Consider the following 66,764-nt stretch of genomic DNA (forward strand, 5'->3'; position numbering starts at 1 on the left):
AGGTCCACGGTTGGGGTTGTGAGACTGGGGGCAGGTTAGGGCATTAGCGAGTGTGATATGGAGTGTATAGTTTTTTTTTTATTTATTGTAATTGTTATAGTTTTTGTAAATCAAACTAGTACAGATGATGTAAATGTGTCATACTTATTTGTTCGAAAATATAATTTCATAATTTTTTATTCTTACTTATTTTGATGATTTCCAAAATCTCTTTCACATCTCTATCTCTCTCTCATTCTCCATAGTCATTGCATTATTTATAGTAATTTACGTTTTTTCTTCAAATTTACAAATTGAGACAACCATTTATAAACCAAAAAAAAATTATCAAACAAGTTTTTATGATAGTTTTTTAAATTTTTGTAAATATAAATTGAAAACTGAAAATGAAATGGTTACCAAACATGCCTCAGATGGTAAAAATGTCGTAAAATTAACAAATAATTAAATAAGTTACCAACATAAGAAATGACTTATCAAAAGATTTTTAAGCTATGCATGGTTTGATTTTTAGAATTTTTTTCAAAAAAATAAAAATTAATTTAGTTAAGAAATAAAAAATAAAAAATAATTATCATTTAAGGGTAAAAAATAATTATTTTTTTAACTTTTGAGCAGGTTATATACATACGTTTGGTTGTTTTAATTTAATTTCTAAAAAATTATTTCTAACCACTCGAAAAATAAAAATTATATAAAAATAATTTATATTTACAAAAATTATAAAAATTATATAGTTGATTATTATTTGCTATTATAAATTATTATTATATATATTTAATATTGGTCCCAAATTTATAAATAAAATTTATATATATTAAAAAATGTGAGTGGTGGGTGTGTGTGTATGTGTCAGAGAGAGAGAGAGAGAGAAAGAGTGTGTGTGTGTGAGTGTGAGTGTGAGAATGAAAATGAAGAGTGAGTGCAACAGTGAAAACGTGTTTTCAAAACACGTTTTTATGATTTAATTAAAAGCGCGGTTCCTAATTTAATGAAGAGTGAGTGCAATAATTTCATATAGTTGATTATTATTTGCTATTATAAATTATTATTATATATATATGTATTTAATATTGGTCTTAATTTTATAAAATAAAATTTATATATATTAAAAATTATATTGGTTTGGTATGTGTGCGCGTGCGATGAGTGTTTGTGTGTCAGAGAGAGAGAGAGAGAGAGAGAGAGAGAGAGAGAGAAAAGAGAAGAGTGAGTGCATCGAGTGAGTGCATGGAGTGTCTGGTATTGAAAGCATGATTTGAAATCACGTTTTCTCAAAAAAATTTATAAAGCGTGGTTTGAAATCACGTTTTATGAAGAAAAAAAAATCTTTAAAAGCGTGGTTACAAACATGCTTTTACTATTTTAGCAATTTCCTGCGGGAGGGTCCTAGGAACAGTGAAAGCGTGGTTTGTAATAGCGTTTTAGCCTAGTTTGGGAATTCTGTCCAAGCTATCTAAACAAACAAAATAAATATGTGAGAAAAAATAAAATTTCAAAAGCCTTTTGTAAAAAATTGTTAGCCTATCTAACAAACTAGTTCTATTATTTTATAGGACTCTATCTATCTAAACAAACACATAATTTTTTTTTCCCTTTTCTTTCACTTTTCTGTATGATTGCATTCACTTTCTTTTTTCATGTATTTTCTATTATAACCAAACAAAATGTAGAATTATATATATTTTTTTCTTTTCTTAAATCTTCTAAGCAAATGGTAGAGAATTTCTTTTCTTAAATCTTCTAACCAGAAGCAATCAACAGAGAATTGACAGTGATTGAACCAAATAATGTCTTAAACAATGTTGTATGTTGTGTCGTATCTTCGTTACTGGAGTGTAAGACAATGTTGTTGTTCATCTAGCTTACGAATGTATTTCAACTATTTGTTATATGAACCTGAAGTTTATGAAATCACTACATTTATAAGTACACATGCCAAGATTCGTTACGAATTTCTCTTCCTATTGAAAACTCATGTATAAGCATTGTAAAGCCATTATACTGAATGAACACGTTTGGTCATACATGCTTGTTTAGTTCATTCAGTATCATCATTATATTCCACATCAATAATGCATGAAATCATAAAAGTCTAGTTCAAGTAGCGATCTTCAAAATAACAATAACGGAGAGAAAGCAAAGGTATTTGTTATTTGTAGAATTACAAGAACTCTTCAAAAACAATTGAAATATCTCGCTTCATTGATAAGTCGTGGATAAGCATTACAAATCCATTACAAGATAAATGGTTTGGTCATTCATCCAAACAATTTCATTCATTATCATCATCATCTGACATCTCAATATCAGATTCATACATAACATCCATGCTCCAGGCGAAGTACCGGTGTGCATCATCCATTAACCCATCTTCGGCACGCTCATTTGCGGTCTTCATTAGTGAGGACCTCTGCAAACGTTGGGTCATGCGATTAACTTCGTCGCGGATACGATGCAATGCTCTTTGCAACAACTGTGGAGTGTCAGTTGGCAAACGCATGGCTAACCGGTGAGGAAATTTAATATTAACTTCACGACATAGCTCAACAAGAACGCTTGCTCGAGTTATGCGAAATTCCCACTCAGCTCTCATGGTATTGACGGTGGCATGTGAGTAACGCAAATTTGGATTTAATGGGTATTGAAATTCATCTCCATCTGCAAACCAATAGCGACCCGTTGCTGAATATAGATCAACCACCGTATATCTCATGATGATATCGCTCGAAATAGCTATAAAACTTTTGTTGTGGTATGATGCGATATTTATACCACATATACGCATGGTAGCTGTATGTATGAAATTATTGTAAACAATTATGCATTAGAGTTGTCACGTCAACTTTTATAACCTGAACAACTATGCATCAACTTTATAGGATTGTCACTTCGACTTTTATTTACTACTCAGTGCATATCTGAAGATTTTAAGCAAAGTTCAAATCCGCTTAGAAATTTAATTTAATTTTTCCGCTTACAAATATAATTCAATTTATTTTGCCTTGACAATATATTTAATTTTACTTTTTACCTTACATATTTCATTTAATTTAATTGGAGAAATTTGACCAATTTAATTTAAAGTTAATTATGTGTTGATTTAAGTCGGTGTTGTTCTTGTCTCCATACTAGGCTAGGTTTTATCTGTAACACTTTCAAGTTCTATACATCAAAAAACTCATTCATTCTAACTCTACTACAAATTAATCTTCAATACATTCTAACTGTATAATATTTTATCTTCAACGTTTATGAATCTATTTAGGGCTGCATAGGGTGGCTTTTTAAACACAAAGGGTCTAATTATTTTGTTATTTTGTTCTGACACCCCCTCATCCCAGTATGAATTGCAGAATTCACATGGGCACAGTAAGTATGGTACGATAATAAATTGTAGCCCGGCGCAGTGATACATCCAACATTTCTCAGTGATGCAGTGCAGTGACTTGAACAAACGTAATAATTTGTATGCTTTGTTTTTTCCTCAGATGCTATGTGACTTTGTGCAGCGATGCAGTGATGCATGTGATGCATGTGACTTTGTGCAGTGATGCAGTGATGCATGTGACTTTCTGACTTTGTAAATTACATACTTTGTGACTTTTTTCCTCACATTACGTGATGCATGTAACTTTGTGCAGCGCAACTTAGATGCTTTTTTTTTTTCCTCACATTTCAAAATTTATCTAAGTCACATTAATACGACCACATGGCAATAGTGTTGATAAACAATTATATAAAGGACTGAAGGAGTGAAAGTGTAATTTACCGAATATAAAAAAAATAAGAAAATGCAAATAGGAGAAAATGGGATGACTGTGAAGTTCATTAAGTGAAAATAAAATAAAATATAGGCTGCAATGCCAATCTTGTTTACATATCAGGTGACCATTTTATTGTTTTGGTGAAAAAATCAACGATGGTTTTGTAGGTCGAAGTGAGTTGGACGGTTGTGTATTTACTTGCACTCTGTTTCATAGTTGTTTATGAACAATATTACTTTAAAACAAAGAAAATTAAAGCTGTTGTTTCATTTTATGATTTCATTTGTAATTTTTTGAAAACACCAATTTATACTGAAATCGTCAATTCCAAGTGACTACTTACTGTATTAAAAAAGTAAGCATGAGAAAATAGTTTCATGTGGCGATGCGACAACTCACTGCATTACTGATTAATTTGACAACTCACTGCTCGACTATGAAGGGATTGCATTGTGAAAAGGATAGCCTACAATTATGATTTTATCTGACAACCACGTCTGTGACTACATCACAGGTACACAAAGTCACGGGTACTCAGGATTGCATGAAATGAATAAGATAAAATAATATCACGAGTATCACTTCTTACATAGTGCCCCAGCATGCATTATCGTCACCAGATCATCTCTAGTTAACCCCCAGTATGATGTCTATAAATAGCGCTACCCTCAGTATGATGTTTGTTCAAGTCATAACAATAGTAATATATCTACAATTACTATTATTATTAATTTTTTTATTTTATGAACAATGTCTTCAAGAGGTGCAGGAAGTTCACGCCGGCAAAGAAATCCGAAAGTGTGGCTGCTACCTCCATTTACTTATGACTACAAGAGCGAAAAGTATTCGAGTCTGAAGGATTATTATGCTGGTATCTGAGCAGAATGAGCGTTCAAGGTAACGGAGCAAGAAGGATTGTTTAATGATCTACGTAACTATGGGGCACCGGTACTTCATCGTCGTTCATTAACCATGGCTAGATGAAATTTGAGTGACTATAAAAAAGCAGTTAGCAGAATTAAGAAGGAGAACAACAAAATGTTGATGCGGAGATGTCAACATTTCATGCTTCAGCTAGCCACCGAAATAGCAGAAGCAAGCAACAGAGATTTGACAATGATTGAGCGAAATAATGTCTTAAACAATGAAAAATATCTCTCTGACTACTACATGTCAGATGAGGAATGAGAAATCAAACACCTTTATCTTTCATATATGTTTGTATGTTGTGTCGTATCTTCGTTACTAGAGTGTAAGACAATGTTGTTGTTCATCTAACTTACGGATGTATTTCAAGTATTTGTATATGAACCTGAAGTTTATGAAATAACTACATTTATAAGTACACATTTATTAGTTCATGACTTTCTTTATTGAATTGCAATGAGTTAATAAATGTTCAGAATTAATGTATGGATTAATGTATGCTGAATTATGTGAATACTTCAGTTTTTTTTTTCAAACATGATATACAACTCAATTTTTTGTACCCACTTTATAGACTCAGTGATGTGTGAAGAAGATGATTGGTTGATAATCATATAATATTTAATTATCAACCAATCCTCTTGTTGACATATCAGTAGATTTATAAAGTTTTTGATGTTGTACTTTATTTAGTTTTTTTAATTTTGTTTATGAAATTTTGAAGTATTTCAAAAAAATATTTACATGTTAGATGTTTATAAAGACATTTGAAAAAACTTAAACTTATTTTAAAAATGTGTTAATAATTTTTTTTATGATTTTTATGAGAGTATTACTAAGAGTGTCATGAAAATTTAATATCAAAGAGAGAGACAGTGAGAGAAAACAAAATTAAGGTTTGTGCTTTTAAATTTGTAGACACTAGGAGTGTCATGAAAATTTACCCCCACCAATTATCCCACAAAATGAAATTAAAATAGAAATATAATATCATGAATACAAGTAAACACAAAATCACAACAATGCTGCATTGCATAACAACAATATATTGTACAAGTTCACATTAGAAACATACAAAACTTAATGCACCATCTATTTTAATAGAACATGGAAAATGATAGGGAGAGGAAAACAAATGCATTTTGACAGATAAAACAGAATCTGTTAGCTGGAGAAACAATCTCAAACCCAAATGGTTGGTCCAATTAGGGGACTAATAAAGTTATGACAGACGAACTGCCGCCTTCAACAGCACAGAAAACCGAACAGGTAGCTCAGTCAAAAGCTTCCCTTAACTGGGGCTCCTCAAATATTGATCTTCTATGTAAAGAATTTCAATCTCTATCAGGAAAAATGAAAGAGTCGCCTTCCAATTCCTAGAAGTCCAGTCAAAATGATGACTCTGGTAAGGAATGGGGGGTTGACAGAAAACTAAACTTGGGGGCTAGACAAACAAGCTCAAAGCCAAGTGGTTGGTCTAGTTGGGGGACTAATAAAGTTCAGACAAACGAACTACTGCCTTCAACAACACAAAACAGAACAGGTAGCTCGGTGAAAAGCTTCCTTTAACTGGGGCTCGTCAAATAGTGATCCTCTATGTAAAGAATTTCAATCTCCATCAGGAAATGAGAAAGAGTCGCCTTCCAATTCCTGGAAGTCCAGTCAAAACGATGACTCTGGTAAGGAATGGAGGGGTTGACAGAAAACTAAACTTGGGGGCTGGACAAACAAGCTCAAAGCCAAGTGGTTGGTCCAGTTGGGGGACTAAGTTTAAAAATTGGTTTTACTTGATTTGCTTGTCAAAATAACTATTTACAATTAATTATACCCAAACAGATTGTTTTACGCACCTCTTTAAAGAAATTGACGATTCTCTTAGTATAGAATAGCAATCAATGCAAGGCCAAAAATGTAAGAAACTAGACTTGTAACCAGTTCTAATGTCACTGATTTGATATTTTTCGGGTTTATACCCAAAGAGAACAACACTTCCGAAATTACTGTGTAACACCAGTTTTCTGGACAGATTTGAATGCACCAGTTAATATAGATTTTGACTCCCAAAAATTATAAGAAAATTCTGATATGCAATTCAATATGTAATTAATCAACTATAAAAATTTCAGTTCAAAATTCATCCGTTAGATAAGGTTTCTTCATTTTTAAAGATTGTGTTTATGTGTAGAATTTCATACTCATAGATTGTACCTTCAACTTTATGTACCCATCTGATATTCCTCAAACTACATAAAATACACATGATATTCACAAACATTGGTGGCCAAGTACTCCTACCTAACCCACGTTTCACTAACAAGATCCACCATTACAAGCAAAAACACTCATGGAATATAACCCATGCCATATACTTGTTATTCATACATCCACTATACCCATTACACTATTTGACACCAACTATTAACCGGATATATATTGAAGCCACCTAATCAGTTAAGTTTTCATTCCATCCCCTTCCAATGAATGCACAAAATGTAACGCCCTCAAAATAACAACATTAGACCCATCAGATAAGACATGCATTTACATATAAACTAACCACATTCCTTTATTCATTAGAGTTCCATTACATAAGTATTACATGTTAGCATCAAAACAAAATGCCCTACGGGCTTACAGCTTTCCAAGTTAACACTTGGTTACAACAAAAGAGTACTAACTCATACACATTAAGCCCTTGGCTTGAAGTTACATGTAATACATCAAAAGTTAAGCGACAACATTATGTCCGCCTCAAGCCTCCCAAGCTATGTCCTTGGAGGTGGCATGCTTCCTGTACCTGAAAATAATATTCCCATATAGGGTGAGCCACAGCCCAGTAGAAATACACTAAACCAACCATGAACAATGACTAAAAGATTAGCAATTGATAGATGGCCAACACAGATACCTTCACATAAAACACATATTTATGTCATACGATTTATGAGTCCAAGTTCCCTTTCATTTTCTCTTTTTCAGCAGATAAGCATGCTAGCTCTATCATCATTTCCACAGATATGTATAAAAACTATATCCCACATTCAGATAAGCATATAAGCTATATCCACATTCTCAACAGATATGTATAACAACAATATCCACAGATAAGCATATAAGCTATACCTACATTCTCAACAGATATGTATAACAACAATATCCACAGATAAGCATATAAGCTATACCTACATTCTCAACAGATATGTATAACAACAATATCCACAGATAAGCATATGAGCTATATCCACACATCACAAAGATAAGCATATAAGCTCTATCTTCACTTCTTTAGACAAGCATATGAGCTGTATCTACGGAGTTCATCCCCTATCTTCTCCCAACACTATCCGGTTTAGAGGTACATCCCCTATCTTCCCCTAAACCGCGGAGTACATCCCCTATCTCCTCCTCTACACATAACGTATATAAACGCATTGGTTCTATATACAATCACCCAATACATACAATTAATGTATTCTATCAACCGTCAAGTTCCATGACACATTTCATTGATTAGTTTCAGTTTGCCTAATCATCATGCATTGTCTACAACAATCACGACTATTCTCTACCGATAGCCCAAAGCAGTTATTTCTAAACAGAAAATAAATGCACAATGGATATTCAATCAACATTTCATTTCCTCTTTCTTCTCAATTAACTATCCCAATTAATTAAACAATGTAATTAGGTCAATTCCCATAATTAACATTTCAACCCTTAGGTCCCATTTTCATCAATGATTCAACATCGATTCCATTTCTCTATGCCAAACTTGCATCTAGGTTTATTATGAATAAAACCCCAACTTTTGTAAAATTACACAAAAGCCCCCAAACTTTCACAAAATTACCAAACCAACCCCAACATCTCAAAATACCAAAATTTAAAGACAAAATCCATAGAGAGGAGTAGGATATCCCTACCTCAAATTCGGAGTCCCAAAGGAGAAGACGACAAAACCCAACGTGCTCCAAAACCCGAGATTTTCAGATTAAAATGAAGCCCTCGACGATCAACAACTTTTTTGTAAAGGCCAAAAGTGAGCAAATCACTCCTACTGGATCAAAACCTAGAGAGAAGGTAGAGTCTAGGGTGAGAGACTCAACAATGGTGATTTTGGAAAAGTAGGAGAGAGAAGAGAAAGTAAAAAGTGATTTGAAAAGTCACAATTTCGGAACTTAAACCCAGTCTCCCGCTCGAGCGTAAAACACCCCGCTCGAGCGTAACTCACAGACTCCCGCTCGAGCGTCCAAACTTCCCGCTCGAGCGCAGAATGCACTCGCCCAGCACTTTTGCAGAACCAGGCCTCCGCTCGAGCTCCCAACTCTACGCTCGAGCGTAACTCACACAACCCCGCTCGAGCGGCCAATCCCACGCTCGAGCGTCCAACACTGCACAGAAAATACTGGATGGGTGTAATCCCCGCTCGAGCGCCAACATCCCCGCTCGAGCGTACAGGCAAAAATCTGGGCAACTAGTTTTGGTTTCTAAACTCAACCAACCCGAAACAAACCTGCCCAACACATCCTATAACTCAAATTCGAAGACAAAAGGATGTAAACAAGATAATAATCAACTACCAACATCCACGGACACATGTCCGGATCACTATACAACAAGGGTAAACCCGGGATCGCTATAACCTCCCCCCCTTAAAGAATTTCGTCCCCGAAATTAAGCACAAGTTTTCGAAAACAGGTTTTCCTCCATTTTAAACAATGTTACACTTTAACATTCAACATTTCGACCCATTACCGGTCATCCCATCTCTCTAACAAGAGATATCTCACAATATGTAAATCACATATGTACTTTCAACATGCATCAACATTATGCACTATCTTTCCAATTTCAACAATATATTCAACATATACAATGTTACATTCAACTTCCATATGAGGCAAGTTCCAAAACATACTTCCAATAAACCAAAACATTTTCAATGTTTCACAACTTAAGACATATATAAAAGCTCTAAAGTTCAACAATTATTTAAAATCTAAATACAAGATTACATATCAACAAATAAGTCCGGATATTTCTCACGGACTTCCACCTCACGTTCCCAAGTGGCTTCCTCCACTCCGTGATGTTTCCACAAGAATTTCACCAAATGAATGGTCTTGCCACGCAGGACCTGATCCCGCCTATCCAAGACCCGAATCGGTCTCTCCTCATACGAGGCATCCTCATCTACCTCTAAATCGGTCCAATCCAACACATGTGATGGATCTGGCTCATACTTCCGAAGCATACTCACATGAAACACGTCATGCACTCCAGACAACTGCGGCGGTAAGGCTAATCGATAAGCAACCTCACCAATCCTCTCAAGGATCTCAAAAGGACCAATAAACCGAGGGGATAACTTCCCACTCTTCCCAAACCTCATCAGGCCTCGTCTAGGTGATATCTTCAAAAAGACATGATCACCTACCTCAAACGCCAAAGGCCTCCTCCTACGGTCAGCATAAGATTTCTGCCGACTCTGGGCTGTAACAAGCCTCCTACGGATAAGCTCAACTTTCTCCGTCGTCTCCCTAACCAACTCCGGACCCAACAAAGGTGCATCACCCACCTCGGCCCAACAAACTGGAGACCTACACGGTCGGCCATACAAGGCCTCAAACGGTGCCATACCGATGCTAGACTGAAAACTGTTGTTGTAGGCAAACTCTACCAATGGCAAGTGCCTCTCCCACGTTCCACTGAAGTCCAGGACACAACCCCGAAGCATATCCTCGAGGATCTGAATAGTACGCTCGGACTGCCCGTCAGTCTGAGGATGATAGGTCGTACTAAAGGTCAACTTAGTGCCCAAGGCACTCTGCAAACTCTGCCACAACCTAGCAGTAAAACGAGGATCTCTATCTGAGACGATCGTCACTGGGACCCCGTGCAATCTCACTACGTCCCGAATATACAAATCGGCAAGATGATCCACCGAATCTCTCATGCGCATAGGAATAAAGTGCGCCGACTTAGTCAACCGATCTACAACCACCCAAATAGCATCACTACCCCGCTGAGTCCTCGGAAGACCTACAACGAAGTCCATAGTGACATGCTCCCACTTCCACTCGGCAATAGGCAAGGGTTGCAACAAACCCGCTGGCCTCTGATGCTCGGCCTTCACTTGCTGGCAAGTAAGGCACTTCGATATGAAAACAGCCACATCTCTCTTCATACCCCGCCACCAAAACTGGCGACCCAAATCCTGATACATCTTAGTACCTCCCGGATGCACTGCAAGGCGCGAATGATGAAACTCTCGGAGTACTTCCTCTCGGCAAGCCTCCGGTACGAACAAACGGTCTCGGTATCTCACACTCAGGTCGGGATACACCGTCAAACCCTTCTCAACTTTCTCACTGGAGATCTTCTCTCGGAGGGATTCTACCTCAAGGTCACCTCTCTGTGCCTCTAACACTCTAATCACAAGTGTAGGCTGCGCAACAACAGAAAACAAGGCCGCAGCCTCAACAGATTCGCCCAATAGCAAATCAAACTCACCAAGTGTTCCCAACATCTCCCATTCCCGGATGGCTATGCAAGCTACATCACTAATGGTCTTCCTACTAAGGGCATCGGCCACAACATTGGCCTTTCCCGGATGATAGTGCAACTCAAAATCATAGTCCTCGATGAACTCCATCCACCTCCTCTGCCTCAGATTCAAGTCTCTCTGTGTAAACAGATACTTCAAACTCTTGTGGTCCGAGAATACCTCGAACCTCTCACCATAAAGGTAGTGCCTCCAGATTTTCAAGGCAAAGATCACTGCTGCTAACTCTAGGTCGTGTGTGGGGTAATTCTTCTCGTGAATTTTCAACTGACGTGAGCCATAAGCTACCACTTTCCCCCCTTGCATCAACACACAACCCAAACCCTCTCGTGAGGCATCACAATAAACCGCATAACCTAACCCTCTCTCCGGAATAATCAACACCGAAGCGGTGGTCAATCTAACTTTCAGCTCTTGAAACGACTTTTCACAAGTCTCACTCCACACAAACTTGACTCCCTTCCGAGTCAGTCTAGTCAACGGTGACGCTAACCTGGAGAAATCTTTCACAAACCGACGGTAATACCCAGCTAATCCCAGAAAACTGCGGATCTCAAACACACTCTTAGGCTGTGCCCAATCCTGCACTGCCTCAACCTTGGATGTATCAACAGACACCCCTTCCCCGGATACCACGTGGCCTAAGAATTTGTCTTCCCTCAGCCAGAACTCACACTTCCCAAACTTGGCATACAGCCTATGGGCCCTAAGCAACTCAAGCACCACTCTCAAGTGTTCCTCGTGCTCCTCCTCTGAAGGCGAATAGATAAGGATGTCGTCCACAAAGACGACCACAAATCGGTCTAAGAACTCCCGGAAAATCCGGTTCATCAAGTCCATAAAGACTGCCGGTGCATTGGTAAGCCCAAATGGCATCACCAGAAACTCATAATGGCCATACCGCGTACGGAATGCCGTTTTCGGAATATCCTCTTCCCTGACCCTCAGTTGGTGGTAACCCGATCTCAAGTCTACTTTAGAGAAACAACGGGAACCCTTCAGCTGGTCAAACAAATCATCGATACGGGGCATAGGATACTTATTCTTAACCGTAGCCTGATTCAACTTCCGGTAATCAATACACAATCTCAAGGCACCATCTTTCTTTTTAACAAAGAGGGTCGGTGCTCCCCACGGCGAAACACTAGGGCGAACAAAACCCTTATCTAGCAATTCCTGGAGCTGAACTTTCAACTCAACCAACTCTGCTGGAGCAAAACGGTAAGGTGCCATAGAAATCGGCGCCGTGCCGGGCACTAAATCAATAGAGAACTCTATCTCTCGGTGAGGTGGCAAACTAACAAGATCTTCGGGAAAGACATCTGAATACTCACAAACCACCCTCGGCAATACATGCTGGGTCCCACCACTCTCACCACTCTCAAAGCTAGCAAGTAAACCACTAAGCTCACTTCGCCCTCGCGAATCATACCCCGGTGGCAAAACACTACCAACCCGGTCTCCCAAGAAATGGAACCACTCCCCGCTCAAGGTACATAACGTGACCCTCTGGCGGTAGCAATCAATAACAGCCCAGTACGACGATAGCCAATCCATACCCAAAATAACATCAAAACCCTTCACGGGCATGACAACAAACGGAAAAGGAAGCCTATAATCGGCGACCTCAATATCACATCCTCTAACACCCTGTTTCAGGATCAACTCACCGCCCAAAGGCGATACCACACAAATAGGAGATGCTAACTGTGCTAACTCCAATTCCAAAACAGATGCAAATGCAGCAGATACAAAAGAATGAGATGCACCCGTGTCTATCAACACATTAGCAACCGAGTTGCAAAACAGAAAAGTACCTCTCACTACTGATGGAGCTGGTACTAAACCCTGCGCGGTAACAGCATACACGCGCCCCGTAGGCCCCTGGTCTACCTGCTCACCTCTCGGAGCAAAAGACTGCTGCACAGACTGGGATGACGAAGCTCCCGGATTGGCCCTCGAGGCCTGCACAGACTGAGCTGGCTGAAAACCCTGCGTCTGCCTAGAACCAGACGCTCCCGAAGTGGCACTCAACTGTGGGCAAAACCTCTTCAGGTGCCCAGGCTGTCCGCACTGATAACAAGACAAGGGCTGCCCCCTGCTCAAACTCTGACTCTGCGGTCTAGCTGACGAAGAAGCAGCTTTCTGACCTCCACCCTTCTGCGGGCAAACAGAAACCTTGTGACCCAACTGGCCACACTTGTAACAGGTGAATTCCCCCTGACCACCTCTCCCGGAGCCTGCACTCGGCACTGGGAAGGTCGATCTAGCAACACCACTCTGCAACTGCTGAGGGTTAGAACCCCTCTGCCTCCTGCCATCACCCTGACTATCTTGGTTTCTCTTGGAGCCTCTCTGCCCCTCATCCTCCTCCTGCATCATGAGCTCCATATGAGCTGCAGCATCTACCAGGTGTCTATACTCTCGGATGTAAGACCCACCAACTCTCAACTTGAGGCCCCGCCTCAACTTCCGCTCAAACTCATAGCAACGGCGTTCCTCAGACGCCACCAGTTCAGGTGCAAACCTGGACAAACTAGTAAAGGTAGCCTCAAACTCGGCCACTGACAAGCCCTGCTGATTAAGCCGGCTAAACTGATCCCTCAGCTTCTCCCTAGCAGCTGCAGACAAAAACCTCTCCTGAAAAGCATTTAAAAACGCCTCCCAAGTACCACCCACACGAGCCTTCTCGTATTTCCACCACTGACCCGCATCTCCCTTCAGCTGGAAGGATGCCAAGGTCACTTTCAGTGCTCCGTCCTCGATGCCAAGCATCTCAAACGTCTTACTCATTTGCTCTAGCCACTCATCAGCCTTCAGTGGCTCCTTCGGATCCCCGATAAACTCATCCGGATTTGACCGGAAAAACTCCCTTTTCAAGAAAGAAGGCCCTGCCTCAGCGGCCTGATTCCCGGCTCGAAGAATACCCAAAGCTCCAGCTATCTCTCTGGCCAAGGCACCCATAGCCTGTTGACCCACTGGCTCGGCCACATTGGCCTGACCAACCCCCTCCTGCACTGCCGGAATCTCACCCGGTAACGGTGCTTCCTGCCTCGCAGGTCTACCACGCCTAGCACCTCTTCCTCGTCCTGACATCCTAATAAAGGTAACACAGAACGTTAGCACATTCATATATGTGCCGAAACTAAACACTCTCGTCCTAATGCATGGACAACTGTAATTCATTCCACATAAGCACATAAACACATAAGCACTTACGAATTTCATTTCCGGATAATGATAGTCCCGAGACGTTACTAGAGTTCCGGTTAGAAACAGTATTGATCAAGTGCTTTTCCAACAAGACTACCAGAAACCCAAGGATCCAATCAACATCCTAGAAATTAAATCCCATACCCACATAGTCACATAAGCATGTTATCAAGTAAACACATAGCATATGATACTACATCTAAGTCTCTATCAAGCGAGACAAACCCATTGTGATCCTAATCACTTCCCACGTACCCAAAGTATTCGAACCCGGTACGCTCTGATACCAAGTTGTAACGCCCTCAAAATAACAACATTAGACCCATCAGATAAGACATGCATTTACATATAAACTAACCACATTCCTTTATTCATTAGAGTTCCATTACATAAGTATTACATGTTAGCATCAAAACAAAATGCCCTACGGGCTTACAGCTTTCCAAGTTAACACTTGGTTACAACAAAAGAGTACTAACTCATACACATTAAGCCCTTGGCTTGAAGTTACATGTAATACATCAAAAGTTAAACGACAACATTATGTCCGCCTCAAGCCTCCCAAGCTATGTCCTTGGAGGTGGCATGCTTCCTGTACCTGAAAATAATATTCCCATATAGGGTGAGCCACAGCCCAGTAGAAATACACTAAACCAACCATGAACAATGACTAAAAGATTAGCAATTGATAGATGGCCAACACAGATACCTTCACATAAAACACTTATTTATGTCATACGATTTATGAGTCCAAGTTCCCTTTCATTTTCTCTTTTTCAACAGATAAGCATGCTAGCTCTATCATCATTTCCACAGATATGTATAAAAACTATATCCCACATTCAGATAAGCATATAAGCTATATCCACATTCTCAACAGATATGTATAACAACAATATCCACAGATAAGCATATAAGCTATACCTACATTCTCAACAGATATGTATAACAACAATATCCACAGATAAGCATATAAGCTATACCTACATTCTCAACAGATATGTATAACAACAATATCCACAGATAAGCATATGAGCTATATCCACACATCACAAAGATAAGCATATAAGCTCTATCTTCACTTCTTTAGACAAGCATATGAGCTGTATCTACGGAGTTCATCCCCTATCTTCTCCCAACACTATCCGGTTTAGAGGTACATCCCCTATCTTCCCCTAAACCGCGGAGTACATCCCCTATCTCCTCCTCTACACATAACGTATATAAACGCATTGGTTCTATATACAATCACCCAATACATACAATTAATGTATTCTATCAACCGTCAAGTTCCATGACACATTTCATTGATTAGTTTCAGTTTGCCTAATCATCATGCATTGTCTACAACAATCACGACTATTCTCTACCGATAGCCCAAAGCAGTTATTTCTAAACAGAAAATAAATGCACAATGGATATTCAATCAACATTTCATTTCCTCTTTCTTCTCAATTAACTATCCCAATTAATTAAACAATGTAATTAGGTCAATTCCCATAATTAACATTTCAACCCTTAGGTCCCATTTTCATCAATGATTCAACATCGATTCCATTTCTCTATGCCAAACTTGCATCTAGGTTTATTATGAATAAAACCCCAACTTTTGTAAAATTACACAAAAGCCCCCAAACTTTCACAAAATTACCAAACCAACCCCAACATCTCAAAATACCAAAATTTAAAGACAAAATCCATAGAGAGGAGTAGGATATCCCTACCTCAAATTCGGAGTCCCAAAGGAGAAGACGACAAAACCCAACGTGCTCCAAAACCCGAGATTTTCAGATTAAAATGAAGCCCTCGACGATCAACAACTTTTTTGTAAAGGCCAAAAGTGAGCAAATCACTCCTACTGGATCAAAACCTAGAGAGAAGGTAGAGTCTAGGGTGAGAGACTCAACAATGGTGATTTTGGAAAAGTAGGAGAGAGAAGAGAAAGTAAAAAGTGATTTGAAAAGTCACAATTTCGGAACTTAAACCCAGTCTCCCGCTCGAGCGTAAAACACCCCGCTCGAGCGTAACTCACAGACTCCCGCTCGAGCGTCCAAACTTCCCGCTCGAGCGCAGAATGCACTCGCCCAGCACTTTTGCAGAACCAGGCCTCCGCTCGAGCTCCCAACTCTACGCTCGAGCGTAACTCACACAACCCCGCTCGAGCGGCCAATCCCACGCTCGAGCGTCCAACACTGCACAGAAAATACTGGATGGGTGTAATCCCCGCTCGAGCGCCAACATCCCCGCTCGAGCGTACAGGCAAAAATCTGGGCAACTAGTTTTGGTTTCTAAACTCAACCAACCCGAAACAAACCTGCCCAACACATCCTATAACTCAAATTCGAAGACAAAAGGATGTAAACAAGATAATAATCAACTACCAACATCCACGGATACATGTCCGGATCACTATACAACAAGGGTAAACCCGGGATCGCTATACAAAAACATAAATACAAAATAACTATATTCACAGAATATTAGTTTCAACCTTGGAGGTGGAGTTATTAAAGCACCAAACTAGTTGTTAAATTTTCACCAAAAGTTACTCATATCTCCTCTTCATAACTGCTAGTTGAATAATATGAGAGTTTAGGGTTACCCACACACTTTAAAAAATCTGACTCCCTTATCGTTTTGCTTTTATTTATTTATTTATTTTGTTATTATTAAAATCTTATCTCTAAATTAGAGATTTTCACCATAAATTTATTTTAGGTTTAAAAATTAATTAAAAGACCGTCCAAATATTTAATTTGTACTTTAGGATTGACCACAAAAATATTTGAGATTGTAATATTATTATTATTTAATTATTTACTTAATTTTTATATTCGGGTTCTCACAGAACAGGTAGCTCAGTCAAAATTTTCCCTCAACAACGACTCCTCAAATAGTGACCTGTACGTAAAGAATTTCAATCTCCATCAGAAAGAAGAAAGAGTCACCTTCCAATTCCTGGAAGTCTAGTGAAAATGATGACTCTGGTAAAGAAAGGGGGGTTGACAGAAAACTAAACTTGGGGGCAGGACAAACAAGCTCAAAGCCAAGTGGTTGGTTCAGTTGGGGGATTAAATAATTTCCAAAAAACTGTTCTTGGAAATTCGAAAACCAAGTAAGTTTTGAATTTAAAATTTATAACAATTATTTTAATATATACATTTTCATTCCAACAATATTTTCATACACTAGTCTTCCAATACTATTGGGTTAAGTGGTTGTCCGTGAGATTTGCAAATTTATTACGAGTGATTTCCAGAAAAAATGTAAATAACAATTAATCTTCCATACCTATGGGGTTAAGTGGGCATGCGTGGGATTTACAAATTTATTACGATTGATCTGCGGATGGGTACGTTACGACCAATGTTCAGTTGATGTTGTAAATGTTTCCTAAAATATTACAAATTGAATATTCAAAAGTTGATTTAAAAATAATTCCAAATGACAACAAAAATTCAAATAGTCATACTTTTCAATGAAATACAAATAGTTGGTCGTAACAACGAATGATGCATAGCTAAGTGAAACACAACATTGCCTACATAAGCTTCCTTTTTTCACACATTGAGTAGTCAAATCATGGAGAGACTTGTCAGTATATGCAGATGGATTGTCAAGTCATGTGACTTGGTGCACAGGCTTTGGTTTTCTCGATTTTTTTATTACAGTGACAACTCATCTCTTATTGATATATGTGGGATTCTCAATTCAGAAAGTCACATTGCAACAATGAATTCACTGATTTACCTTACAGTGAGCACGCCCTTATTTTGTCGTTATATGCAGATGGATTATCAAGTCATGTGACTTGGTGCACAGGCATTGCTTTTCTCTATTTTCTGATTACAGTGACAACTCATCTCTTATTGATATATGTGGGATTGTCAATTCAGAAAGTCACATGGCAACAGTGAATTCACTGATTTACCTTACAGTGAGCATGCCCTTATTTTGTCGGGTATATGCAGATGGATTGTCAAGTCACGTGACTTGGTACACAGTATTTGTTTTTCTCTGTTTTCTTATTCTAGTGACAACTCATACCTTGTTCGTATATGTGGGATTGTCATGCAGAGGCATTTATTTTCTATGGTTTTTCCTTCAATGTCTTTCTAAAGCCGTTCATAACCAACTATATAAACGACTAAAGAAGACACAACCTTACAACTCATTTCGCCCTACGAAATTATCATTCATTTTTTAAAAAAAATTAGCATGGCTACACGATTCATGGGAAGAAGTGGGAATCGCAGAGGTGGTAGGAACTTGCGAAGGGGTGACAGTTCATGACGACGAGGGGGAAGGGGACGTGGCGATGCTGAAGACGAAACAACAATACCTGTTTTAGATTATGCTTGTGGTTATCGTGATAGGTTTGGGAAACAACATTTTTTGATGCCCAAGTATTATCGAGTTCAAGGAGGTTCATGTATGTAGCCATTTGACAATCAAACAGGATATGGTTTATTTGACGCTGCTCGTCTCAAGTGGCCCGCACTATTTATTAGAGCGGGTACAGCTGGAAACCTTAAGTTGGGAAAATTAACTTAAGGTGCCAAAAGCACGTTCTGTTGAAATCCAAAAGGAAGATCTTGATAAAGTTGATCGACTATGTGAAAGACTACAACGTGAGATTTGTCAAATACGCCGTAGGTTAGCCCGCGATATGCAACTATACATAGTTAAGAAGGATGCCCAGAAGAACAGAACAGAACAGAACCAAATGTTGCGGCTATCAAGGGTATCATGGAAGATCCAGAACTTGTCTCTAACGCTGAGCTTTTGGATTATTCAGACTCTGAGATTGCCGATTTAAGCGCGAATTAGGTATTAATGTCTACACTTCGGCAATATTAGGTCAAGCATTAATATGTAATGTCTGTACTAGACTAAGTGTTTCCGTAATGAATTTGTCAGATTGTCTGCCTAATATTTGTCTGTCTAACTGTTATGTTTATGTATTGTGTGTTCAGTTCAGGGTGTCCAGGATGTATGTATTATGTGTTCAGTTCATGGTGTCTAGAATGTATTTTTGTAGGAGACTTATGCTTGTACTACCTATGTAACTGAAAACTGTTACATTTGCAACTTCAGTTATGTTGTTTTCATGCCTGTATGAGTATTTAGTAAATTAGTGACTTCGTATATTATGTATTAAGTTTCATTACAAAAATGTTGACAAAATTTATTTTAGGAGAAATACACATTCTCTTAACTTGTTCATCTTCTCAATCGTGACAACCCAAAAATGTAACCATTATTCATTGAATATAACAAATAACGTTCTCATTCTTACAAAAAATACACTACCAATTGAATAAAACAAATAAAATTTCCATTCATTCATTCATTGCACAACATTAATCTTATGAAATAACATCAACTCCAACCTAATATTTACATTACATAAGTTCCTGTTCGTAATCAGAATTCAAATTACATACAAGTTACATTACATAACAAAAAACGGAAAAAGTACCATTCGTATGTAAAAAATACATCACCAAAACTTTAGGTCTTTCTCTTATTCCTTCTTGCTGCAGCTCTCGCGGTGGCCTTCGCCTTCTTGGCCTACTCTGCGGTGCTCTTCGTGTCTCACCCTTCGTCGTTGTTCGTCGTTGTTCGTCGGATTACATAGAAAACGGTCTTACTAAACCGGTTTTCTAAATTACATTATCACCTTCTAATCCAAAACAAAGAAAAAAGAAAAAATATATATATTTAAATGAAAACGGCTTTAGTAAAGCCAAAATAAATTTCTGAATAACACCTTCTAACCCAAAACAAAGACAAAAGAAAAAAAAAAAAATTTACATGAAAACGGCTTTTTAGTAAAGCCAAAAAAAAATTTGAATTACATTATCACCTTTTAACCCAAAACAAAGACAAAACAAAAAACAAAAAAAAATTACATGAAAATGGCTTTACTAAAGCCAAAAAAAAAATTCTGAATTATACATTCTAACCCAAAACAAAGACAAAAGAAAAAAAAAAAATTTAACATGAGAACGGCTTTAGTAAAGCCAAAAAAAATTTATGAATTACATTATCACCAAAACAATAACAGAAAAAAAAAATTAAAATAAAATAAAATTTAAATGATTAGTAAAACCTTGGTTACAATCCACGCTTATTATAGTGAACAGTGAAAGCGTGATTCACAATCACGTTTTCTTAAGAAAATAAATATGCACAGTGAAAGCGTGGTTTGGAACCAGGTTTTCTTCAGAAAAAAAATTTAAATTATAAGCAGAGTGAATGCGTGGTTTGGAACCACTTCTTCTTCAAAAAATAAATTTAAATTATAAACACAATGTAAGCGTGGTTTGAAACCACATTTTCTCCACAAAACAAAATAAGCACAGTAAAAGCGTGGTTTAAAACCACGTTTTCCGAAGAAAACAAATTTTCCTTAAAAGCATGGTTTGTAACCACGCTTTCACTGTTTCACAAATTTTCTGCTACAAATAGTGAAAGCGTGGTTTGTAATAGCGCTTTAACCTATTTGGGAATTCCGTCCAAACTAGGCCTAGTTTGGGAATCAAGATGGTAATTTGGCTTAATATGGGAAAAGCCTCCTTTTATTGTATTGCTCCCTATAGAAGAAGGCTTTAAATTGAATCGAAAGGTAGTTAATTAGGATTAGCTAAAAGTGGAAAGAGGAAACTTGCATCATTCCTGGTCTACTCTCACCATGGAATGAAAGAGAGTGCTATATAGAAAGCCACCCACTCATTACAATCTTCACAATGGAAGGAGCTTTACTTTACAACTAGAAGAGGGGTGCAGAAGTGAAAAGCAGGCTGGCCAGTCACCTGCGAATCGACAGCAGAAAACGTGGTCTTAAGCTAGTAACTAAATACTTGAAGCATCTATTTTAGTCTCTTATATATGATACCGCCAGACAAAGTCTTTCCATTTCTCGATGTTACATAGAGAAAGATAACTAAGCGTACATAACCTCAAGCAAGTACAAAAAAGAAAACTTTCGTGAACAGACGCCGATAACTGCTTTGCAGGGAATTCCTTACTTAAAAGTATGAGAGTGTGGCGTAGCAAGAGTGAATGCTCCTACCTCTTTCTAACGCTTATCTCTTTTCTTGCTTTCTTGCTTTAATCTGATAAGCCGGTCATTTCGGGGCAAGCAGATCATTTATGATAAAGAGAATGAGCTTCAAGAGGATGATTTGGAGGCGCGAAGGAACAAGACTTTTGATGGGCCAGCCCACTAACGAAGCCTCCGATGAGGAGTTGGTAGGTACTTTTAAAAGTGGTCTTTATCTTTTTGTTTCGGAGAGTGCACAGTTGTGCGCCTAAGATGAAAAGGGATTGATTGCAAGTCTGACTCCCAAGATGGAGAATTGTTTCCTAGGGTTGAGCGATGGGAATTCAGCGCGAAGGAATGGCGTGACTACATGGAATACCAGGAGAAGCAAGCCCACGAGGTGTTTAAGGTTATCTATAAGATTTCAGCTGATAACCAAATGCCAAAATCGGCAATGGCACAAACCTATCGGGTAGAGAGCAAGACCGAGATAGAGAAGTTCATTAAGCCTACACTAGGCAATTGGATGAGACTCTTACTGTGACTCTTCTATTCCACTATTGATTGATTGACTTATACAAAGGACTTTTCCACCTTGGTGCATTCCTGACCTGGCTTAGTGTTCTCTTCAATGGGAGAATACTAGCAACCTACAGTAAGTTGAGAGAATTAACCAATCATTCTTTTCTGGAAAGGTGCAGTAGGAAGGTTCATAGTCAGAAAGTAGTCATTTCACGCTTTCTTTATCTCTAAAGATAGGGTGTCCTAACCATCCAACCACTATTCCATCTCTATTATCCATTGAGCCCTGAATAATCCTTCTTTTGTCGAATTATTACTTTTACCGTAATCATATAAAGAAAGGCCATCAAAGAGCTCGGTACCAAAGAGGCACAGCTAAGAAATTGTACACTCAAAGGAACATGTCATCGAAGAATTTCCAACATTCATTCTTAGGGAGGGAGCAACTTTCCTTTATTTCTTGTTTTTTTCGCCATAGCATGTCGTACCCTAAACAAAAGGAAGGGCATTCATTCAACCGATTCCGGACCACCCTTTATAGTAAGTACTCATAAGAGGAAAAGAGCCTAATCCGTCGAAATCAGTCCATGAATGATGTAAAAAGGGAGATCGGGATTTTCCTTCATACGAGGTCAATACCTATGATTCATCTTGTGGTTGGTCGGGGGGTAATGCCTTTAAGCTTAACTAAGCGGTGGTCCAGTGACAACGGGTATGTCATGACGCAAACCCGGCACCCAAAGGTTTTGCGTCGCAACAGGACAATAACTGAAGTCATAACAAATTAATAGTGTAACGGAGTAAAATAAAAGGGTACCCAAATCTTTATTTAAGTATAACAAAAACGTATACATTGGAGCTTCTGTTTAATTACAATACCAAAGCTGCACTATGACTACAAAGTGCCTTGTGCCTATCCCATGTACTGATCCTTACACGTCACCTAAAAGTGATTAACAACTATAAGCACATGGACAGTTCAGGTGGCGGTGCAAGGCAATATGCCACATGATCAATCATTTCTAGTATCTCGAATGGCCCGATATAACGTGGGTTTAACTTTCCTCGCTTCCCAAATCGGATAACCCCTTTTGTTGGTGAGATCTTTAGGAACACATGATCTCCTATTTGAAACTCTAAGTATCGTTTCTGTGTATCTGCATATCTTTTTTGGCAGCTCTGGGTAATACGAATTCGTTGTTGGATGATCATTCGTTATTTGCACAATTTCAGGGCCTAGTAACGTTCTGTCCTCAACTTCTGCCCAACAAAGAGGTGATCAACATCTCCTTCCATACAGTGCCATTTCGATGCTTGCTTGATAGCTATTGTTGCAGGCGAATTTCACTAAAGGTAGATGCTCATCCCAATGACCTTTGAGGTCTAGCGCACACACACGTAACATGTCTTCCAAAGTCCGGATTGTTCTTTTGGATTGTCTATCAGTTTGTGGGTGATAAGAAGTGCTAAACTTCCATGTGGTTCCCAAAGCCTCTTGCAATTTGTTCCAGAAGTGAGACACAAAGTGGGGGTCCCAGTTAGACACGATTGAAACTAGGGTATCGTGCAAATGAATAATTTCCTTAATGTATAAAGTCATGAACTTAGTTAAGGAGTGCGTGATTCTGATTGGTAGAAAATGCGCCGACTTAGTCAATCGATCTACTATAACCCATATTGCATCATTCTTTGAGATTGATTGCGGTAGCCTAACCATGAAGTCCATAATAATGTGCTCCCATTTCCATTCAAGAATAGGGAGTTGTTGCAATGCTTCTGTAGGTCTTTGGAGTTCTGTTTTAACACGTTGATAATGCAGGCATTTGGAGACATGACTTGCTATGTCTCTTTTCATTTCTGTCCACCAGTAGTGTTCCCTCATATCGTGATACATCTTTATATTGCCAGGGTGAGCCGCAAACCTCGAGCTATTGGTTTCTACCAATATATTCTTCTTGAGTTCTGGAATGTTGGGTACGCAAATTCCATTTCGAAATTTTAGCATCCCATTGTGAGAACCCGAATATACAATTCAAATAAATAATTAAGTAATAATTATTTTACAATCTCAAATATTTTGCTTGTGAATCTTTAAGTGCAAACTACATATTATTGGAGGGTCTTTTAATTAATTTTAAAACCTAAAATAAATTTATGGTGAAAGTCTTTAATTTAGAGGCAAGATTTATTATTTAAAAAAATAAATAGGAAATATAAATTTATGGTATATTTTGATATAATAATAGTTATATTTTACTTAAATTATTGGAGATAGAAAATATAATAATATAAAGAGATAATAATTTAAAACCTTTTGTTTAGATATATATAAAAAAAAAGCCCTAGTGTTCCTAGCAGCAGTAGTAGCCGCAGGAGAGAGAGATTGGGGGGAGAGCGGGGAAGAGGTTGAAACAAAGGAAGAATTGGATGTGTTGTGCTGTGTGTGATCACCAAGGGATAGCTCTCCTAAGTTTTCCTCTTTCTTTCATCTTTATTCCTATTCTATTATTATTTAGTTCATTGATGGACAGGTTGTAAGTTTATGTATTTTGTATATTATACATTGTTAAGAAACCTGACGAAATAAATTGTGTAAAGAATGAGTGTAATTCTTAGTTTAAAAATTATGTAGAAAACCACAAACTTTAAAAATCGAGGAATCATATCAAAATGATGAATTTTGAACTGAGATTTTTACAGTAGATTAATTACATATTTAATTTCATATGAGAATTTTCTCATAATTTTTGGGAGTCAAAATCTTCATTAACTGGTGCGTTCAAATCTGTCCAGAAAATTGGTGCAAAACAGTAACGCCAAAAGAGTCGTTCTCTTTGGGAATAAATCTGAAAATTATCAAATCAGTGTCATTAGAACTGTTTACGAGTCTAGTTTCTTACATTTTTGGCCTTGCGTTAATACTCATTTATAATAAGAGAGCCATTAATTTCTTTAAAGTGCTGCAGAAAACAACCTGTTTGGACATAATTAATTGTAAATAATTATTTTGATAAGAAGATCAAGTAAAATCAATTGGGTTTGAAACTTATGATATATTAGTTGTTATCTGGAGGGTTTTGAAATTTTTCGAACAGTGTGAAGTGAGTTTTTTAATTTTCAAAGTTAGTGAATAAATTGAAAACTTGTTTAAAATTATGTTTTATTTTAAAGTTACTTTTAATTACGTTTCAATCTGAACCCATGTCATGAGTAATTTGAGACCTTGAAGAACATGAACTCAGGTATTATTTAAGCGTAACAGTGAGTGGGGTTGAGCTGTGTTAGTGCACTTTAGTGTGGGGTACTTAGTCTGTTATTCTTTTTTGTATTTTTGAATTAGTAGTGACGTGTAGTTTTCATATGTGGTTCAGGGCATTAGTTGGACTTTCATCCTCTATTCGAGGATTATATTATTTCGTTTTCAGGTGAGTAGTTGCATGCTACATATTTTTATAAATGTTTCCCTACTCTGAGCTGTTGGAAAATTAAATTATTGTTTCAGGAATAAATTGTTTTGATAAATTATTATATTATCAATGGAATTAAATTATTTTTGAAACATGTGTAAACTTGACATACTGTAAACTATTTTTTATGGTCTCGTGTTTATAATGGTGAACTACCATGTTTTGCGAAACTGAATTGTATTGATTATCGGGACCATCTGTGTATTTTAGTCCAGGGAAATTATTCCACTGTGTGTGGTGACTTTGGCCATTAGGGAACAGCTCCGGGTTGGGCCATGATGACTCTAGTGCTTAACGATTGTAAGGAAAAGACCTAAGCTAGGCTAGGCTAGCTGACATTCAATCGGATCATCTTAGAGAAAAGGCCCGGGTTGCCACCCCGAGGATGACTCTTGGTTCGATATTGGATCCAATGGGCTTATTGCCTTGAGAACTTTGTGGCATGTTACTTGTTATTCCTGGTACCCAGAAAATTATTGTTGTTCATGTTGTAATTTGTTTTAAGTGAAAAATGTCATTTTTCATGTTCTTGAGAGACATGAATATTTTAACTGTTGAACTGTGGAACCTTCTTTTTGACACAGATTATCTTTATCAAGACTATATCCTAATCTAGTTTCTATGATATATATCTTATTTTGGAATTGAACTCTATTTTCAAAACTGTATTTACTATCCATGTTGCTATTCACCGAGCTATCAGCTGACTTAGTTGTTTATCATTTCCAAGTGTTAGAAGGACTTAGAGTGGACTCATGGCGTAATGGGGACTCAATTGCATGGACCTTTAGGACATTCATTATTTTGTTTTAGCTTGTTATTTTGATTTTGTGCGTACATTGTGGTTGGATTTTATTTAGAATTATTTTATTTTATGGGCGGTTTGTGTTCCATTTAGTATATATTTTTGGAAGTTGATTATGGTAGGTTTTACCATTTATATTTGTGACTTGTCACTGGTTTGGGTTTTGATTTATTTATTTCTGGGTTTTTGTGATTTTGGGATCATGTTTAGGTTTACATACGCCTTGGGCGAAGTCCTTGTGGGCCACGGCTGGTCATGCCTGGAGTTGGTGTGTGACACCCATTGCTTCTAGTGAAGTCAGGATCGGGCATACTTCTTTGCTTCTCGTATTTGTTCTTCAAAAGTTTATCTTCATATTGGCGTGCTCTAATTTCTTCAACCAACGTGGGTTCCACAATTATGTTGGCGAGCAATCCATTGATCTTGCGAGGGATGAGGATACTTGCCAAACTGCTGGTAGTCTTTCGACTCAACGCTTCTGCTACCACGTAAACTTTGCCTGGATGGTAATGGATCTTTACATCGTAGTCTTTCATAAATTCTAGACATCGTGGTTGCCTCATATTCGGTTCTTTCTATGTAAATAGATATCTATGACTTGTGATTAGTGTAAATCTTGCAGGTTACTTCATAGAGACAATGACGCCAGATCTTGAGGGCAAAGATTACTGCGGCTAATTCCAGATCATGGGTCAGGTAGTTCTTCTCACAGGTCTTTAGTTGACGTGACGCATACGCAATGACTTTTTTAGTTTGCATAAGGACGCAACCCAAACCATTGTATGAGGTATCGCTATAAATTACAAACCCTTCAGTTCCCGTAGGGAGTGCTAGTATAGAAGTTGTCACAAGTCTATTTTTCAACTCTTGGAAGCAACATTCTTACTTGTTCGTCAATTCAAATGGTGTATTTTTCTGAGTTGGTTGAGCCAAGGGTGATGCTATCTTTGAGAAATCTTGAACGAAGTGTCGGTAATAGCCTACTTGCCCCCGCATTCTTCAGACCAAAAGGCAGGACCTTGTAGTAATAGGTTCCTCTTGGGGTAAGGAATGCGGTTTTTTCTTGATCCTCTGGATGCATGGCAATTTGATGATAGCCCCTATAGGCATCCAAGAAGCTCATGCGTTGATGATGTATCGTTGCATCTACGAGTTGGTCTATTCTAGGCAGGGGAAAACAGTCCTTGGGACAAACTTTGTTCAAGTTCGTGAAATCCACACAGACACGCCAAGAGTCATTCTTCTTCTTTACGACCACACTATTGGACAACCATGTAGGATAGGTTACTTCGAAAACCACCCCGACGTCAAATAATCGACCTACTTCTTCAACGACGGCCGAAGTATGCTCCGCGGCTGACCACCGGCTTCTCTGAATAATTGGCTTACATTTCGGATCGACATTCAAGCGGTGTTGGGCCACTGATGGATCCACTCCTGACATCTCGTATGGGGACCATGCAAATACATCAACATTGCCGAGTAAGAAGTCTACCAACTCCTGCCTTTCGACTATATCCAAGGAAGCGCCAATCATGAAGAACTTGTCAGGACTTCCGTTAATTTCAACCCGATGCAGGGCTTTGGTTGTTTTTTCACTTGGGATCCTCCCAATGTCTTCGAGGCTCTCCTTATCCGGTACCTCAATTGAATGCACTTCCAGTTCCCTTGGTCTCTTTGTAGCTAGAAGATAGCATGCCTACACCGATTTCTGAGAGCCACGAATTTGTTTACTGTATTCAGTCAGAAAACGAAGTAGTTGGTGGTAGGTGCTTCGCACGACTTGCATCATATGTAACCAAATTCGGCCCATGATGAGATTATACGGCGAAAGAAGCTTGACAACTAGAGATTCTACGTCTACCGATCTAGTGCCAGCCCGTACCGGTAGTGTGATTTTGCTCAAAGGATACTCCGGGTTAGCATTAATGTCGAATAACGGTTAATCAGCCATAGACAGGTCTGAATCTGCAAAGCACAGTTTGGAAAAAGTTTTGTAATACATTATTTCCGAAGTGCTGCCCTAGTCAACAAGAACACGCTCGATGGTAAATCTGTTTACACGTAGCTCGATGGCGAGGGGATCTGTGTGGGGATGGGTCATTCCAACTAAATCACTGTCATCGAAACTAATCCTTCCAGTGTCGTGTGGCCGTTTCGCTGGCGTCATTGGGCTATGGGTGCTAAACGGTAACTGGATTGTGTGCACCTCAGGTGGCGCCAGCAAGTTGTATATCATATGAATTACACCAAGAGGAGATGACTCCGACAGTAGAGCTACTGTATTTTTTGAATTGTTCTTTCGGACGTATTATGTAAGACGACCATCTTGCACCAATTCTTCAAGGTGATCTTTTAATGAATTACAACTATCGGTGTTGTGACCGTGGTCTTTATGATACTCACACCGTTTATCCTGCCTTCTCGCATCGGGAGGTCCCGTTATCTTGGGCGGCCACTTGAAGAACGGAAGGTGTTGTACCTTCAATAGAATCTTATTGATCGGCTCTGTTAACTCCGTGTATTTCTTGCCTGAGCGCCTTGTGCGCCTGCTATCCACTTGATACTGTTCATTAGCTCGATGTGGACATTGGTTGTTTGATCGGCACAAGTCACGCCTTTTGTCTCGTTTAGGCTGGCTCCGCCGCTCAGGGCTTCTTGATGGCATAGCGCTAATCGGCTGAACGATTCCCGACGTGGCCATCTCAACGGCTTTACGTCCGGCCTTGATTCGCAGGGCATCGTCTTCCATTTTGCATTATTCTTCGACCTTCTTTATTAACGCCTAGACGATTTTGGAGGGCTGCTTGGTTAATGAATTGCGGAGGAGGCTATCGAGATGCAATCCCATCTTGAAGGCGGTGATGGCCATGGAATCATTGCAAGCATCATCACCCAGATTAAAGCACTCCCAATAGCGGGCTGGGTATTAACGAAGAGTTTCTTCGGGGTCTAATTTGCATGGCCCAGAGAGAAACAACTTGCTTCGGCTGGACCTCATTAGTGATGAATCTCACCTTGAATGACTTTTGGAGTTGGTGGAAGCTCTTAATCGATGCCAGCTCCAGTTTACAATACCACCTCACGGCCAGTGGTCCCAGACTGCTTGGAAATATTCAACACATGAGGGCTTCGTCGTCAGCAAGGAGCGTCATCGGTTTGTAATGGCTAATGTGATAGTGGGGTCTGATTTTCCGTCGTAGAAGGTGAACGACGGTGCCTTGAACTTTTTAGGTAGCACAGCCCTTGCAATTTGTCGCACGAATGGGTTGTGTTTATCTTCCTTATTCGAATCATTGTTTCTCCCTCGTTTATGCCGTGCATATGGACTTCCTTCAGATGAGCTGGATACATCAACGCACCCTTTCTTTCTAGGCATCAGGGATGGTGAGTCTGAATCACTGTCATTATTGCGTTTTTGAAGTTGACGTCGGCGATCGTCCTTCTTTCTCGAAGGTCAAACCCGGTATTGGTATGCGGCTTGTTGGCTTACATTTCGGATCGACGTTCAAGCGATGTTGGGCCACTAATGGATCCACTCCTGACATCTCGTATGGGGACCATGCAAATACATCAATATTGCCGAGTAAGAAAGCTACAAACTCCTGCCTTTCGACTGTATCCAAGGAAGCGCCGATCATGAAGAACTTGTCAGGACTTCCGTCAATTTCAACCCGATGCAGGGCTTCGGTTGTTGTTTTACTTGGGATCCTCCCAATGTCTTCGAGGCTCTCCCCATCCGGTACCTCAATTGAATGCACTTCCAGTTCCCTTGGTCTCTTCGTAGCTAGAAGATAACATGCTTGCACCGACTTCTGAGAGCCACGAATTTGTTCGATACCGTATTCAGTCGGAAAACGAAGTAGTTGGTGGTAGGTGCTTCGCACGGCTTGCATCGTATGTAACCAAGTTAAGCCCATGATGAAATTATACGGCGAAGGAAGCTTGACAACTAGAGATTCTATGTCTACCGAACTGGTGCCAGCCCATACCAGTAGTGTGATTTTGCCCAAAGGATACTCTGGGTTAGCATTGAAGTCGAATAACGGGTAATCAGCCAGAGACAAGTCCGAATCTGCAAAGCCAAGTTTGACAAAAGTTTGGTAATACATTATTTCCGAAGTGCTGCCCTAGTCAACAAGAACACGCTCGGTGGTGAATCTGTTTACACGTACCTCGATGACGAGGGGATCAGTGTGGGGGTGGGTCACTCCAACTAAATCACTGTCATTGAAACTAATCCTTCCAGTGTCGTCTGGTCGTTTCGTTGGCGTCATTGGGCTATGGGTGCTACATGGCAACTGGATCGTGTGCACCTTGGGTGGCAGCAGCAAGTTATATATCATATGAATTACACCAAGAGGAGGTGACTCCGGCCGTAGAGCTACTGTATTTGTTGAATTGTTCTTTTAGACGTATTGCGTAAGACGGCTGTCTTGCACCAATTCTTCAAGGTGATCTTTTAATGAATAACAACTATCGGTGTTGTGACCGTTGTCTTTATGATACTCACACCGTTTATCCTTTCTTCTAGCATCGAGAGGTCCCGTCATCTTGGGCGGCCACTTGAAGAACGGAAGGTGTTGTACCTTCAACAGAATCTTATTGATCGACTTTGTTAACTCCGTATATTTCTTGCTTGAGCGCCTTGTGCGCCTGCTATCCACTTGATACTGTTTATTAGCTCGATGTCAACATTGGTCGTTTGATTGATGCAAGTCACGCCTTTTGTCTCGTTTAGGCTGGCTCCGCTGCTTGGGGCTTCTTGATGGCACGACGCTAATCGATTGAACAATTCCTGACGTGGCCGTCTCAACGGCTTTACGTCGGGCCTTGATTCGCAGGGCATTGTCTTCCACTTTGTAGTATTCTTCGACCTTCTTCATTAACACCTAGACAATTTTGGGGGGCCGCCTGGTTAATGAACTGCGGAGGGGCTATCAAGATGCAATCCCATCTTGAAGGTGGTGATGGCCATGGAATCATTGCAAGCATCATCACCCAGATTAAAGCACTCCCAATAGCGGGCCAAGTATTCACGAAGAGTTTCTTCCGGTCTAATTTGCATGGCCCAAAGAGAATCAACTTGCTTCGGCTGGACCTCATTAGTGATGAATCTCGCATTGAATGACTTAGAGTTTGTGGAAGCTCTTAATTGATGCCAGCTCCAGTTTATAATACCGCCTCACGGCTAGTGGTCCCAGACTACTTGGAAATATTCGGCACATGAGGGCTTCATCGCCAGCATTGAGCGTCATCGCTTGCTTGTAATGGCGAATGTGATCAGTGGGGTCTGATTTTTCGTTGTAGAGGGTGAACAACTGTGCCTTGAACTTTTTGGGTAGCACAACCCTTGTAATTTGTCGCACGAATGGTTTGTGTTTATCTTCCTCATTCGAATCATCGTTTCTCCCTCGTTTATGCCGTGCATATGGACTTCCTTCAGATGAGCTGGATACATCAACGCGCCCTTTCTTTCTGGGCACCAGGGATGGTGAGTCTGAATCACTGTCATTATTGCGTTTTTGAAGTCGACGTCGGCGGTCGTCCTTCTTTCTCGAAGGTCAAACCCGGTCTTGGCATGCGGCTTGTTGGGATTTCACCACCTCCAAGGCCAAATCATGGTGCAAGCGCGCTCATTCTAAGCCATCATGTTCTCCAGCCGTTGTTCATTTTGCTCTGCCTGATCAATAATCATCTGTATTGTCTCATGCATTGAAGTTGAGGGTAAGGTCTGAGAATCAAAGTTCAAGGCACGTCGCGCGGGCAATATTCTCTGGTCCCAGTATGTTTCTTGGAGTGAGGTCGTCTCTCGGTGTAGTTTTGTCAGCGACTATCGGAGGATCTTCTGTGATGCTCGCCATGAATATGCTTGAGTATTCCCACAGACGGCGCCAATTGTGGGGAAGTAGGTTTGGAAATACTCTTGGATCCTGAATGGCATCCATGATCCTCTGATTGCCACTTGAAAAAGGGATTAACACTCCGGTCGGGGGTGCCGGAATTAGCACTCCGACGGACAAGTTAGTATAGGTCTCTTATTTTTATTTACTTGAGTCTTAAGTATTTGGGTTTGTTCTCACATACCTTTCTTTGGTTGATGTTCCTCTATTTATATTCGTTCTTGAGCCCTAGGATCGGACCCACTCTTAATCCATCACGTGATTGCTCATTCGCCCCCTTCTGTTGTATGCCAATTCCCACTCGGCCTTCTGTTCAGCTTGTTCTATGGCCGATTAGTGCATTCGGCTTGGGGATCGTACAGGACGGAGCCGAATATAATATATATCCTGATTATGGTCAGAATTATTCGGCTTCCCTGCATGTACTAATATTCAGCTCCCACAGTGGTGACGCCGCCTAACTATACGGCGAAGAAATGTGTGTTGAGAATACAAGACTCTCATTTTGTTGTGACTTTGTGTGTAAGCCAAAGGCTGTATGTGTGTGGGTTTGAATAACCGTTTTGTGTAACTAGGCTCAAGCCTTGGAAACTTGTAAACCCTTGGGAGTATTTATTTGTTTATTTACTTGTTGGATTAATGTATTTTTGCATGAAGAACTATTGTATCATGTAATGTAAGTTTGAAGATTTATATTCGGCTTTCCTTGAAATAGACATGATGGTTGTATTATCATTTGGGTTAGAAATTTAGAGCGTTACATCTAGGGTCTAGGGTCTAATAGGATTTAAGGTCTATTAGGGTTTAAGGTCTAGGGACTAGGGTCCGCGGTCTAGGTTATAGGGTCTAGGGTCAGGGGTTTTTGGTCGGGGGTTTAGGGTTTAGGATTTAGGATCTGGAGGTTGGAGTTTAGGCTTAGGGGTTAGGAGTTAAGGGTTGGATATTGGGGTTGGAGGTTTAGGGGTTAGGGTTTTAGGGGTTAGGCCTTAAACCCAAAACCCCAAACCATCGCAAATCCTAAATCCTAAACCCTAAATTCTAACCCTTTAAGAACCCTAAACCCCTTTAAAACCCAAAATCCATAACCAAAAATGCAAAATCCTAAACCCTCAACCCTAAACCCCACAACCAAACCCCGACCCCGAAACCAAACCCGAAACCCCCAACCCGAACCGCAATTCCCAACCTAAACCCCTAAACCCTAAAAACTAACCCCTAACACCTAATCCCTAACCCGAAACCCTAACTGCTAACCCCAAACCCCTAAACCCTAAACACGAAAACCCCAAACCTAAACCCCCAAATCCCGAACCCTAAAACCCCAACACTAGACACCAAACCCTAAACCATAAAACCTACCCTAACCCCCTAAACCATAAAACCTACCCTAACCCCCTAAACCCTAAACCCCGACCCCCGACCCAAACCCCAACACCCAAATCCCTAAACCTCAAACCCTCAAACCCTAAACTAAACCCCAAACCCTGAAACCCTAAGGGTTTAGGGTTTGATGATTATGATGCGCGGACGCTCCGGAGCAAGATGCCAAGTACGGCAACCACGTCCAGAGCGAACACAATACTTATATCATTGGGTTGCGAAAGTTGGAAGAAATTATTGGGATCAGTATCGGCTCGCAGGAATGCGACAAAGAAGTCTCCCCAGCCACATAGCCCACGTCCAATAAGGGAGAGGCGAAGAACTATTACTGTTGAATTTGGCAGTGAGAAAATTGGAGATACGAGTGAATCTCATCGATTCGCAGATCATTTGAATCACGATGATCATTGACCTCGCGCAATCTACGAAGGAGATCATAGAGGTAGCCAGATCATTTACGGCATTAGTGAGTGCGGTCGGGCCAACGGCTGTGTTATTCATACCATGTCCAGAAACACGTTCTAGTTGTCATCCTAACCCAAGAAAGTGGATCCGGGAATTAGATATGAAGTAAAAAAAGTACGCCCGAACACCAACCACTCCTCAAAAACTCCATTTGGTAGGCATCCAAGTAGAGGTTGTCCCGACGAATCCTCAGCCTGATCCAATGGTTGTTGGTTCGCAGTATGATATTGAACCATTAAGTGGGTGGATTCTGCTGAACGGGAAGTACAATAATATTGTGTGAAAAGGTCTCTCCTAATTCAACGCCCAAATCCTCAATGAAGTCCCTGTACGCTCCACTGCCCCTTTCAACATTGAACTCCTTTGTGAATTTCGCCATTAACTGAATTCAATTCTGCTATTAACATTAATAATCAATCAATACAAAAACATAAAAATACTAACTCAACGGAGTGCTTGTAATTATCCTTCTCAACGTTGAATTCCGCTATTAACTCAATTGAATTCTATCATTGACAATAATAATAAATTAATAGCTAAAATAATAATAAAGCAATAACTAAAATAATAATAATTAAATACTATTAATAAATAACTTTCTTTTTTCTCATCTCATGCATTATTGTCAAATGTTGAATCGAATCCTGAATTGTTTTGCTAAAATAATGAATAGTGAATCATATGATTCACTTTATTTAACAATAGTGATCGGACGCAAATAAAGTGAATCATACGATTCACGATTCATTATTTTAGCAAAAATGATTTACGATTTGATTCAAGATTTGACACTAATGTCTGAGATGAGAAAAATGAAAATTATTTATAAATATTATTTAATTATTATAATTTTAGCTTTTAGTATTATTATTATTTTAGCTATTGATTTATTATTATTACCAATGACAGAATTGAATTGAGTTAATAGCAGAATTCAACGTTGAAAAGGATAATTACAAGCACTCCATTGAGTTAGTATTTTTATGTTTTTCTATTGATTAATTATTATTGTCAATCGCAAAATTAAATTCAGTTAATGGCGGAATTCACAAAGGAGTTCAACGTTGAAAAGGGTAGTGAAGCTTACAGGGACTTCATTGAGGACTTGCACATTGAATTGGGAGAGACCTTTTCACACAATATTCCCGTACTTCCTGCTCAGCAAAATCCACCCACTCGATGGTTCAACATCATAATACGAACCAACAATCATTAGATCAGGCTGAGGATTCGACAGAACCACCTTTACTTGGACGCCTACCAATTGGAGAATTCTGAGGAGTGGTTAGAGTTCGGAGGTACTTCTCCTACTTCTCTACATCTAATTCTCGGATCCAGTTTCTTGGGTTACGATGGCGGCTACAATGCCCTGAAACGTGTTTCCGAATAAGGTATGAATAACATAACCCTTGGCCCGACCGCACTCACTAATGCCGTAAATGATCTGGCTACCTCCATAATCTCCTACGCAGATCACATGAGGTCACTGATCATCGTGATTCAAATGTTCTGCAAATCGATTACATTCACTCGTATCTCCAACCTTCTCGCTGTCACATTCAGCAGTAGTAGTTCATCACTAACCCCTGATTGAATGCTGGCACTAGTGCGTGACTAAGGAGACCTCTTTGCCACATTGCTGCGAGCCGATGTTAATCCTAATAATTTCTTCCGACTTCCACAACCCAACGATATGAATATCGTGTCCGCTCTGGACGCGGTTGTCGTACTTGGCATCTTGCTCAGGAGCGTTCGCGCATCATCTTTATCAAATCCTAAACCCCAAACCGTAAGCCTAAACCCTAAGGTTTTAGGGTTTAGGATTTTGGGATTGGGGGGTTAGGGGCTGGGGGGTAAGGTTATGGAGTTAGGGGTTTGGGGTTTAGAGGTTTTGTTTAGGGTTTTAACGTTTTAGGGTTTTAGGATTTGGGTGTTGGGATTTGGGGTTTAGGTGTTCGGCTTAGAGTTGGGGGTGGGGGGTTTGGGTTTGGGATTTAGGATTTAAGGTTGAGGGTCAAGGTGGGTTTAGGGTTTGGGGGTTGGGGTTGGGGGTTTCAAGGTTTGAGGTTAGAGGGTTAGGGGTTAGGGTTTAGGGTTTAGGAGGTTAGGTAGGGTTTATGGTTTAGGGTTTACGGTTTTGGCTTTGGGGTTTGAGGTTGGATTTTTGAGTTTGGGGTTTAAGGTTTGTGGTTTTGGGATTAGGGTTTGGGGTTTTTGGGTTTCGCGGTTTCGGTGTTCGGGATTTAGCTTTTAGGGTTTGGGGGTTTAGAATTTAGAGTTTAAGGTTTAGGGTTTTTGGGTTTTGGGCTTTGGTTTTGGGTTTAACATTTTTTTAGGGTTTAGGAATTGGGGTTAGGTTGTAGGGTTTAGGGTTAGGGGTTGGGGGTTAGCAATTTAGGGATTAGGGTAGAGTTTAGGGTTTGAGATTTAGGGTTATGGGGTTTGGGGTTTGGGGGTTTAGCTTTTAGGGTTTTGGGGTTTAGGGTTTTTAGTTTGGGATTTGGGGTTTTGGGTATAGGGTTTTGGGGTCTTTTGGTTTTTGAGTTTTGGGTTGAGGATTTTGGGTTTAGGATTTAGGATTAGGGGTTAGGGTTTAGGATTAGGGGTTAGGGGTTAGCAGTTAGGGGTTCGGGGTTAGGCATTTAGGGGTTAGGGTTTTAGGGGTTAGGGTTTAGAGTTTGGGGTTTAGAGTTTAGGGTTTGGGGTTTGGTGTTTGGGTTTAGAGGTTAGTGTTTTAGGGTTTTAGGGGTTTGGGTTTCAGGTTTGGGTTTGGAGGTTACGAGTTAAGGTTTAGGGTTAGGGTTAGGGTTAGGGTTAGGTGTTGGGGGTTGGCGTTAGGAGTTGGGATTTTACGGTTTAGGGTTTAGAAGTTAGGATTAGGATTTGAGGTTTGGGATTTAGGGTTTCAAAACCCTTAAACCCGAAGCCCAAAATCCAAAACCCAAACCCCAAAATCACAAACCATAAACCGTAAATCCTAAACTCCAAATCCAAACCCCAAATCTAAAACCCCTAAAAACCCTAAATCCTAATCCCTTGAGAACCCTAAACCCCTTAAGAACACAAAACCTAAAACCCTAAACCCTAACCCTCAACTCCTAACCCTAAACCCTAACCCCTAACCCCTAAATGCTAAACCCCAACCTAAAATCCCAAACCCCAAACCCCAAACCACGACCCCGAAACCCGAACTCGAAACCCCCAACCCGAACCCCAAACCCAACCTAAACCCCTAAATCCTAAACGATAAACCCTAACCCCTAGCCCCTAACCCCAAATCCCAAACCCGAAAGTTTGGGGTTTGAGGTTGAGGGGTTTGGGTGTTAGGGTTTGGGTTTAGGATTGGAGTTTAGGTTTGAGGGTCTTGAGTTGAGGGTCGGGGGTTGGTGTTTAGGGTTTGGGGGTTTTGGGTTTAAGGTAGGGTTTACAAGGTTAGGGTAGGGTTTACGATTTGGTGTCAGGTTTTAGGGTTTAGTGTTTCCCCCTGACACCAAACCGTAAACCCTACCCTAACCCTGTAAACCCTACCTTAAATCCAAAACCCCCAAACCCTAAACACCAAACCCCGACCCTCAACTCAAGACCCTCAAACCTAAACTCCAATCCTAAACCCAAACCCTAACACCCAAACCCCTCAACCTCAAACCCCAAACCCCTAATTCCAAAACCCTAAACTTTAAATCTTTAGGGTTTAGGATTTGATGATTATGATGCGCGGACACTCTTGAGCAAGATGTCAAGTATAGAAATCACGTCCATAGCTGACACAATATTCATATCATTGGATTACGAAAGTCGGAAGAAATTATTAGGATTAGCATTGCCTCGCGAGAATGCGGCAAAGAAGTCTCCCCAGCCACGCACTAGTGCCAGCATCGAATCACGGGGTGGTGAAGAACTACTGCTGCTGAATATAGCAGTGAGAAGATCGAAGATACGACTGAATCTAATCGATTCGCAGATCATTTGAATCACGATGATCAGTGACCTCGCGCGATCTGCGAAGACGATCGTGAAGGTAGCCAGATCATTTACGACATTAGTGAGTGCAGTCAGGCCAAGGGCTATGTTATTCATAACTTGTCCGGAAACACACTCCAGGGCATTATAGCTACCATAATAACCCAAGAAAGTGGATCCGGGAATTAGATGTGGAGAAGTAGAAGAAGTACACCCGAACTCCAACCACTCCTCAAAAAATCCATTTGGTAGGCGTCCAAGTAAAGGTTGTCCCGTCAAATCCTCAGCTTGATCCAATGATTGTTGGTTCGCAGTATAATGTTGAACCATCGAATGAGTGGATTCTGCTGAGCGGGAAGTATGGGAATATTGTGTGAGAAGGTCTCTCTCAATTCAACGTGGAAGTCCTCAATGAAGTCCTTGTACGCTCCACTACCCCTTTCAACGTTGAACTCCTTTGTGAATTCCGTCACTAACTGAATTCAATTCTGACATTGACATTAATAATTAGTCAATAGAAAAACATAAAAATAATAACTCAATTGAGTGCTTGTAATTATCCTTTTACACGTTGAATTCTGCCATTAACCCAATTGAATTCTGCCATTGACAATAATAATAAATCAATAGCTAAAATAATAATAAATCAATAGCTAAAATAATAATAATTAAAAGCTAAAATAATAATAATTAAATACTATTAATAAATAATTTTTATTTTTCTCATCTTAGACATTATTGTTAAATCTACAATCGAATCGTGAATCGTTTTACTAAAATAATGAATAGTGAATCGTATGATTCACTTTATTTAACACTAGCGGTCCAGCACAAATAAAGTGAATCATACGATTCACGATTCATTATTTTAGCAAGAGATTCACGATTTGATTCAAGATTTGATAATAATGCCTGAGATAAGAAAAATGAAAATTATTTACTAATATTATTTCATTATTATTATTTAGCTTTTAATTATTATTATTTTGGTTATTGATTTATTATTATTGTCAATGGCATAATTTAATTGAGTTAATGGCGGAATTCACCGTTGAAAATGATAATTACAAGCACTTCATTGAGTTATTATTTGTATGTTTTTTAATTGGTTGATTATTATTATCAATGGCAAAATTGAATTCAATTAATGGCGAAATTCACAAACAAGTTCAACGTTGAAAGGGATAGTGGAGCTTACAGGGACTTCATTGAAGACTTGCGCGTTGAATTGGGAGAGACATTTTCACACAATATTCTCGTACTTCCCGCTCAGTAGAATCCACCCACTCGATGGTTCAACATCATACTGCAAACCAACAATCATTGGATCAGACTGAGGATTCGACGGGACAACCTCTACTTGGGCGCCTACCAATTGCACAATTATGAGGAGTGGTTAGAGTTTGGGCATACTTCTCCTACTTCTCCACATCTAATTCTCGGATCCACTTTCTTAGGTTACAATGGCAACTACAATGTGCTGGAACGTCTTTTCAGACAAGGTATGAATAACATAGCTCTTAGCTCGGCCACGCTGACTAATGCTGCAGATGAACTGGCTACCTCCACGATCTCCTACACATATCGCATGAGGTCACTAATCATCGTGATTTAAATGATCTGCGAATCGATTACATTCACTCGTATCTTAGACCTTCTCACTGCCACATTCAGAAGCAGCAGTTCTTCGCCAACATTTTATTGAATGCTGGCAATAGTGCATGACCGGGGAGACCTCTTTGTCGCATTGCTGCGAGCTGATGTTGATCCCAATAAGTTTATCTGACTTCCGTAAACCAATAATATGAATATCGTGTCCGCTCAGGACGCAGTTGTCGTACTTGGCATCTTGCTCAAAAGCGTCCGTGCATCATCATCAAACCCTAAACCCTTAGGGTTTAGGGTTTGGGGGATAGGAGTTAGGGGGTTAAGGGGTTAGGGGTTAAAGGTTGGGGATAGGGTTTTAGGGGTTTAGTTTCGAGTTTTAGGGTTTTTGGGTTTAGGGTTTGGGGTTAGGGGTATAAGGGTTTGGGGTTTAGGTGTTCAGTTTAGGGCTGGGGGTTGGGGGTTGGGGGTTAGGGGTTGGGAGGTTAGGTGGTATGGATTGGGGTTTAAGATTTAGGATTGATGGTCTAGGGTCTAGGGTTGACGGTCTAGGGTCAGGAGTTGGGGTTTATGGTTTAGGGTTTGGCGGTTTGGCAGTTGGGATTGGGGGTTTGAAGGATTAGGGTTAAAGGGTTAGGGGGTTAGGGTTTAAAGTTTAGGGTTTAAGGTAGGGTTTAGGGGGTTAGGGTAGGGTTTATGGTTTATGGTCTAGGGTTCGGGGTTTGGTGTTTGGGGTTAGGTTTTGGAGTTCGGGGTTTATGATTTTGGGTTTAGGGTTTAGGGGTTAGGGTTTGGAGTTTTTGGGTTTCGGGGTTTAGGGTTTAGCTTTAAGGGTTTGGGGATTTAGGGTTTAGTGTTTTCAAATTTTTGGGTTTTGGGTTTTGGGATTTGGGTTTTGGGTTTAGGGCTTGGGATTTGGGGTTGGGTGTTTTGGGGTTTTGGGTTTTTGGGGTTTTGGGTTTTGGATTTTTTAAGATTTAAAGTTTAGGATTTAGGGTTTAGGATTTGGGGTTAGGGATTAGAGGTTAGGCTGTAAGGTTTAGGGTTAGGGGTTAGAGGTTGGGGGTTAGGAGTGTAGGGGTTAGGGATTAGGATAGGGTTTATGGTTTAGGGCTTGGGGTTAGGTGTTGGGGTTGGGGTTGGGGTTGGGGTTGGGGGTTAGGGGTTACGGTTATATGGTTGGGGGTTTAGGGTTTGGGATTTTGGGGTTTCGGGGTTTCGGGGTTTCAGTGTTCGGGGTTTAGCTTTTAGGGATTGGGGGTTTAGGGTTTAGGGCTTCGCATTTAAGGTGTGTTTAATTGGACAGACTGGATAAGGGGGAATTAGAATCCATCGGACTTGAGTCCTGAGACTGTGAATCCCCCGGACTATTTGATTGGATTGGATATGTGTCATGTGTTTGTTTTTTCATGGGATTAGATGTCTAGAAAAAACTATTTTTAGTGAATCCAACATTTTGTTGGACGGGCTGGATAGGATAAATGAACAAAACACTATTTTACCCTTTTTCAATTATTTACTAAGTAATAGCAATGTTAAATATCTCTTTAATATTTTAATTATTTTTAGCTAGATTAAATAAAAATTTATTTTATTTTATTTTTTAGACAATTAAATAAATTTATTTTTTTTAAATAAAATAAATAAAATATCAATAAAAATATATGTTATTTTTTCAAATAAATTTGTTTTTAAAAATAATAATAATTAAACAATGAAATTAAATAAAACATCTATTAACATTTAAATAATGAAATTAAATAAAATATAAACAAAATTTTAAAATAAAATATCAATAAAATATCTATAAAAAATTATTTTAAAAAATTAAATAAATAAAACATCAATAAAAAGTTAAATAAAATTATTTTATTTTTAAATTGAGACATTTAAATTTTATTGAATTTTACTAAATATAATATATAATTAAATAGTAGATGGTCAAAATGGTCATTTTACCACCTAATCCCAACAGTAAATTGTCCCCCTAAAACTGTCCCAACCCCCCGGGGGATAGTATAATCCCCCATATGGGGGTTAAGGAGTCCGGTCGGACTCCATGTCCGGCGGACTAAAAAAAAACAAACGATGGACTACTCACTCCTTCGGATAAGCAATCCGAATAATGAATAGTCCCCCCCTAATCCCCCCAATCAAACACACCCTTAGGGTTTGGGGGTTTTTGGGTTTTGCGTTTTGGGTTGAAGGTTTAGGATGTTTTAGGGTTTAGAGTTTGAGATTTAGGTTAGGGGTTAGGGTTTAGGGATTAGGGTTAGGGGTTAGGAGTTTATGGGTTAAGGGTTAGGGTTTTAGGGGTTTGGGTTTCGAGTTTCAGGTTTGGGTTTGGATGCGATTGCCGTATTGGATGCGATTGCCGTACTTGGTATCTTATTCAGGACCATCCACGCATCATCATCATCGTCATCGTCATCATCATCATCTTGCTTACGGTTTAGGGTTTGGGAGGTCGGGGGTTAGGGGTTTAAGGGTTAAGGGTTAGGGGTTAGGGTTAGAGGCTTGTGGTTTAGATTAGTTTAGGGTTTTAGGGGTTTAGTTTAGGGTTTGAAGTTTGAGGGTTAGGGGTTTAGAGGTTTGGGTGTTAGGGTTTGGGTTTTAGGTGTTCATTTTAGGGTTGGGGGTTGGTTTTTGAGGCCCTAGGATTTAGGGTTGAGGGTCTAGTGTGTAGGGTTGAGGGTTTAGGATTTGGGGGTTTGGGGTTTGAAGTTTTGGGGTTAGAGGGTTAGGGTTTAAGGTAGGGTTTAGGGGGTTATGGTAGGGTTTATGGTTTAGAGTTTGGGGTTTAGGGTTTAGGGCTTAAAGTTTGGGATAATTGGGTTTTGGGGTTTCAGGGTTCGGGATTCGGGGTTTGGCTTTTAGGGTTTGGGGGTTTAGGGTTTGGGATTTAGTGTTTAGAGTTTGTGATTTGGGGTTTTCGGGTTTTTGGGTTTTGCATTTTGGGTTTTGGGTTCGGGGTCAGTGGTTAGGGTGTAGGATTTGGGTTTAGGGTTAGGGGTTAAGGGTTTAGGAGTTAGGGTAGGGTTTATGGTTTAGGGTTTGGGATTAGGTCTTGGGGTTTGGGGTTTGGAGTTTAGGGGTTTGAAGTTTAGGGGTTTCGGGGTTTCGGGGTTCGGCATTTAGCTTTTAGAGTTTGGGGGTTTAGGGTTTAAGGTTTGGGGTTTTTGGTTTGTGGGTTTAGGGTTTTTTAGGGTTTAGGGTTTAGGGATTAGGGATTAGGAGTTAGGGGCTTAGGGTTTAGAGTTTACGGGTTAGGGTTTGGGGTTTGGGTTGAGGGTTTAGGGTTTGGGATTTGAGGTTTTTGGTTTGTGGGTTTAGGGTTTTTTAGGGTTTAGGATTTAGGATTAGGGATTAGGATTTAGGGTTAGGGTTTAGGAGTTAGGGGTTAGGGATTAAGGGTTAGGGGTTAGGATTTAGAGTTTACGTGTTAGGGTTTGGGGTTTGGGTTTAGGGATTTAGGGGTTAGGGTTTTAGGGGTTTCGAGTTTCGAGTTTAGGTTTGGGTTTGGGGTTTGGGTTTTAAGTTTTAGGTTTTGAGGTTTAGATTTGATGGTTGTAGGGGATTAGGGTTTTAGGGTTTTGAGCTTTGGGTTTTGGATTATGGATTTGGGGTTTGGGGTTTAGTGTTTGGGGTTTAGAGGGTTTTTAGGGGGTTCACTATTTTGGGTTTGGGGTTGGGGTTGGGGTTAGGGTTTGGGGGTTGGGGTCTATTTGGGTCTAAGGTCTAGGAACTATTAGGGTTTAGGGTCTAGGGTCTATTAGGATTTGGTGTTCGGGATTGGGGTTTGAGGTTTGGTGTTTGGGGTTTTCGAGTTTGGGGTCTGGGGTCTAGGGTCTATTAGGGTTTACGATCTAGGGTCTAATGTCTAGGGTCTATTAGGATTTAAGGTTTAAGAATTAAGGTTCTATTAGGGTCTAGGGACTAAGGTCGAGGGTCTAGGGTCCAGGGTAGGGTCGAAGATCAGAGGTTTAGGGTTTAAGGTTTAGGAGTTAGGGTTTAAGCCTAGGGGTTAGGAGTTAAGGGTTCCAGGGTCCGGGGATCAGGGGTTTTGGGTCGGTGGTTTAGGGTTTAAGGTTTAAGAGTTAGAATTTAGGCTTAAGGGTTAGGAGTTAAGGATTGGGTGTTGGGGTTAGGGGTTTAGGGGTTAAGGGTTTAGGATTTCAAAACCCTTAAACCCGAAACATAAAACCCCAAAACCCAAAATCCCAAACCATAAACCCTAAATCTCAAAACCTAACCCCAAACCCCAAACCGCCATAACCCTAAACCCTAACCCCAAAACCCTAACCACTAAACCCAAACCCGAAATCCCAAACCCTAATCCCTAAACTCTGAAACCCTAAACCCAAAATCTGAAAACCCCGAGCCGTAAACTCCAAAAACCCCGACCTTAAACCATAAACCCCGAAACCATAAACTCCCAAACCCCGCACCCTGATACCCCAAACCCTAACCCCGGACACCAAACCCTAAACCCTACCCTAATCCTCTAAACCCTAACCCAAAACCCAATCCAACAACCCCCAAACCCCAGCCCCTGACCCTCAACCCTCAAACCCCAACCCCAACCCCAACCTCAAACCACCCAACCCTAAACCCCAACACCCAAACACCTAAACCCCAAACCCCTAAAAACCGTAACTAAACCCCTACCCCAACCCTAAAACCCTAAACCCTTTGAGGTTTACGGTTTGATAATTATGATGCGCGAACGCTCTTGATCAAGATGCCAAGTACGGCAACCATATCCAGAGCGAACACAATATTAATATCATTGGGTTGTGGAAGTCGGAAGAAATTATTGGGATCAGTATCGGCTCGCAAGAGTGCGGCAAAGAGGTCTCCCCAGCAAAGCACTAGTGCCAGCATCCAATTAGGAAGTGGCAAAAAAACTATTGTTGCTGAATGTGACAACGAGAAGATCGGAAATACGAGTAAATCTAATCGATTCGTAGATCATTTGAATCACGATAATCATTAACCTCGCGCAATCTGCGAAGAAGATCGTAGAGGTAGCCAGATTATTTACGGTATTAATCAGTGCGGTCGAGCCAACGGCTATGTTATTCATACCATGTCCAGAAATACGCTCCAAGGCATTCTCACTACCATCGTAACCCAAGAAAGTGGATTCGAAAATTAGATGTCGAGAAGTAAGAGAAGTATGCACGAACTCCAACCACTCCTCAAAAACTCCATTTGGTAGGCGTGCAAGTAGAGGTTATCCCGTCAAATCCTCAGTCTGATCCAATGATTGTTGGTTCGCAGTATGATGTTGAACCATCAAGTGGGTTGATTCTGCTGAGCAGGAAGTATGGGAATATTGTGTGGAAAGACTTCTCCCAATTCAACGCGTAAGTCTTCAATGAATTCCCTGTATGCTCCACTACCCCTTTCAACGTTAAACTCCTTTGTGAATTCCGCCATTAACTGAATTCAATTATGCCATTGACATTAATAATCAATCAATAGAAAAACATAAAAATATTAACTCAATGGAGTGCTTGTAAATATCGTTTTCAACGTTGAATTCTGCCATTGACAATAATAATAAATCAATAGTAAAAATAATAATAAATCAATAGTTAAAATAATAATAATTAAAAACTAAATTATTAATAATTAAATACTATTAATAAATAATTTTCATTTTTCTCATCTCATGCATTATTGTCAAATCTTGAATCGTTTTGCTAAAATAATGAATAGTGAATTGTATGATTCACTTTATCTAACACTAGTGGTCGGGCGCAAATAAAGTGAATCATACGATTCACGATTCATTATTTTAGCAAACCAATTCACGATTCGATTCAAGATTTAACAATAATGCCAGATATGAGAAAAATGAGAATTATTTTTTAATACCATTTAATTATTATTATTTTAGTTTTTAATTATTATTATTTTAGCTATTGATTTATTATTATTGTCAATGACAGAATTCAATTGAGTTAATGGCGGAATTTAACGTTGAAAATGATAATTACAAACACTTCATTGAGTTATTATTTTTATGTTTTTCTATTGATTGATTATTATTGTTAATGACAGAATTGAATTCAAACAATGGCGAAATTCACAAAGGAGTTCGACGTTGAAAGGGGTAGTGGAGCTTACAGGGACTTCATTGATGACTTGCACGTTGAATTGGGAGAAAACTTTTCACACAATATTCTCGTACTTCCCGCTTAGCAGAATCCACCCACTCGATAGTTCAACATCATACTACGAACCACCAATCATTGGATTAGGCTGAGAATTTAACGGGACAACCTCTACTTGAACACCTACCAATTGGATAATTCTAAAGAGTGGTTGGAGTTCGGGCATACTTCTCCTACTTCTCCACATCTAATTTCCGGATCCACTTTCTTGGGTTACGATGGCAGCTACAATGCCCTGGAACGTGTTTCCGAACAAAGTATGAATAACATATACCTTGGCCCGACCGCACTCACTAATGACGTAAATGATCTGGCCACCTCCACGATCTCCTACGCAGATCGCATGAGGTCACTGATCATCATGATTCAAATGATCTACGAATCGATTACATTCACTCATATCTCCGACCTTCTCGCTGCCACATTCAACCACAGCAATTCTTCGCCACCCCTGATTGGATATTGGCACTAGTGCCCGGCTAAGGAGACCTCTTTACCACATTGCTGCGAGCCGATGCTGATCCCAATAATTTATTCCGACTTCCGCAACCCAATGATATGAATGTCGTGTCCACTCTCGACACAGTTGTCGTACTTGGCATCTTACTGAGGAGCGTCCACGCATCATCATCATTAAACCCTAAACCCTGGGTTTAGGGTTTAGGATTTGAGGGTTACGGGTTTAGGGGTTAGGGTTTGGGGTTTTAGGGGTTAGGGTTTGGGGTTTTAGGGTTAGGGGTTTAGGGGTTTGGGTGTTGGGGTTTGGGGTTTGGGTGTTTGGTTTAGGGTTAGGGGTTGGGGGTTAGGGGGTTGGGTGTTGCAAGTTAGGCTTTGTGGTTTAGGATTTAAGACTGAGGGTCTAGGGTCTAAGGTTGAGGGTCTAGGGTCGGGGGTTGGGGTTTAGGGTTTGGCAATTGGGATTGGGGGTTTGAAGGTTTGGGATTAGAGGGTTAACGGGTTAAGGTTTAGGATTTAGGGTTTAGGGTAGGGTTTAGGTGGCTAGGATAGGGTTTATGGTTTAGGGTTTGGAGTTTGGGGTTAGGTTTTGGAGTTTGGGGTTTAAGATTTAGGGTTTAGGATTTAGTGGTTCGGGTTCGGGGTTTTTGGGTTTCGGGGTTCGTGGTTTATCTTTAAGGGTTTGGGGGGGGGGGGGGTTTGGGATTTGGGATTTTGGGGTTTTGGGTTTTTTAGGATTTTAAGGTTTAGAATTTAGGGTTACGAGTTAGGATGTAGGGTTTAGGGTTAAGGGTTAGGGGTGTAGGGTTTAGGGTTGGGGGTTAGGGGTTAGGGGTTAGGGTAGGGTTTATGGTTTAGGATTTGGGGTTTGGGGATTGGGGATTGGGGTTAGGTGTTGGGGTTTGGGATTTGCGGTTTAGGGGTTAGGGGTTTGGGTTTTGCGGTTGGGGGTTTTGGGTTGGGGGTTAGGTGTTGGGTTGGGGGTTTCCCTGAAGTATTCAACTATGGTGATTCCTGGAAAATTCACATCCACATAGATAGAATGATTATGGCTCAATACATGCAGGACAATTTGATTCATTGTCCAAGGAAAGGAAACTCATTTAACTGAAAAAGGTTTTTTAAGCAAAAAATTTTTGAAGAAAATGAGGCACCACAGGAGTGCACAGCCTGTATAAAAAAAAACCCATCTGTTGTACATCAAAAACCTATTGAAAGGCCTCTACAGAATCCAAAAACTGGTTCAAGGACGTATTACATCCTTGCACATTTCTATAAGTAAGAAACGAGGCACGCTCAGTTCCATTTGGGTTGGACAAAGGGTAGAGGAACAAAGCAACATGTCATCTAAGAAGCATGGATATGAACACCGCACACGGATACATGACATGGATAAGCTGACACTACAAGTTTCAAAACATCAGGACACAACATGGCAACAAATAAATATATATTATCATTATATACATTAAAATAATACTAATAATCTCTTTATTTTGACACTATAAATACATTTATATTTCATTATATGAAAATGGTAAGAAATCTTTTTTCTACGAGTCCTAATATCTATTTTTAAAATTGTTGTTCACTAACAAATTGGAGCTTTCAGGCTTTAGAGTTCATAAAGTCCAAAAGCTATAAAGAGGAGAGATTAACAAGTATAGACTCGCACTGTTTTGATTTTATCATTGACACCCTAGTTATTTTCTTCAAACTTGCAATTTGTTTTATCTTTTGTGTTTCTACTAGTTGGATACTTGTGTCCCCCAAGTGTCCGAAGTGTTTCCAGTTAATTTTTTTTTTTTTTTTTAAATAATAGAACATGTTAGGGCACGTGTCCAATAAGTGTCAGTATATGACACAGGCACACCATCTTAGAAATGTCAGTGCTTCTTAGACATTGTTTCTTGTTCTCCAGCAGGCTGCAATACGAAGGGACTTAAAACAATGCATTTTCGTTTGTACATCAAGAAAGCTAAAGAGAAGTCCTCTATGGCCTTCAATTTCATTCAGTGCGCATCTTGAGAGATTATACACAACGGAATCACAAGTATGAAAAATTACCTTTATACAAGGGAAATAACATATAAAATAAAAACAATACCAACAATCAATTATCAATTCAAATTGAGAATGATTCACTCCTAAAAAATATGCTTTACCTTGACATTAGGCATGTAAACAATATTAAGCAAGAGCACATATACTCACCTGTATATATTGAAGCCTCACGAGCGCCACAGGCATGTTTGAAGTGTTTGCCACAAGTGTGGTACGTTTCATAACAGATTCCTCACGGCCATCAGGCAGGGTCATTGTCAGTTGAGGAAAATCCATAAGAACCTAAATAATTAGGTAATCTAGATTAAACATCTCCAATATAATCAATTGGTTAAAATGACCAAACAAGAAAACACAACCATGTACCTCTGCCGTTTCATTTCCTCTTTCTCCACAACCAACATAAACAACAGTGTCGGAATTAGAATACTGCATACAAATATATCAATACAAACTGAATGATCCAACATTTCATGACTAGTGATGAGTTTCATCACCTAACTTTCCAAAGGATGATCATATATAAGGAAAAAATACCTTGGAAAGAGCTTGACTAATGACTGTTTTTCCACAGCCAAATGCACCAGGTATAGCACATGCCCCGCCAAGAACCGAGGGGAAAAGGGCATCAAGAACACGCTGATATGAATAAAGCCATTAGGTACAGCAAATTTTCAAGCTATATAGGTCACAAATAAAAACCAATAAGATCAGGCAACACAATTTCTATCTATGCTGGTTACCTGCCCAGTAAGAAGAGGAGTATCAGCAGCAAGCTTTGACGCAACAGGCCTAGGAGTTTGCACAGGCCAAGTCAGCAAACACGAAGGCATAACCACAGTAAGATAAAGTTGTCTATATTGGAATAAAATAATTTAACGTGCATTGAACTCCAAAAGTAAAACGACAAACCTGAAGCATAGTAATTTGCTTTTTGACACCTTGAAACTCAAGCTCTAATACAGTGTCCTGCACATACATAGAGTAAGTCAATGCAAGTGCTCTACTGGAAAAGTAGTCATTGCATGGCTTTATATCAATCTTAACATATACCGAGGATAACATTTTCAAATAACATATTAGAATGAGAAATGTTACACAAGCTGGTGTTCATTAATAAACCCTCCCTCCTAAATCTATTGACCAGCGAATTGTGTTTGGCATTCATAAACCCTCCTACCAAAATCTATTGACTAGCTAGAACAAACAACACATGATCATGCTAACCCAAAAATATTATTGGGCAAAATGGCAGAATTTCTATACCAATTAGTTCGATGAATATCAGCAGTGTGTTTTACCCACTTGTAGAATTGAGGTGACAGTAAGTGATTTTTACGAGACAATATGTATCACCACTAGCATGTCAAAGTTAGAGATTGACCCAACTATTACTTTAAATGTGTCACGACACGACAAAGGGGGGAAAATGTGCCTGAGATGAACACCATATATATTTAAGTCAAAATTGTCCAGGTGCATGGTAAATGCAAATAAAACATAGTTCAAAAGATTACTGACTTGACCTTAAGGATGTCATACAAAGAATAGCCAACACTGAATGACAAACAAAAAATAAATTAGACAAACCTTCAATGAATATTGACCAACTGGTGCAATGTAGGTTATCTTTTCCATAGAATCAGGAGGAAGTGCAACATGGTGCTGCACTAAACTGTTCTCAAAGGCAGTCTGCATAATGATTTAACCATGGCAACCTTAGATGAAGAACAACAAAATAAAAATGCCAGACGCATATGGCAACAGAATTTTACAGAAAGGACTTTTAAACTTCTGTAAACTAAGTTAAGCATTGTTAAACTTACAGCATATAAGTCTCCCCCTGTTACAAGATCTCCCTCACCTGCCACCAACAGATGACGTTAAACTATGAAGCATCAAGTCTTTCTAGCTCTCTAATGTAAACAAAAGCCATAACAATTGTCTCTAAACGACTAAAGTAAAATGCTCTTTGATTACCTATTTTTTTAGGCTGGAATTCCCAAAGGGTGTCCTTGTCAAGGGCCGGGACAGAGACACCACGAGGGATATACACATCACCAGATCGCTTTGCGATGGTCTTTAGAGGCCTCTGCATTATTTTTAAACAATAAATGGATTGTCAGTGGGTAAATGTCCTCCTTAAGCTAGGCTAATAATAAAAGACCCAGTTGCAAGACAACATTCAAGTTGGGCAATATGAAGAAGCATATATTTCACAAACCTGAATACCATCAAATATATTCCCCAAGATTCCAGGACCCAACTCCACCAACAGAGGCTGTAATGTCAATGGACAAGTTAAATGTTAGTGCATTTAATGTTAGATCTATAACAACTCAAAAATTCTAACAATAATATTGTACAAAACATAACAAGATTACCTTGTGTATTCATAAAACAGGATCATTGACAGTCAACCCAGCTGTTTCTTCATACACTGAGATGATATATAGACAACAAATTATTGTCAATATTAAGCTGTTTTAGTTCCACCATGTACAAGATGATAACTATAGCTACAAGAAACTTGGTGCAAAGGGAGAGCGACAGTAAGGAAGGAGACAAAATCAAGAAAGATATGATGTGCATTAAAAACCTACAGGGCTCAATTAAGGCCTACGTTAAAAAGCTCTTAACAATATTTGTAGAATTTATATACATATATATATGTATAACCTATCATTAATAAGCATCAAGGGGATGCAGCTTGTACACATTCACAAGTAATATATATATATATATATATAAAGGAGTTGTAGAATGAATTACCACCCTACATTATCTATAATCAATATTTTGAGGACATATCTAAAATAATTACCTTGGATTGTTGCAGAATCTCCTTCCAGACGAATAATTTCCCCAATATATATATATATATATATATAAAGGAGTTGTAGAATGAATTACCACCCTACATTATCTATAATCAATATTTTGAGGACATATCTAAAATGATTACCTTGGATTGTTGCAGAATCTCCTTCCAGACGAATAATTTCCCCAATAAGTTTGTCATGTCCGACACGGACCAATTCATACATAGCAGCCCCTGCCATTCCATCTGCAACGACGACTGGTCCTGATACATGTTCAATGAGAAACTAAAATGTTAATATAGTTGGAGAAAACATAATAATATTTAGAATCGGATACATCAAATTGGCATATTTGAACTAAAAAATTAATTAATTAATTAAAAAAAATTATTAGCAGAAATAAGTTCATTGGAACAAAATCAAAAGAACAAGTTCATTAAAATATTGAAAGGCCTAACTATATTCAAAGCTATTTGTTGGTTTTATACCGTACTCAGAGGCTACTTGAATTATCTTGTCCTAGATGTATCATTACACATTTCTACAAACATAAGCGTTTTTGCCTCTAAAAAAATAAAATCATCAAGTCAATTTCATGGTTTCAGAATCTAAAATAATCAGAATCAATGAAAAAAAAAAAAGTAACTAATGAAAATCTTTGTAAGCAACTTAGAAACTTGAACAAATATCTGAAGTAAATCCATAATACTATTTTTAATATCCTATACAAAAATGTCAAAATAAACTAGAAGAATGAACAATCTATTGTACATAACTCAAAAAGGATTAGCTCCAGTTCCCCATTCGGTCAACTGATAAGGAATAAGCTAATTAGAAAACAGGGGAATAAACTATTACCCTACAAGCAGTGCAGCACCGTGCCTGCAAGTTGAGTTGAATTGGAGACCCTAATCAGATCTTAAGAATACTACTGCAAATCATGAATCTTAACTAATATTTATACAAATATAACTGACTGAATCAATCAAAATTATCTCAATAAAATTAACGTATATATTCAAAGTAAGCAAACAAAACCTTGAATAAAATTAAACAGGATAAACAAGGTGAACAAAAAATTAAGTAAGCAAGTAGATCAGGAAAAAATGGATCAAATAATAGACATTGAAAGGGAAAAGAAAGAGAGATAGATCGAAGAAAGAGGGAGACCTTTCGAACGTAACCGTACTCGCTTTCCTTCTCTGAATCTTCGAAAGTTGTCAATCGAGCTCCGTATACGGACGGCATTCTGTGAGACGGATCACAGGAGAAACCGAAATCAAAAATCTAAACTTCAATTCTGTAGATCAGATCGTCAAGGAAACACAAGGTTTCCAATGGAATTCCTATATAGAGAGAGGGTTTGGCGATTACATATGCGAAGAACCAAAAACAAGAAGAAGAAGAGATGAGAACGTGGATTATGAGTACGGTTACAGAGACATATTGAGAGAATAATGAGTACGGTTACAGAGAGATATAGAGAGAGCAGAGGGAGGGGCTTTCCTACGGAAGGGGAGAGAGTAATCTGACGCTGCGCATACACATCAGGTTTCATGGTGTGTCCATTTATACGTAGCCGCGTCATTCATCATTTAGCAAGTGAATTAAAAAATAAAGGATAAATTATAAATACACCCTTAAGATTTATTTAAAATACGAATTATTTTTTGTGATTTAGAAAATTATAAATATTTTTCTATTAGAATTTTTTACTTAACAGAATTAGTTGAAAAAATAAAATTTCTAATTGTTCACTTATACAATAATAAAATTATTTAAATTATTAATTGAAATAAAATTTTAACATTATTAAAAACTGTTAATTAACTTGATAATTTATTAATAAAAGAACATATTTGTTATGAAATTAGAAATCTTAATGGGCATAATGTAATTTCTAAAATTACATGAGTAATTTGCAATTTACGTAAACCTCAAGGGATGTATTTGTAATTTATTCAAAAATAACCAATTAAGATTCATAATTTTAGCATATCAAAATCTCTTATTTTAACACAAATAATAACAAATAAAAAAATTACAAATTAAAACTTAACAAATAACTATAAATTAATACTCATACTTTTTATTTAAAAGTAAAAAAAATAAAAATAAAGTTATCTGTAAACAACAAAGAGAAAATACCAGGGTTATAGTGTGGTCCCAAATCTGTGTTGTGTGATCCTAATCTGGTGAATCGCGAGTCGGTAAATTACAAAGTAACAAAGAGAGATAAAGAAGACAAAGAAAATACGAAAATACTTAACAAGTACTGTGAATAAATAAATAAAAGAAGAATTTCATACACTTTTAGGGTTTTAGGGTTTTAGCCTTGCCGTAATTGGAGTTTGTGTGCACTCACCCAAAAAAAAAAAATTTGTGTGCCAGTGTTTGATTGGGATTGGGATTCACAAAAAAAACCAAAAAAACGTGGGTCCGTGGTGTGATGTTAGTGTGTTTGGGATGCATTTGAGAGGGCTATGTAGTAGAGGCACTGTGTAAGCAAGACCAAACCAAAAAAAAAAAAAAAAATTTGAAAAGCCAAGGGGGTACGTGATCCCCCTCGACCCAACGTCCCTCCTCCACTAGCTAGGACCATTTGACGATCAAAGTCTCTAAATAGAGATTGATCCAAAAAGGGAAATGCTACTTAACAAAAGATACAGGATGATAAAAAAAAATTTAGATCAACACTTCTACTACTCAGTTGGAAAAATGAAATTATTGAATGGAGTCTCTAAATAGCTTCACGAATAAATTTTAAAAAAAAAAAATATATATATATATATATATATATATACCAAGAACACATGCTAAGAATTACAACTAAATTACAACAGAAATACACAATATAATAAAATGGTAAAGAAAGCAAACCAAAACCTGCACGGTAGCAGTTTTCTTAAAACAGATTTCGCCGCCTCACGGGTCGAGTGCTTGAGGAATTCCAACGTCTGTCTCCCAAGATACGACGGTCAAAAACCAGCTACGGCAGAAGCACTTTCTGTCTAGCTTAGCGAACAAAACCATGGCAGCACTCTCACTGTAGGAACTTTCTAGCAAACTGACTGGTAAAAAGAAAGCAAAAATTTCTGTCTATGAGACTTGACATGAGAGTCTCAATTTATACATGTATAGGGGAGAGAGAAGAAGCCTCCAGCCTTTATGGCTGGTCACTAATGCACCATTAACCTCTGCAATAAAGGCAGGAGTTACAAACCCCATTAATGCACTATTAAACTCTGCAATAAAGGCAGAAGTTACAAACCCCATTAACTCTTTCATGAAGCTAACTTCATGGGGCAATTTTTCATTCAATTCTCAATGGTTTTTGGTCATTCTATTTGTGGTCTAAAGATCTCATTGCAAAGTATCTAGATCCACTTGGATCCAACACAATAGACGATTAGGACCCACTTTAATATTTGATTAAAGTCACCAAAAAGCTATTTTTTCCAACATAGGTCACAAGGTGAACCAAGAGGACACAACCATCTAATGATACAAATAAATGTAGGGAAATACTAACCGTTTTTGGAGTATAACCTACAGTATGTCAGAGCAATTGAATCATATGATAATCAAAATTGATGTATCATATGTATGAGTTGGCTGATTAGTGTAGTTAAAGTTTTCCTCACATGTAAGACACAAACACAAAAAAAATGACAAACAGAAAAATATGAACATACAAAGATAACATCAATTACTTTGCTTCTTGTCTGTGAACCACATTAGCATCAAATAATAAATTCGATGATCGAAGATGAAATGTTACACATTGAGGCCCTCCAAGATACACTTTTAGTCCTTTATCTTATGTTACTTGGCCTAATAATCTTATTCCATGTTGTGTAGGTCCTCCGTGCATTAGAGATGAAAAGTGGAAAATAAAGGAGTCTGCCACTGCCTTATTCCAATCGAGTAGAAGTATTTCTTTGCATCAGGAGAAATTCATTGAAGCCTAAAAGCACACTACCATAATCCGCCCAAGTGGAGGTCTGGCACCACTCGAGTGGAATTGCCTCAAAACGCACACTTCATGCCCACTCATTTATTTAAGAAACAATCTAAGTAAGACACTAGAATTGTTGTATTGTAATTTTGAATTTTGATTTGATTTGGATAAGAGTTGCATAACTTTCAAGGACTATTTATTCAAGTAAATTTTTCATCAAATTTATGTGTTTGATTTATGTGATTGAGAATGCATGGTTATACAATTGTTCTTCCTACATATGTACTGAAACTGTGAGACAAGATATTAACGGGAGAAAAATCGTGCTACAACCCTAGTTTTAGTATAGATGATTTGTACTGACCGAAGATGATTCGTGCCCATGGTTTGAATACTTGAATCCTCTTAATGATGTTATTGGGACTTATAGTTACAAAACATCGTAATTATCCAAATTAACAATTTTTGGGAAATTAATACAACAAAACCTGTTTATGCGAAATCGTAAGACTTTCTCCACATTATAACACATTCTATTTATTGCTTAATTAATTTGGATTATTTTTAATTTATAGTTTAATTATCCTCAAAACAACTCAATCGAGTTAATTTAGGAATTGTCATTCAAGATAATAGAATTTATTAGTCCATTAATCCATGTTGTACGATACCCAACTTAAACCACTATTCTGTTTGAATTGAGGTCTTAGGACGGATTTTTTTTTATTGGCAAATGACTGATCATTCGGAATTCAATTTGGGAAATATAAAAAATTAGTGGATTCAACACGAGAAAGCTAAGTTATGGATGATAACAATATGGAGCATCTCTATCATATTACCTAAATTTTGACCCTAAAATATTATTAAAAAATTCATTCCATATTTTAAGAATCACTTTTTCATTTATTTCCCCCAACAGACTCCCTATTATTTCCTTATTCTATTAACAAACTCCCTATTTTTTCTCTATTTTATTAAAATATAATTTTTAATTATAAATTTAAAAAAATAAAAATCATAAATGTGTATTACAGTCCCTAAACAAAACAAAGCCAAAAAAAAAAAAAAAAAAAAGAGGAAATTATGAGGGAGCTACAGTGACTCCCTACAAGGAAAATGATTTGGAGTCCTAAAAAAGCCACCCTTAATCCCCCTAATCCCCAAAACGACACCGTTTTGGGGAATTTTTTTTTTTTTTTTGCCTTGGTTTGAAAATTCGGGGGATTAGGGGGGGAATTTCGGGGGACATAGCACGGCCCCTCCCTACAAATAGGGAGTCACTGTAGCAATTCCTATTTTAGGGAAGTGTTTAAGGTCTCTAATGGAAGGGTATAGGGAACCGCTAATCCCTTAAAATAGGTAAGGATGAAATTTAGGAGTTCTATTAGGGATGCTCTAACAAACTTCAAGCCAATTCTTCTTGATAACATGGATAACTTAGCATTAAGTTACCTGAAATTGCGGGAGTAATCACATCATCACCTATGACCATGCAAGCCCCCAATAACACCACAATAAGTAGGGTTGTCCGCAATTTTTTATTCTTTTCAAGAAATCTCTTCAGTGGTAAAGATGATGAACCCTGTCTTGAAGGACCATATCTATAAGCAGACAACTCCTCATTAGCTGCTTGTTGATTGGGAAGTAAACTAAGCTTTACATGCCTACAAAGCAGCGAGTAAAGAGAAAATGTACCACCTGACAATAATTGAATTAGATTTCAGTAAAATATATCCAAACATAAGCCTTATCAATGAGCATTTTATTAAAAGAGTCAGTCACAACACACCTTCGCCATTATCATCGGTAGTCAAAACGATGAACACATATTTGAGCAAAGGAATTAACATTACGGTCCAACATATCAACAATAATACACCAAATATTGCATCATCATTCTGATATTTCTGCAACTTCCCTACGAATGTGCTTTTATAAACATAAAGAGGTGAAGTGCTCAAGTCACCATATACAACACCAAAGCTCTGGTATGCTAACATTAGATTCTTGGAGAGATTCACCCATGAAAACTGCAAGGCCACATGTAGTAAGTTTAGGCCTCGTTTGGGATACAGGTTATTTTAGAAACTTTTTGGCTTTTTACGAAAAGATGTGCAGAAAAGTAGAGAGAGTAATGTGACAACTTATAGTGACTTTTTGACTTTTTAACTAAAATCTATAGTTGACAAACGAGGCCTTAGTACAAGTTTAAACTAGTTGAGTCAATGCATTGTTCAAAGAAACAAAATTTGTTCATGTTAAATATGATAAACCATAAATATCAGCAGCAAGATAAAACAGGCAAGTTAGGATTCAATGACCAAAATGTCTTTGTTGATTTTTCCCGGGCTTTATATAGTGTCACGGTTGTGGATCAGGATCATTAGACATGCCATTTCTTATGTAAATTGTAAGCTTCCATGCCATTAGAACTTTGGCCTTGCTTGTATGTGTAGTAAGTAACGTTAGCTTGAATTAAATTGCTACTAGTTACTAAAGGAGTAATTGATTTTTGTTGCACCAGACGAGCACATTGTTTTCATAAATTCTCTCGGCTTATCCTCAATTCATGTTATTTCAAAATGACTTTCTTTCCTATCATATCTTTTTCTTATTTCACCACTCATTCATAAACATGTCCGTATGAAGTACCAACACTTCAAATGGATGTTGTGTCTGTATCAAACATGTGCAGAACACCAACACGCCTGGGACACGCGTGTCAAACATGCCATATGGTATGTCAATTTTTCTAATTATCATTTTTTTTTGGTAGGATATTTTTGTGACACTTCATCTTATAAGTGTTACAAAATATATTTTGAGTAAACTTTGTATTTTTGAAGAATGCAAAACATAAAAAGATTCATCACACATGTCATGTTCGGAGGGTTCAAAAAGTGTCACCAAAGTATCTAAAACATGTATGTAAAGATTTCAAATTATAAATATGAATGTATAAGTACACTGTTAGACTTATTTATTTTGATGATTTATTTAATTATGTTTTAATTTATCTAAAAGAAAAACATAGAATCCAAAATTTATTTTGATGATTTATTTAATTCTATTTTAATTTATTTGAAAAAGAAAAATAGAATCCAGAATTTATTTTGATGATTTATTTAATTATATTTTAATTTATTTGAAAAAGAAAAATAGAATCCAAAATTTATTTTGATGATTTATTTAATTATGTTTTAAATCCAAAATTTATTTTGATGATTTATTTAATTATGTTTTAATTTATTTGAAAGAGAAAAATAGAATCAAAATTTATTTTGTCTCATTATTTCTCACCTAAACCTTTATCCTAAATGTTGTTAGAATGTATTTAATATTTGATTAAATCAGAAGTTCAAATAGCCCAAAACAGAGGTTCAAATAGCTCAGCACAACAGCAGTTCAAAAGGTTCAAGTGGAAGATATTCAAATTTGTAATGATGGAGTGGAAGATATTCAAATTAGTAATGATAGAATGGAAGATATTCAAATTAGTAATGATGGAGTACAACGGCTATAAACGGCTATAAGTTTCATTATATATACCAAAATCTCTAATGTAAACAAGTTATAAAAAAAAAAATATTCTTTGATCTATAATCACTCACATCTATTCTCTGAAAAATTCTCTGAGAAATGTTCTTCAATTTTTGTTTACATTCTCTCTCAGAAATTATACACTGAGCCTTATAGCATTAAGCTCATCTTTCTTGTGTGAGATTTACAGAAAAACCAGAGCTTCATTTTTATATCTATCTTTGAGAGATAACTATTGTAGTTTCCTGTGAAAGCAAAAACGCCTTCTTTTCAACCTTGTAAGAGTGTAGTACACTCAGTGTTCTTAACTTAGAAAGTCTGTGTAAAATCTGTGGAGGATTGCTCCATCTGTGAAAAGGTTGCTAGTACTCTGTGAAGTTAGAAGATAGTGAAAAATCTCAAGTGAAGCTTGATGAGTGGATGTAGGCTTGGTTGAAGCCGAACCACTATAAATCTGTTTGTCTCCTCTTCCCTAATCTCTTTACTTTCCTACTACTGCTATATCTATCTAATATTCATGTGCTAATCATTTGATTTACCCTGTATGTTAGTTATACTTCATTGTTATTTTGCTTGATCATTTACTGCTAAGTTCATCATTGTGCTTGTTAATAATTTGTTGTAATAATAGTTAATTTTATTGGGGTATTATTAATTTTAATTTATAGAAACCTAATTCACCCCCCTCTTAGGTTGCTTGTTGGGTAAAAATTAGTATCAGAGCCTAGGGCTCTTGTTTAGATTTAACAATCTTGAGTTTTTGATCCATAGCAACCATGTATTCTACTTACTCTATTGTAGGACAAGCTAACAATAAGCCACCTCTATTTGATGGTAGTAATTATATTCATTAGAAAGAAAAAATGACTTTGTGTCTTCAAGCTACCAACTATGCTTTGTGGCTCATTATCACTAAAGGTTCTAAAATCCCTACCAAGATAGTAGACCATATCAGTGTGCCTAAACTTGATGATGAATTTGATGAGCGTGATTATAAACTCCTTCAAGCTAATGCTAAAGTCAAGCTTATTCTTGTGTGTGGACTAGATGCAAATGAGTACAATAAAATTTCTGGGTGTATTACTGCTGAAGAAATTTGAGATAAATTTGAAATCACCTATGAAGGAACTAGCCAAATAAAAGAGTCTCGGATTGACATGCTTATTCATGATTATGAACTTTTTACTATGGAATCATTTGAATCTATTTCTGAGATGTTTTATAAATTTACCAATATTAGTAATGCTCTAAAATCTCTTGGTAAATCTTATACTAATGATGAGCTTATAAGAAAAATACTTAGGTCTTTGCCAAATGAATGGAAAGCTAAGTCACAGCTATCCAAGAAGCAAAAGACCTAACAAAATTAGGCATTGAAAAACTCCTAGGCTCACTCATGGCTCATGAACTTTCAATGATGGATGGCAACAAAAAGGAAGCCATTTGGGGAGAAAATGATGGAGTAGCCAACCCGTGTCTCATGACTCTTGGAGAAGAAGAATCCACTCAAAATGAGGTAATTTCTAATTATGTAGAACTTGAAAGTGCTTTCAATAAATTACATGACATATTTAGAAACGTTTGTGTTAAGAATTCTAAATTAAATAAATTAATAACTTCTCTTTCAAATGATGTGGGTGCTTTAAAAATGGAAAATGCTATTTTGATAAATGACTTTACGTCTATTGCCAATGAGAAAAACATTTTGAACAACAATGTTGAGGATTTAAACAAAACTCTTGAAAATTTTGTAAAAGGAAAAGAAAACCTTAACAAGCTTCTTGGAAATAAAAGATGTGTTTTTGACAAAGTAGGCATTGGTTTTGATCCTCCTAAACCTTTTATGAAATTAAATGTTCTTGAGACTAATCCCCATGGACCCAAGAAAGTATGGGTACCAAGAAAGAAATCAAGATATTTTGTAGGTGGAATCTCAAAGAACACCAAGGATTTTGAGATGAAATGCACAACAAGAGTGTTCAATCTAAAAAGCAAAATCAGCTCATACAAGAAGAAGAATGATGAAATGAAAATCACCAAGATGAACAATAGAGGTAATGTATGGGTGAAGATTCCAAAGAGGTAAATGAAGGTATAACTCCTAACACACCTTTAAGCTTAAAGTTCTTTATTCTTTAAGGTGTGATTTGTGTACAATAGGTTGTGTCTAATCATTGCTTCCATGTAACCTAATTGTACTAAGTTTGCTAAGTCATGTTCTGCTAGTTTCTTTCAAACATTTATTGAACTCAAAAATGAGAATTATATTATTTTGATGAATGTCTATTAGAATATGAATGATTCATGTATTCATTAACATTTTATATCATGTCATCCATTGCTATGAAAAAGAAATAAGAAGTGATAAATTTTTTTGTGAGCATACTTTTCACATCTTGTATATGACTTCATACTAATATGTTAATTCCTTTTTGAGTCATATCTTTGTAGAATCAATTTTGATGTCATAGCATGTTTTTGAGATGTATACTATCTATATTTTGAATTCTACATTTGTGATCTCAAGAATATGCTCAATATGAAAATTTCATGCTTATATGTTTTACATTGGAATATTTGAATGAGTTGTTAAATTCCTTGATTATGATCCATCAACAATGTCTAAATGAAAAGAAGTATCATACGTTTGTAGAGACATTGCATCTATCCTATTGAATATCTTTTGAATATGGATTATATTGGCATACATCTCATGAAAATACTTTTGATTGATAAATTGTTGAATTAATTGTTTAGAACATTCATGTTGTGTCCCATATCGAGTAAAATGTTTTATCATACTTGAGCATGTAGATTGAATTGATGAAAATGCCTCTTGATAATATTATGTGATTAAATGAGATTGTTGCATCATTTCTTAATAAAACAAAGAGCATAAAACTATTTTCTTATACATATTATACTATGTGTTACAACTTGAAAATTTTGAAAAATAGCATTCCAAACTCTTGTTTGATCATTGAATTATTTTTCACCTTTTTAGTTTGTGATAAGAAGTGATTTGTGTTGTATTTTTATTGAGTAATAGTCATTGTTCTATGAATGCTATATTTACACAAAATAGAAAAGGGTAGCACTAACTTAGAGGGAGAAATCATTTTGCTAACATACTTGTTAAACCCTTTTGAGATGAACTCCTCATCTAAGAAAATTGAAGATTGAAAAGCTTCCATCTCTTGAACCTAAGGTATGCCTCATATACACTCTTAAGCTTTTCAGGTAAAAATTCTATCTTATATCCATTGAGCTAATATTGTTATTACTTTGTGTGGGGATGTGGTTTGGAAATACTTTTTTGATCCTGGGGGACGCTCGTGATCCTCTGCTAGTCACTTGAAAAGGAATAAACACTCCGGTCGTGGGTGCCGGAATTAGCACTCCGACGGGCAAGTTAGTCTCTGCACCCAAGATTACTTGTATTCTAAGTTAAGCTTAATAGTTCTCACATACCTTTCCTCGTCTATTGCCCCTTTATTTATACTCGTTTTCTGGGCCTCGGGGCCTGGCCCACTTTTCACTCATTATTCTCTTATTTACTCGGCTTCATAGTTTAATAGATACTCGGCCTATCTAATTCACTCGGCCTCCTGGTCGTGTAGGATGGAGCCGAGTAGTATCCGTCTTGCAGAGTGTGCGCTTCTGATTATGCCATTTATTCGGCTCCCACAACTGCCCCCCAAACTCCTCATTGGTGGTAGTTATTGGGTGTGTTTGGTTTCGAATTTTGAAAAGTTAGGGGAAACAAAAGTTAGGCGGCTTCACCTATCCCAATGTGAACGTCAGAACGCACACGCCCTTTGGTCATCATTATACTTTCCCGCCTCATTCGTGCATCTCTCACATTTATTATGATTTGAAACTCCAGTCCCTTCAAATGCATACTTTTTCAAATATTTGAGCCTCCATGATTGCCAGTCGATACCTCTTCTCTGATTTGCGTCTTCTGCAACTTCTCCCCGTCTCTCCTTATCTCCCTTGCCTCTTGTAAGTTTTCTTCTGCTCTTTGTAATCCTATTTTCCGTGTTTATTTTAGATTTGGCATACCCTTGAATCTTCACTAGAATGACTAAGCACTTGGAAGACCTCCTTTCCGAGGGCCGTATTTTGGGGTTCCGACGACACTTTTCTATCCCTGACGATGTCCACCTATCTCTAGTGACCGACAATACTCTTGATGTGGAGAGGGAAGATCAAGATACAATCGTCTTTCCTCTCCTATCCATTGCGGAGGGCGGGGTCTGTTTTCCCCTACACCCATTCCTTAGGGCCGTCCTCCGCTATTGGAGTCTGATTCTTTTCCAACCCAATGTGAATTTTTTTTGAATCATCGTGGGAATCGTAGAGTTGAACCGGCGCCCTAGGATCAACCTTGGCATTCCGACCATTCGACACTGCTATGCTTTAGCCAAATCCTTCGATCGGCACGAGCACTACTTCCTCAGGGCCAAGGACCCTGACTACCACTTGGTAACCATGCTTGCCAGCTCTGGCAAACGAGTTGATGATCTGATGGTCAATGTCCGAGGCAATTGGGAATTTGGCGAAGGCAAAGATTGCCTAGACTCTATACCCAGACGGAGGGGTGAACCAGGTTGCCGTGCAACTCCTCGTTTTTATTGGTCTTTCTTTCACTTGGCTCTTTCTACCAGTCTAATCCTTTGTTTATGCAGGCAACAAGTTGAAGAAGATTTTGACTTCAGCCGACAAGGCGGTCCTTGCTGAAATTAAGACTGCACTCAAGTATTTTGGCCGTCCAAACGTACAGAAGCAAGGGAGAGCCGTCCACATACTCCTGCGATAGGAGTCCACTTATACTACATTCTCAGCGGCAGACTACATTCCGATCCCAACCGGCGATCAACATCTTACGGCTCTTATCTTCCCCAGCTTTAAGACCCTTAGGCAAATTGGTTTTGAAGAATCTGATTCGGAGCGAGAGGTAGAGCCGGTGATCGAGGTAGTTGTAGAACAAACGAAAGAGTTCGCTGCGGAGGTCGAAGAGGTTGACGAGGCTCTGAAATCAGCGTTTGAAGCCGCCGGCCTTAATCAGCCTAACTCGCTGTTCACTTCGGGTCGGGGGGAGTTTTCTTTTGGAGATATTTTTACTGGTTTAGAAGATCTTCCCGGCTTCTATTCCGAGGGTATGGCGAAGGAATCTCTTTCTCAGCTGGCACGAAAAAAGAATGCCGAGCGTTTAGCCGCCCGTCAGAAGGCCGAGGCCATTACCTCCAAAACTGCCCTCCCAGAATCATCCGAGAAGGTTGTCATTGTTGAAACGGCTAAACTTGTTTCTGTTGAAACGAAACGGTCAGTTAAAAGTCTGACTCCAGAGGTCGATAAGGGTAGCGAAAAGCGACTCGCTGATTTTGAGGCCGTTTCTGAAGAGATTCCAGTCGAAAAAAGGGCGCGCTTGGAGGAGTCAGGCGTGATTGTTCCTTTTGTAGTTCAACCGAAGATAAAAAATGTGCCGATCTCCTCTAACGCATCGGCTGTGAAAGACCCAGCTGTGGTGTTGAGCCTTGCTTCGTCGGTCTCATTGCCGGCTGACAAGGCTGCTTTCCGCTCGGAGCCAGACGTGTTAGCAATTGCATTGGCCGCTCAGACAGCTCTTCTGGTATGTATCTTGATCTTATCTTATCTTTTGTGTTTCTGCGTATATTTGTTTTGGTTTTAACATTCTTTTTTACAGACGGTCAGCAGGATAGTCGAGATAGGGCGGCGTCAGTACAAAGCCGTCGAAGAAATAGGACGTTTAAGATCGGAAGTGGAGGGCGAAAGAAGTAGGGCCAACTTTGAGGCGGCAAGGGCGACGATGGAGAGTGCAAGGGCGGAGGCCGAAATAGAGAGGGCGAAAAATGCTGAAGAGCAGAGATTGGTCGCCGAGCAGAGGGCAAGTGCAAGTGATGAAGCGCTCAAGTCAGCCCAAGAGGTGCTTGCCAGGCTGGAGAACGAATTGGAAGATTTGAAGAAGGCAAAAGAAAAAGCCGACTCTGAGTCTTCCAAGGCGTACGAGGCCGGGCAAGACGCCGCCCTTGAAAGCTACGCGGATAAAGCTCCTAAATTTGAAAATTGGGGATTCAAGCACGGCTGGCTCAAGGCCCTTGCTGCTGCAAATGTGACATTGGTAATGCCAATTTCATATAAGCAAGTGAACATCGAGCTGCTGGAGTCTGGCCCCGAGGATCCTTAGGGTGCCACACTAGTTGTTTTTGTCTAGGAATTTCAATGTATTGTCTTTTATTTTATTTTTACTCAAGGTGATCTTCATGTATAAAGTGATACTTCGCCTAGATTCAGTTTATCAATGAACTTTTCCTTGTTTTGTGTTATTCCCGTACTTAATTGAATGAATAGACAATTATTCTATTAAAATGATGGATGATTCAAAAGTTGGGAGATATTCATGATTCAGATTTAAGGAATCTGCCCTTGCCACAGCCAGTGCATGAGCTTTATAAGCCGAATAAGACTCGTTCAAGGAATGGTTGTGGCATGAATCGATCGGCATTGGGTTTTAATACTTGGCCGATTAGATAACAGTGTAACTTGGTAATTAATTTAAATTTCACTTAGCCGAACAAGCAATCCCGTTGCATAGCAGCCGATTGTATAACTAGAGGTTCATTAAATGAGATCAGATTAACGCATGTGATCTTGCCGAATATTAGTCGTCGGTCTTAGGTATTTAGCCGATCATATTAATAAATCTTCCCTTACCTCAACCAATGTAAGGACTCTGAGTGCCGTATATCACTAGTTCATGGAGTGACTGTGGCACAAATCGGTCGGCATCAGGGTTTGGTGTTCAGCCGACTAGATTAATAAATCTGCTCTTGCCTCAGCCAATGTATGGACTCCGAGTGCCGTATATCACTAGTTCATGGAGTGGCTGTGGCACAAATCAGTCGGCATCAGGCTTTGGTGTTCAGCCGACTAGATTAATAAATCTGCCCTTGCCTCAGCCAATGTATGGACTCCGAGTGTCGTATATCACTAGTTCATGGGTGTTGTACTGACGATTCATGGAGTGGTTGGGGCATATGACTTAATCGGCAGCGGGCTGTTGAGGTTTTAATATTAATGAGACTGCCTCGGAGGAGCTGCCCTTGTAGGGAATAAATGAGCATGTACGTCGCGCAAGAAGGTCTTGTTTATATGCTCAGAGTCAGTGGCTCACTTCAGTTCTTTGAGAAAGACTAAACAAGTGCATATGTCAAATAGACTTTTCTTCAACAGCAGAGGAGAAGCGAGGACGCTAGCTGAACTGGGAGGAGATATGAGTCAAAGTGGTGAACCTTCGCGTGTTGGAGGTAGGACTTCAAGGGATCGGGAGAGGCATCAATCCCCCCGTCGTCGAAGCAGGTCGCCTAGGAGGGACAAGCAGCTACAGGGCATACATCCTCAACCCCGTTCTGGAAGGGAATCCGATGCGACCCTACGCCCATTGAGTTTTGCGGTCTTCATGGGGAACAGGCTAATGACAAAGGCGGATTCGATTGTTCGGGATCCAAATATTGCAGTCGAGTTTGCTCGACAGATTTTGCTGCCCGAAGTCCAGCAGTCGATGGTAGGTCGGCAGGACTTCGAGGTGTTTCGTGAAGGCGTTCACAGGGCGGTGAGGGGACTGTACGCAACTTATGAGATCGGCATGCATCTCTGCGCCGCTCGTCGCGACATAGAACAGAGAGATGAACGCATTCGGAAGTTAGAAGCCCGCGCCGAGAAGGCCAAGCGTGAGCTAAGGAAATTTAAGTCTGCAGAGCCTCAATCGGCCAGCCACCCCAACCCAGTTGTGGAAGAGAGGGTTACTCAAAGGCTGATTAGTGATGCGATCGCCGATAGAAATACGGCTAGCATGTTCGCGATTGAGACTGCGAGGGCCGCGGCCTATGAAAAAGGTTTCCATGACGGCCGAAAGATCGGAATTGAGAAGACCAAGGAAAAACTCACCGAAGAGGTTTGCCGATATGAAAATCGTGGATTTAAGCACGGTTAAATCAAGGCATCTCAAACCGCGGAAGCTCTCCGAGCGTCGGGCATTGATTCGGCATCGCCGCTCTACCGACGTAAACATTTTCCGTTTTCCAC

The 66,764-nt window shown here is 38.9% G+C and overlaps 2 pseudogenes across 1 annotated transcript; both read right to left on the bottom strand.

The window, feature by feature from the left end:
- Positions 1-14,960: 14,960 nt before the first annotated feature.
- On the bottom strand, positions 14,961-52,409 carry LOC114291187 (V-type proton ATPase catalytic subunit A-like; annotated as a pseudogene). The gene is made up of 13 exons (XR_014356330.1): positions 52,322-52,409; positions 51,295-51,414; positions 50,714-50,769; positions 50,554-50,610; positions 50,310-50,421; positions 50,156-50,193; positions 49,920-50,021; positions 49,243-49,298; positions 49,073-49,145; positions 48,867-48,968; positions 48,696-48,758; positions 48,480-48,611; positions 14,961-15,070 (listed from the first exon to the last, which is right to left on the bottom strand). The product of XR_014356330.1 is annotated as a V-type proton ATPase catalytic subunit A-like (transcript).
- A 4,067-nt stretch (positions 52,410-56,476) lies between these two features.
- On the bottom strand, positions 56,477-59,433 carry LOC114291186 (potassium transporter 4 pseudogene; annotated as a pseudogene).
- Positions 59,434-66,764: the final 7,331 nt, after the last annotated feature.

The sequence above is a fragment of the Camellia sinensis genome, chromosome 15, assembly GCF_055761805.1.
Source record: "Camellia sinensis isolate YWXY chromosome 15, ASM5576180v1, whole genome shotgun sequence".
NCBI classification, from domain to species: Eukaryota; Viridiplantae; Streptophyta; class Magnoliopsida; order Ericales; family Theaceae; genus Camellia; species Camellia sinensis.